Here is a 72,089-nt window from a genome sequence, read left to right as displayed (position 1 = left end):
ACTGGCTAACCATAACAGATAAGAAATAATTGTATGAATTAGAAAAGAAGGATTAAAATTGTTGTGATTTATAGATATAATTCTCCACATCTAAAAACTAACAAAATAAGTAGCAAACTAATAGAGTTGCTGAATATGAAATCAACTTCCAAAAATTTTGTAACAACAATATTTGACCAGGAAAATGTAATTTAAAAACTTTATAATCCATCATTCAATTCTTAAGTCTGCTGTAACTCAAATTTCATCAGTTTAGATTTCCTGGAAGGTCATTGTGTATAGGGACACTTTTGAGTAGAAAGAAATGGTTTCATGATAAATTGTTTCTAAGAAAACTGCTTCCCAAGAAAAAATAGGCTTCTGTTTCTATGACTTCTCATAAAATTTTGCCTTTAAAACTATCATTTTTATTTTCTCAGTCTTAGAGTTATGGCCCAAATGGTTATGTTTAATAAGCCAATATTTCCATTTTCACTCAAGCATTATTATCAAGAGCAGAACATTTTTTATATCATAATGCATCAGGCTTTACATTCTTTCCAACTATATATGCATTATAGCAACCTGAGTGACCATGTACTGTCATATGTAGGCCCCAGATTAAGTACTATCCATTAGAAATTTTTTTTCAGGGACAAGTCTCTCGATTTTAATGGCTTCCTCTCAATAGTAAAGACCCCAGCTGACTTATCTGTCCCACTCATTCTCAAGGTCTGGAGTTAATGTGAACACTCATTAGTCCTAAAAGACTTAAGAGGAATGAAGGCAGAAAATTTGTCCAAGGTTGCTTAGTAATGTACAACATAAGTACAGTTTTAAATGCTGCTTTGTTTCTGCTGTCTTGTCTCAGAATTGTCACAGGTTATGAAACCTAGCTGATTCCCCCCCAAATCAGCATGGTGACTGATCAGGGCCACACACACATGCATAGAAGCTGGTGAGCCTAAAATAAGGGCAAGATAATCATGCAACTTTCTCTTTTACTCATGCTCACACAGCCATGTTATGAGAGGCCTGGGGAATTTTTATATCCCAGAAAGTACTGTTAAGATTTCTTAAGTTTTCTTCTTCCCTCCAGAGACATGCCCTGCAGTGCCTGATATTTCAACCACAGACGTGCTTGTCAAGAAAGAATCACTCAGATATCATCAGTACTGTTCCTCGGGAGCAAATAGTGGGTAAGCCCTTCTGAATAATGAGGCGCCCTTTTCCCCGAGTCAGGAGCAGAGCACGCTGTTCTGTCCTCCCGCGCCATCGGTTTGCAGAACAGAACATTCCACGCAGAGTTTCTTCAGCTGCGCCCTCTCATATTCAAGCCTGAGGCTATCGCATTTTTGACTGCTCCGATCCAGCTGCTTCTCAGTCTGCTCTCACTAATAACTCTATTATAATATTTATAATCCTGTCTATTAAACTGAACATTTTGCTTTTCCCCACAGACACTATCAAATTATTTTCCATCTTTAGTTCATGCCCATGTCTTATTTTTTTCTGAGAGGGCAGAACCATTGACAGAGAGGATTACTACCAAATTCCTTTGCCAGCATTACACCCATTGTAGCTAAGAAAAGAGTGCCCCATCTGCCTTGTCTTGGCATAAAGCCACCAATGCTATCCCTTCCAATGGCTGTTCGACTTGCAGCTGGAGTCTTACTCCCTCCATCGGCTTGGGTGGGTCTTGGGCATGCTCAAGAACTAGAGCCCTTGCAGGGATTTTGGGGTTTTTTTTTTTTTTTTTTGGATGCTGGATTTATGCTTGTTAATGAGATAGGTAAATTTCTGCTGCAGTTTTGCAAAGGCACCATAATCTGAGAAGAGTTGAACCCCTTTCACCTAATGAAAATATCAGAGAGATAACATTGTGTTTTACAGACCCTAGGTGACATTAACAGAGTGATAATAGGAATGAAATGTGTTTGAGATGGGTCAACATGAGAAAAGAGTCCTTGAGACTGGCTCTTGCCAAGATAATTGCTGTAAGCATTTTTATAATTGAAATGGACAGGTGCCATGCTAAAGACACAATAGCTATTGTGGAGGCCATTTAAGGTCATAGAGAGAAGTGAGAGCAAGCTGGCAGGGATTTCTGAGACTCCAGAAGGCTCATGTCCTGTTAACTATCTCAGTTTAGAGAGAATTTTCCAGGAAGGGCAATGACCAGATATTCTTTTGGACTGGAAAGATATGACGAGTATTTTTGTTTATGGAAGCAAAACAGCAAATCTAGGAAATTGATCAAGGCAAAAGGGGCAGATTACAGAGACACAGACATATGAGCATACACTTGATAGCATTAATAATAATAATAATAAAATAGCCTTAGCCTCTACGCTGCATTGATACATTGTAACATTTAATTCAGATCTGAAGCCAATATCTTTTCTTTTAGAGATAGAGTGTGTGTGCGTGTGTTTGCGCGTGTGTGCATGTGTGTATGTTGTTTTATGATCCTATAAAGGAAACAGGAGTTACATATCAAAAAGAAAGTTTTTAAGTTTTTAGGGTAAAACCACAGTGAAAGTTTGGTCACACGAAAGTGTTGTTTTCTCTCAATTAAGCCAGAAAAATAAACATAGTGTTATGCATTTTCAAATCTTATAGCTGAGTTTCAGTTGGTTAATGACAGAAACCTGATAAAGAAACTGATGAAAATTTACTGGAAGTAAAGTTGTTGGAACCATTTAATCATGTTGAAGGAAATTTATATCCTATGGTGAAGGCCAGAATGGTGGAAAACAGATTCATAAAAAAATGAAGTTGCTCAAGAAGTTTGAGGGAGTATTGTAATCAACGTGTTTCATTTATATTTTCTTTAGTTTTTGAGTGTGTAAGATAAAAATGATTGTGTAAAGAAGTCTGTAAGAGGTCACTTATTGAATATATAACAAGAAAGTTGTAAGTGTTAAGAAAAGCTTAATTGGAAGCATTTTTCTTTTTTTTAGAGGGTGCTAAATTAATGGTGTATCTTACAACAAACGGTGTTCTAGATATTCTGAATAATACACTATGTTGAGTTTACCTGTCTGTCTACTTCAACACAGAACTTGTCCTAAATTTTTTGGCAAACTTTATTACTAAAAGGAAAAAAAGTATTGGGAAGAAAAAGAGGAAAAATAATGATATAGCAGCAAACAATTACAGAAAATTTATACTATAGTATTTGCATTTTCACTTTATATAAATGGCTTTTTTCCCCCCTGAGCCTTAATATTTGTAGAAATTTTATAATTTAATTTTATATTTAATCAGGTACAGTTGATAGCAAATTGCAAATTTAAAAAAAAATATGGTGGTAAATTTCATAAGAGACGACACTGCATAAAATATTATAATTGACCGCCTTAAAAACAAGGGTACCAGTATTTGATATGTAAATGGAACTAATAGTAATGCAGATTCATCAGGATAAATGCTTATTTGCATGCTTGTTTAAGAAAACAGGGAACTGTTGTATATGTTTTGGAAATTATCTCTTCAATAATGGTTATTTTTTATGATACTAAAAGAGGGTAAACCTCAGGGGTCGCAAAACCTTCTTCAGAATTTCATTCCCCAACTCTCACGAATAAATTAGTTTTTATTATGCCTTCTCTGTTTTAAACAGATACTCAATTTAGCTTGTTGGAAAAAAAAATCATTCAAAATAAAGTATCAGCAGTAGGAAAAATCACTGAGTTGTAGTGGAAGATTTAGTAAGATGTTAAATTTGACGGTCTGCAGGGAACATAAGTGGGACAGGCAAGCCAAGGATGAAATCAATGACAAAATGAGGCAAATTCAATGCAAAGTGCCAACGTCTACCAATTATAGTAGCATCATCACTTGCCAGACAACTGAATGTCTACACGAGAGAACGGAAGATGGTCCAGCCCAGATTTCTCACTAATGCGAAGTTAACCATCACAGCTTTAATATACTTGCACTGAAATGGTGTTTCTGCTCACTCTCCTCATAACTAAACTGTAGTTAAAGCTTCTTCTTCTACTTTATCTCTTGGTGCTCTAAGAAAATGCAATGAATAATGATTTAGCTTTTTTTGTTTTTGTTTTCTTAAACAGGGCAAAAATATATACATTGGCTTCGTTTTTAAGGAGACTGTCTATCTCTTTGTAGGTAGATATTTCTTCCTCCTGAATTCTAATTATATGGATCTATTTAATTACATATATTTATCTATTGAATTTTAATTATATAGATCAAGACAAAACAAGCAAAATTGTATTCACAGTGTGTCCTCCAGAGCTATATTTAATAGAACAAAAATTGGAGTTTCTTAAAGAACAATGAGTTTCTTAAAGGACAGCTAGTGAGGGTCATCTCCATTATGTGACAAACACAATTAGTAAGAACTCATACAAGGACAAATTACAGGTGAGGATAGGTTTTCATAAACAGGGCTGCAGTTGCTTATTCACTGCATTCATTTATTTACTCACCACCTGGTATCATTTTCTGAAAATATACTCACACTGTGTTAAGCTCTTTGGAGGACAGTGCAAGAAGGGAGACAATAGGACATTGAATAAAATGCCTGCCTTCAAGAAATTCTTGGTTATGTTCAGGATAATATAACTATCAGAAGTTAATTGCAGGGCAACATTGTTATGTTAGATCCATTGTTTCTTAATTTTTAAAATTCACTTATCCACCCATCCACTAATTTATTTAGCCAATAATAAATTAATACTACTGTGTTTCAGGAACTGTGGTAAGTATTGGGGATACAATGCTGAATAAATCATATTTTTTTATTCAAAGTGAAAAACTCTAGAGATAAACTATTCTAACGAATTTAATTAAGGAGGTAAAAGAAGGTAGATCTCATTATTGTTTCTAAATATTCACTCATTTCCAATCAAAGGATTATTCATCCCTGCCTATTGCCATAGTGCATCCAGTGCCTCCTATTAAGTGCTGAGTTGGTCCACATGGCTCGCTTTGTCAGTCGTGTGTGATGCATGTGATGAACCCAAGAGGTGACTGTAAAGCTACGGTGTGTTTCTACCAGCTATTTAGTTATCTTGCTCTTACCGTGAAAAAAGCAAGTTCAAACAGGGACTTGCCCTTCATCCTGAGTCTCAGGATGAATGAAAAGACACATGGGAAAGAGTTTAGCAGCTAACCCCCGGCTGCTTGTATAACAGAGAGTGCGAAATGAACTTGTTATAAACCACTGAGAATTTTTGGTTATTTCTTATCAGTGTGAGACTGACTAATTAATTCTGTGCTATTCAACTCAACCTATCAAATTCTGAATATTATTTATTGAGAAGGTTGTGAATAAGCTGGATTTCGAATTTTTTTTATCCGCTCAAGGGAAGATGATTCGTATTTAAAACGGTGTGAGAAAATCCAAGAAAGTACTGATAATGATGATATGCTTAGAGAAATAATGATAGTTTGAAAGGGAATATTTAATGAAAGATTAAACTGAAGAGGAAAACAAGGGTCATGACTGGTAAGCCATTCTAGAATGTTAGCATGCTTATCCTCAAGGCGATAGGTATCAGATGAAAGGTTTTAAACAAAGGGTTTTATAGTTTTGAAAATCAACTATAGTATCACTACATAAAATCCTTTGGGGACACACATAAACACAGAAAAAGAGAGAGAGAAGACTCTTTTTAAGGGTTGTGGTTCATGGAGGAAATGGTATTTGAAGCCATTTTTAAATATGAGCAAAATTTGAGCAACATTTTATGTGTCAGAGCTAGAGATTGAGGCCATTCTGAAAAACAGATAGCATTATAGAAAATTAGAGCTAAAAATTTAGATAGGTAAATGAGTAATGAGGAAGTTGGTGAGACTTCAAAATAGGGTACATTTGGGCGATGGTGGGAAGTAAGGCTTAAAGGTACCTAGGTGGCCGGGTCTTCAAGAAACTTATACGTCATACAAAGACATCTGAACTTTATTCATAGGCAATTGAGTTGACATTGAAATAACTAAATCAGGAAAATTGTTTTGTTTTGCATTTTAGAAGAAGTTTATCATGAGAGGTGGATTGGAAGTGGAAAAAGAGGAAATTTTTTACTAGGAAGACTAGTTGTTAGAGTAGTTGTCTAGGAGAGCTACAGTGAGGACCTGAATAAAGGCAGTGGCAATGAAGATAAGACAAAGAGCTGCATCTAAAACAAAGAACCTAAGACATACTTAGGAAGGTGAATTGATAGAATTTGGTGATTATTTGGTTGAGAGGGGTTAAAATTAAGGTTGACATATGGATTTCACACCACATGTCTAGGTGTGTGAGTTTGTCTTAGTCCATTTGTGCTGCAATAACAGAATACCTGAGATTGGGCAATTTATAAAGAATAGTAATGTATTTTCACACTTCTGGAGGCTGGGAAGTTCAAAATCAAGGTGTAGGCAGGTTGGGTTGTCTGGTGAGGGCTGCCCTCTGCTTCCAAGATAAAGCCTTGTTGGTGCATCCTCTGGAGCAGAGGAACGGCTGTGTCCTCACATGGCAGAAGGTGGAAGGCAAGCTAGCAAACTCTGTGTGAAGCCTTCCAAGGACTTTAATCCCATTCACAAAGGAGGAGCCCTCGTGGGCTAATCACCTCTTAAAATACCCACTTCTTAATACGATCGCATTGGCAACACCTGCATTTGTCAGGGACCACAGCAAATATCATCCAACAAGACTGACAAACAAGTTTGAGATGTTGTCAATGCTCTTTTAGGAAGAAGATCATGTGGATGGAGTCAGGCTTACCTGGAAGTCAGAACCTCTGCCGGACATCATCTTCCTTTCATTCCACAGGGCAGCAGAGGTCCTGTAAAAAGGCACCTACCTAAAATGAGAAGTTTCAGGTTCAGATATGTTCTCTGCCACTTCTCAGTTTGGATACATTACACAACATGCATAATCTTTGGCATTTTTAGTGTTGCAGTCTGAAAAATGCAGGTAAGTACCCTGATCTTGTACAGGTATTCAGAAAGATAATGTATGTGAGAATATTTAAAGCCTCATCCCCTGCTCCAAAATAAAAGTGGTTATTTCTTCTTTCCTTTTTATATTTTAAATGTAATTTTATATTTAGAAAATAGGTAGAGATATTCAGAAAGCCAACATATGTGAGAGTATTTAAAGCCCCATCCTTGTCCTAAAATATAAGTGGTTATTTTTTACTTTCCTTTTTTAAAAATTTGAAATGTAATTTTCCCCTGAAATATATAAATTGGGTATCAGCAAGTAGGAGATGGGCCCAGAAACCTACTGGAAAAAAATTCTCTAACTTCTGACTTACAGGACGCTGTTTTAATCGACAAGATATTTTGCTCTAAAAATACCTGAATGGTATGAACCATGAAAAAGGGTCTGCTGAGTTGTCTTGGTAAGTTTTGAAGTTATGCATGTAGACTAAAATTTCTCCATCTTTTTATGAGTGCAAATAATAGGAAACCACTCACATATTTATATAATTTTCCCAAACTGAAAAATAGTAATGGGGTTCTATGATCCTGAAAATAAAGGTGGATCTGAAGCAAACACTTATTGCCAAAGAATTACTAACTTACCTTTAGGGAATACTAAGTATGAAAAAAAAAACACTCAGCTATTTTGGTGTATAATGTGTGTGTGTGTGTATATATATTTATATAAAACATGAAAATAAATATATACAAATATATATTTATTTTCATGTTTTATCAATGGCTTTTGAATTAAATATATCAAACACAGAGGCCCAACAATTTAGAATATTTACTCTCTGTGCTTTACAAAAAGCTGCCTACACGTTGCTCTTTTCAGTTCTTTTATTTCTAGCAAATTGTGGTAGTATCTTTTATGACTATAGCCTGTTTATCTTAGCAGGAGGCATTAGTAAAATGCATCTGCATACAGTGGATGCTCATCTGATAAGTGCTTCTCTGTGCACTGAATGTTTTAGCTCTCATAAATAGAGAGAACAATTTTCCCCCCAGGGTAAAATCTATTTCATAGATTAATATACACCCTTTCATCATTTAAATGGGCTGCAGTTAGAGATCTATGTTTATGATGCTGCTTTGGTGCACTGATAGGTGGATAATACATATTCGGCTCTTTCCAAAGCAACACAGTTATATTGCTCACACCACTGCCTTTAATGAGCTGGCTCTGAGCCATCATCATCAATCCTGACATTTACCCTCCCTTCATGTTGTACCAGAGCCTTGTGATGACATAATTGTTGCTTGTATAATAAGTGCCAATGTGAAGTACATTAGCCATGGAAAACCTAATTTATAACCCAAATGGCCAGTTTGACCATTATCTGGAAAAAAAATTAGAGGATCTCACAGTTTCAAAATCAATGCTACTTCAGGGCAGATAAAATATACCTTTAATATGTTATCACTTGGTGAAGATCACAAGGTTGATTGAAATGCCTCAAAAATAGGGATGAGAGCTGTGCAGCTGAACAACATAGGACTTGTAATTTATTTTTTTTAATATAGCAGCAGTTTGTCAGGGATGTCACAAAAATGTGGATTTGGCTTTATTATTGCTTGCACACTGCTCAGTGCAAATGAATAATTCATTTCAAGCCAGACAAAACAGAAAAAATATTAACAGTTATTTATCTTGACCACTGCTATATTTGGTGACTATATTGTCACCAGTGTTCCCAGATAATATGCAAAACCCCAATTAAATTTAAATTTTATATAAATAACAACACTTTTTCTTTTTTAGCATAAGTATGTCCCAACAATGATAGCCCTAGTGGTCACCATGTAATTGGTCCAGTTTCTAATAAGCTCTTCTTCATTTCCATCTGAGACCTCCTCAGAACTTCTTTACTGCCTACGTTTGTATCAGCCTTCTGGTCACCACCACTTAGCCAATCCCTGAGAAGTTCCAAGCTTTCCCTGGTCTTCTTGTATTCTAAGTCCTCACCAGAATCTAGGATTTTTCTAGCCAATTCCTCCAAATTCTTTCAACCTCTGCCCATACCCAGTTCCAAAGCGGCTTCCACATTTTCAGGTATTTGTTATTAGCAACGCCCCACTCCCAGTACCAATTTTCTGTATTAGTCCATTTCTGTTGCTTATTACAGAATACCTGAAACTGGGATTATAAAGAAATACAATTTATTTCTTACAGTTTGGAGGCTGGGAAAAGGGCATATCTGGTGAGGGCTTTGTTCTTGGTGTAAATTGCCTAGAGTGATGCAGAGTGTCACATGGCAAGAGTGGGCTGAGGAAGAGAAATAACCTTCTTAATTGCCCTTCCTATAAAGCCATTAGAACCTTGCCCATTACTCCATGCATGGATCAATCCATTCACAAGTACACAGTCCTCACAATCTAATCACCTCTTAAAGCCCCACCTTTCAAATACCATAATTAGATTCCCTACCCTCTAAACACTCTTACAATGGAGGTCAAGCTTTCAATACTTGAAACTTTAGGGTTCTTTTTTTCAGATATTTAACCCACAGCAAATATGTTGGTGTAATTTATGTGAAAAGGCATTCTTAAGCATTCTACATGAATCATTGTTCACATATTCAGAAACAACTCAGAGGACAAAATATATGCTGCACTTCAATCTTTCTCACTTTGATCTAAGAACAGTGCTTATTTTTAATAGATAGGGCCTAATTTATTAATGGATTTTCCATAAACTTTGTAGAAAATGATCATGCCTCCAAAGACATTGTAAGTTACAGAAATCTGTAATAATGTGTTACTTTTTAAATAGATTCTGGAAATTGTTCAAATGAAGTATGAGTTTGGAATATTTTCCATATTGTCAATTAAGGGACGTATGTATGATGTCAAAACAGCTGGCAAATTAGGTCCATTCTGTCAGGGTAAGTAACCAAATGACTGATGCATCTTGTCAGAAGAGTTTATCTGATCATTTTAGTCAACCTAATCTTTGATTTTATTCCAAGACTCAATATGTTGTAGCTTAGAACACCTTTGCTAAAGTTTTTATATGAAAAAAACTAATTTAAGATCCATGAGATCACTCCAGCTGCAACCGTAGAGGTTGCATAAGAACCATAAGAATTGTGAGATTATTCCAGCAAGAACTCCAGTTTAGAATGTGTTTATACACATTAGCAGAACCAGCAGCAATTGAAGATAATCTCTATAGCGGTGGGATTGAAAAGACACAAATTGCTATAGTCTTTCATGCAATGCTGTTGTGAAGCTACATGGTAATAATCATTTTGCCCAATTGTACTCTCCATATGATATTTAACATTGCTGTTATCACTAATATGTAGACTCACTGTATTTTGCCTATGGAATCACATTGTATTCATGGCATTCGTCTCGAAGAATATTTCTTTTAAATCACTAAGATTTAGAGGTAGGGGTGTGTGCGTGCGTGCGTGCGTGCGTGTGTGTGTGTGTGTGTGTGTGTGTGTGTGTATTTTACCGAGGCCTAACCTAGTCTCTCCTGACTGATAGTCACATAGGGTGGCTATAGAGTATAGAGAGAAACATCTCAAGCATCCAGTAAAGAGCATACATGTACCAACCATAGTTAATTAAAACAAGAACAAAATAAAAAATAAAAAATCTGAATTATCCACCAGCCTAAAGGATCTCTATGTTCAGAAAATTACTTCTGGCAACTTAGCTCTTATTTTACACATTGGACTCAAAATTTCACTGTGAATAATGATGTTTTATTGCTTCAGTTGGTTCATGTAACACTGGTTAGGAAATTTGTAATTAAATCTGTACTTATAGTTTGTAAATCTCATTCAGTCTTATTCCTCTTCCAAAGATTGGTTATACCTTGATTAATATTGCATATAACATCATGTTTTAATATTATTGGTCAAATAACTAATTTTTAATAAAAAGATGAACAAAGTCAAAAGCTTTGGAGACTTGTATGGTTACATAAGGGATAGGGAAAAAAGTCTTAAAATGTGTTGACTGTCTATTTTCTGCCCAACACTTACATATAGTAGATCATTTAATCATCAGAAAAACTATGCTAGGAAAAATAAGATGGCCAAAATCTTACAGGTAGAAAGTAGAAGAGCAAAACATATTTTTTACAATGTATCAACTTCTAATAAATCTTCAATTACCTAGAACCAATTATTTGCTACAGCCATGACAATCTGGGCCTTGATCAGCCTTGAATATTAGCACTTTGTTTGTATGTATCAGGCAGGGTAGGTAGGCTAGGCTCTGTAACAAACATGCCAAGAATCCTAGTGGCTTAAACAGGAATGTTTATTTATTATTTGTTATTCATGCTACATATCAATCTGGGTTGACTGGCAGAAACTTCTCCACTGTTCCCTCACTCTAGGACCCAGCTCTGTCTGGAATTTCAGACAGAGAAATTATTGATCCCTGATAGAGAAGGAAATAAATAAAAGAACATAGTAAAGCTCACACAGGTACTTAAATTTCCATATAGAAAGTACACATCACAGATGTGTCATTTGCTACATTTCATCAGTCCATGTATGTCACATGGGCACAGCTAAATTCATATCGTTTGGAAGCTATAATCTTTCCATGTGCTTGGAAGGACAGGAAATTAGAATATTTGTGTGAGCAGCCCCGATGACTATTACAAAGATTTTAAAAATTAACTCGTTAATTTCATGTAGTTGAAATTCCCAAACTTTTTATTGGTGAAATAAATTGAATGCTTCTCTTTTTCTGTCTGTCTGTCTGTCTTTCTCTGTTTTTCCACTTTTTCTGTTCTCTAAAACACTTAATGTTTTTCCTGGGTTTAGTTCCCTTACCCATTTCATTCAGATATAAGTCTTGTTGGCCTTTACTTCCACAATGATGGCTCTAAATTTCTGATTGGATATGCTACATAGAAAGTGAGAGAAAAGATACTTAGAAGACTTGTTTAAATCTCAATTCCACTTTGCAGCATGCCCCTAAATTTCCCAAGGAATTCAACCCTGGTAACTGAATAAAGGCCCAGAATTTGGCATTAAAAAACTGACCTTGGCTTTTTACACTGAGAAATAGTAGGACAATTAAAGTGATCTTGTCCTAATTCAAACTAGATGTTTGGGCACTCTTTATAGAAACTGAATACAATGGATACTTGATTGGTTTCTTGGTAAATTAGACTTATTTTCTGAAATAGCCATTTTCCTTAACAGAAATGTCTCATCTTTTCCCTCTTGAGCCTTCACTACCACACTACTCCTGAATGCTTGCCAAATATTTTTGCTGTATGAACCTTCAACCATGGAGAATAGTTCTTTCATTTAGGTGGTTTATAAATAAAATCTTTTTAAAAAAAAGATTTATGGAGCATAAAATCACAACAGCAAAAGGTAGTAAACATATTCCCATGTATATTTAATTTAATATTTACAAACATCACTCAGAATCATTATCATATCACCAATTAGTATGTTAAAGCAAAGATGAGGCTTCTTTATTAAAATGCATATCCTCTTAACATCATATGCACAGAAACAAAATAGTTAAGAGTAATTCATTTACCTCTTATGTATGTTTTTATATTACCAGGCCTTATTCTAGGTTGTGACATTTCAAGATAGGATGTACCTGGTATTACCTTTGTGAAGTGCTGGATATGTGAATTCTCCAAATACTGGTAGCTATGCCAGGGTAGAAGGAGGGATTTCAAGCTGAGGGTGCTGCCCACAGTGGATGTGCTTAGGTAAGGTGTGGTCAGAAGAATAAGGGCAACAATTTTGCCGGTAGGTGCAGGAGAGGGGCACACGTAAAGGCTGGACAGAATGCGGTATCCAATCTTCATTTGTTTCAAAATTTTATTTTAGACCAGCCTTCATTTTTAGTAGAGGTAACGGAAACAGGTTTTTTGGTGGAAAACCTGGTGAGGTGTTCTTATGCACCACAGAGAACTCATATCATCTCCATGGCTTTGTCTTGGTGGAATTGGGGGCAGAGTTCACACAGCCCAGAGCACAGGAGTGACCAAGTGTCTGCAACTCAGGAAAGTTGCCACAAGGTGGCGGGTTGAGCTTGTTAGGGATAACAATCCTAGCAATCTCCTGTCCTTTCCTGGCAGTTTACAAAATTTTCCTTAATATAAGTCATTGTGAAATGCCTTTAGCCCCATGTCTCTCTAAGCGTTAGCAGTTTTACCAGAAAATAGCTCAGGTTGACTTGTTACTCAGAAGATTGGAAGCATTCATATTTCCAGACTGGTTGTCTTTCTAATAAAATGTCCCTAGTTTCCTCTCAACCTATTCTCTCTAGTATTTGCACCCTTAGTTTTCTTCCCCAAACTTTAATGACAGCTTTACCATATGTGGGTCTCAGCTAAACTGCAAAAGGGCAGTGGGTTATGTTCTCTTGTTTTCTTGCCAGTTAGAAAGTTTTGATCTTTTCTGTTCAAGCCCCAAAAGAAAGCTTGAACAGATTCATTCATTCAGACAAGCACTTATGCAATGTCTACTGTACACCAGTGAGGCTTTGTGCACAGTACAAGGGACACACAGATAAACAGGGACTTCCACAGCTTATTTATGATGACAGCCAGGCTCACATTGCAATTGCTGAGGAATATGGAGGGGGTCAAGGAAGGCTTTAGAACATTTTCTCTGATTTATATAAATGGCCAAGTTACTTTCTTGGCCAATTCCTTTTACCTATTTGATCATTTTTGCTCTGAAAGATCCCTACTTGTCAAAGAACTATCCTGGCTTAAAACTTTGAAAACCTATGATAGTCAAATTAAGCCAGTTATAGCTCTTATGCTGTAGTATAGGAATCATTAATTAATAATTAAAGTGTTGTAATCATGATAACCTGAAATTAATGTCAGAGGAATGACTTAGACTTACAAATGGTCAGGCATTATTACCTAAAAATTTCTTGATAAATTTACTGAAATCCATGCTTCCTATAGTAATGTATCCACAATAATCCATGTCTTACCACCTTCAGGATTAAAGCATTTGAATGAATGTCAAAGTCTGTATGGAATTTATGAGTTAATGTTTAGGTCATTTCAATTTTAAATTCACAACTCTGTTATTGAAAGTGAATAATTAAATGAAGAACAAGGGAGCCTGGAAAAGTAAATTCTTTCTTGTTAAGTCCTGTAAACCTAAGTTCATGATAAATAGTACATATGAGTGTACGATTAGGCCTTTTTAAAATTTTGCTGAAACATAAACTTTCAAATTTACTTATAATATTCTTTAGTAAAAGAGATAATGGAACTGAAGTGATTAAAATAATTTCATGCATATTTAAGGAAAGTGTCAAATCTTGTGTTGTTTGCATGTGTTCCTGTGGTGATCCCTCTAACAAGAAGGAACTTTTTGAAACATGAAATCAATTTTGGACATCTCTCTATTTCTTCTAGTATTTATTCAGTAGTGTCAGAAAAACCTCAAGGTAGCTAAAGGACCACTGGGACTTCATTGTCTCTCTGGAGTTTATGCTTTTTCATAGATTTAAACAAATGTCTCCCTTGTGTGTACTTGTGTAGCAAAGGACTGCAGGTGGCTTTGGCTGCAGGATAAAGCTGTGAGGTATAAAGCATAAACATGAGAACCTTCCACTTATCCCTCTTAGATCTGTCAGTTTCCATCTATTGTGGAATGACAAGGATGTTCCTGTCCTAGGGCAGTGGATTTAATTCATTCTCACTGAGTCCGAATCATTGTCAAGAAGAGAGTTTTGTTTTCCTTTTTCATTATTTGATAAAGTGTGGAGTGGAGTCTATTATGAGGTGAAGTAAGATTTCAAAAGTGCCTTTTATTTACAGAAATTACAAATGATCTGTGACTCTTCAGCTCTGCTTTTCTTTGACTGCTACTAAACAGACCTGTTGGTGTTGAATAGGTCTGGATTCACAAGTATTGAAGACGTCAGCAGTTTCAACGTCTGCTTGTACAATTGCCTGCAGTGAATAAAGGGCTGGATGAATATCAACTTTTCTGTGCCCTTTGTTAGCTTGAGATGGTAAGAGGCTGAGAACTTTCAACTGCTTCTGGTGATGAGGATCTATCTACAGCCCACCGTTAGATCCTTATCATAAGCTATCTGGTTTTCCTAATTGTTTCTCCATCCCTGATCAGATTACAGATATGCCTTATCACTTTTTATGCTTTTTCATGCTGCCCACCATGTAGTAGACTCTCGATAAGTACCTCATAATTGATTGTTTTACAAGAGTACAACAGAGGTTTTAAAAGAGTGAAAAGTAGTGTATAATGTGCAGATTGATGACGATTGTTGTGGAGCCCTGCTTCTCAAACTTTCTACGGTGCAGGACAGTTTTATTTCCTAATCTGTCACAGACCAGAAATAAAATACATATATGGATATGTAAATTGGTAGAGCCATTATGGAAAATAGTATGGAGTTTCTGAAAAAAGCTTAAAAATAGGACTACCATATGACCCAGCAATCCCACTTATGGATATACACCAAAGGATACCAAGTCAATAATCTTGAAGAGATGAATGCATTCCCATGTTCACTGAAACATTATTAACAATAGCCAATGCATGGAAACAGTGTGTCTGTCTGTCTGTCTGTCTGTCTCTCTCTCTCTCTCTCTCACACACACACACACACACACACACACACACACACACACACACACACACACATATGCACACATACACATAAACACACACACTGGAATACTATTTAGCTTTAAAAAAATTCATGCCATTTGCAGCAACATGGATGGACATGTAGGACATTATGCTAAGTGAAATAAACCAGAAGCAGAAAGAAAAAGTGGGTACCAGGAGTAGAGCATAGGGAGAGATGGGAAGATGCTGGCTAAAGGGCAAAAAGTTTCAATTAGGCAGGATGATGGTGGTTATAGACAGATCTGTCCTCACTCAGGCTCTGATTGGAAAGATTCAGATACTTTCATTTTAGAAAACATTGCGCCTGATAATTAGGAATTTTTTTATCATAACATTATCTTAGTAGTTATAACATTATTGAATTAATAACACATTAATAGTATTTTTATGTCTATACCGTATTTGATCTTCACCTGGTAAGCAGAGAGAAAAACGCATTGAGTGTAGCAACTCTGATTACTTCTATCTTATTAACTGGTGAGTCAGGTGTATTTCCTCATTCTCATTAACTGTCATAGCTCCTCTCTGCGCTTGCTAACAAGAATCATTAGATTTTCTGATGACTATTTATACTCATTTTATTTAAAAAGGGATTCAAGATTTAGATACATATACTCATGCATAGTGCAACTGTGAGGAAGTAGCTTAACTGGGTTAATTTCCTTTAGAAAAGATTACATAGGGCTAAACTATTTGCGCATTCTATTTTCATTTTACCAAATATCTAGATCAGGGGTCGGCAAACAACACCCATAGTCCAAACCTGGCTTGCTGCCTGTTTTTGCTAATGATGTTTCATGAGATTACAGCCATGTCTACTTGTTCAAGTACCGTAGCCCCACCTTATTCATAGGAAATAGGTTCCAAGAACTCCAATGGATGCCTGAAACCATGGATAGCACTGAACCCTACATAAACTGTGTCTTTTCCCATACATACATACCTATGATAAAGTCTAATTTGTAAATTCGGTACAGTGCCCTTGTGCTTTGGGGCCATTTATTAAGTCAAATAAGGGTTACCTGAACACAAGCAATTGCGATGCTGCCACAGACAATCTGATAACGAAAACTGTTACTAAGTGACTAACAGGCATGGATGTGCTGGACAAAGGAATAATTCATATCCAGGCATGCAATTTAAAAATGATAAATTGTTTATTTCTGGAATTTTCCATTTAATATTTCTGGACCACAGTTGGCCGTGGATACCTGAACACTTGGAAAGTGACACTGGATGAGGGGGACTACTGAATTATCATGGCTACTTTTGCACTACAGTGGCAGAGTTTAATAGTTGCGACAGAAACTGCGAAGGTTAAAATCTTAACTAGCCGGCTGTTTGCAGAAAAAGTGTGCTAGCCCCTGGTCTAGATGATTAGCTAAACTTCAGCTAAAACTCTAGAATTTTTTAGTATTATGAATAAAACATTGAGGTTTTTAACTGAATATGGATTGAAGATATAATTTTATCTCTATCTTAAGCAGGAGATATTAGTGGAAAAATCTGTGAGTCATTGATTAATTTCTTCTACTCTATCAAAAATCTTTCTAAAATATGGACATAATTTAAAAAGGTAACATTTACAGGGAACTCACAATGTGCCAGCCACTGGTTTATACCCTTTATCTGTACTTTCTTATCCAAGCATCACAACAATGTTATGAGGCAGGTACTTATATAATCTGTACTGTACAGATGAGGAAACAGACAGCAATGCTAAAGAACTTGGTGATGTTAATGTGGCTGGTATTGACAGAGCTGGGTTTGAACTCAGGGAATCTTGCCACCGAACCAACTTTCCTAACCATCACACTCTCTCTGTTTAGCAACAACAGTGAGAAGTTTCCTAATGGAATTTTTTTTAACAGATTTATGAAGGTGTAATTGATATACAAAAAAATCCTGAACATTTAATGTGTACAGTCTGACCAGTTTGAACACACGCATACTCCTGTGAAACTATCACCACAATCAAGATAATAAATGCAAATCCATCCCCTCCAAAAGGTCCCTTGTGTTCTTTTTTGTGGTAAGAATGCTTAAGGTCTAGCCTCAACATTTTTGGGTGCACAACACCATGCTATTAACTACTGGCACTGTGTTGTATAGCAGATCTCTAGACTTCTTCATTTTGCATAAATGACACTTTATGCCTTTGAACAACTTCCTAATTCCCCCACCCATCCCCTGGCAACCACCATTCCATTCTCTGCTTCCACACATTTTACTATTTTAGGTACCTCACATAAGTGGAATCTTAAAGGATTTGTCTTTGTGAGACTGGCTTATTTCACTGACCATCGAAAAACAAAAGATGACGAGTATTGATGATGATGTGAAAAAACTGGAAAACTCGTACACTGTTGGTGGGAATGTAAGTTAGAACAGACATATGGGAAACAGTATGGAAGTTCTTCAAAGCATTAAAAATAGAACTACCATATGATCTAGCAATCCCACTTCTGTGTATATATCCAGAACAATTGAAATCAGGATCTTGAAGAGATATCTGCATGTCCATATTCATTGAGACATTATTCAAATAGTCAAGATATGAAAACAACTTACATGTCTATCAACAGGTGAATGGAATGTATAAAGAAAATACTATATATATGTAAAATGGAATATTATTTAGCTTAAAAAGGGAAATCCTATCATTTGTGACAGCATTGATGATTCTAATGGAATTTTAATTCATAAAGGCCATTATTTTTGTGAATTATACATTAATGGCAATCTATAAGGTTATATTTGCATTTATTGCCACATTGCCTATTATTTCTGATTATTATATAGTCATTAACTTTACTTGTATGTAGACTATGACTAATACTTTTATGATCAATGTCTGAAAAGGGATTCTCTCTGTACCTGTACCTATGGCAAATAATTGCTAGAATGAGTTTTAACTTCTCTGCTAATTGTTTAAAATGCTGTAAACTTACATACAAATTGAGAATAGTTAACCATGTAAATATTCCTGAACATTTGCTTTGAATGTAGTTTCAATGTCTTCCTTTTGAGATAAGAGTAGAAAAAAAGGAAGCTCAGTTGAGAAAATGAAATAAAAAGGTACAATTAAATAAAATTATAGGTAGGTCTTTATGTAATCATCTTGCTGGAAATTATAGGGTTTCTCTGTCTTATGTAAAGAAACGTTTCACCAGAAGTGTTTCTCAACCTTCCCTTTGGTAGCATATTAACAGTTATACAGTGGCAATGTGATCCAGAATTGAGGTAATTATGGTGTAAATTTAGGCTAAAAATATGCATTTGTCCAAAATATTTGGTAACTGAGCCAAAAAGAAAGATTTGTAAAATTTAAAGGTATCGAATCTCTTTTTCGTGTGGTAGACTGGAGCTAAAATTTTAAACTAATTAATTTTTTCCAAGTTTTCTGGAATGAGATCTGTGTTTTCTTTGAATGTGTCTCTAGGCAGAGACTGGCCAGGTGGGGACTCAGGTTTTATTACAGTTATTTAAATCTTCACAGAACTAGCTTTTACTTACCATTTTCCAGAGCTCTCCTTTCAAAGATTTTTCATGTAGAATATGATGTAAGCAAAAACCCAAAAGGCCCAGTGGAAAATATGCAGTAAATTTCATTGTAATGAGACAAAAGACATAGCATTTAGTCACAAAGCCTTTTATCAGCAAGATGATGTATGAGATGGAAGCATTCAAACAAAGATAGCCTGATCATCTTGTGTTTAATGTCTTGCCTTAAAATTGACTTGTCTTATCATCAATGAATATTTTTAATAGTTCCTCTAGTGTTATGTTAAATACATAGACTCTGAATCTAGAGAATATGTGGCTTCAAAATCTTGTTTGCCCCTTATGAGTATCAGCTGTGTTACCTTGGGAAAATCACTTAATCCATGTATGCTTTGGTTTCTTCATCTATAAAATAAGACTATATGGGAATTAAATACATACTTGTATGACTAGAATAGCATTTGCTTATAACTGCCAATATTATTTTTCATCGTATATCTGAAAATATCTATTATTGCCTTACTTTTAATTCATAGTTTGGGTTCAAAATTCTAAATTAATAGAATATTTCCCTGAGAATTTTGAAGATAATATGCCTTACTGGCATCTTTTTTGCTCTGAAAAGTCTGCTAATAGCCAAAAATAAGTCTTTGTTTTCTGGTAGATTTTATGATTGTCTATTTTTATATTTTAAAAATAGTTTAGTTGTGATGTTTCTAAGTGTGAATTTAGTTTTATTTTTTTCTGCTTAATATTTGAGGTACCCTTTTAATTTAGGACTTACACATTTCTTTAGTTTGTAAAATTTTTTTCCAATTCCTGGTCTAAATATTATTTTCCCATTATCCACTCAATTCTCTTCTTCTGAAACTTCTACCAGGCAAATATAGCTTTTTCTATGTTTTCCATCTCATTGTGTCACTGTGCTTCATTTTTAATGACATATATTACTGCCTTCAAATTCATTAGTTGATCTCGCAACAGTTTGTTCTCTGCGGTTTATTCTAGATATTGCATTTTTAATTTTAAGCACTCTAGATTTTTCATTTTTAAGATTTCTTTTCTGTCTATAACCTCCAGCTTTTACTCACTCATCTCTCTTTATGTTGCAAAATTTTTTTTCCAGAATAAAGTATGCCTTTATTTATGTCTTTGAATGTCTTAAACATATAATTTTAAGGTCTTTATATTGTTATTTTATAAAATTAAATTTATATGGTGTGAATTAATGTTCTGATAATGGATTTTATCAGTTGTCTGTTAACACTGTGTTTCTTCATGTTTGTCAGATTTTGATTCACACACTCATTTGGAGAGGAAGACACACTCTCTGTCTGTCTCTTTCTCTGTCTCGCTCTTGTTCCAGCTTTCTCACTTTCTAGGCCAGCACACTCCCTGACTTAGAGTTTGTGTTTCCTCCTTCTGGCCCACTGATGTCCCCACCCATCCAGAAACAGGTGTCATAATGGCAGGTTGGAAGTAAACTCTAATATGACATTGGGGCTGTGGAAGACCCATTGCCACTCCAGGGTAGGTGGAACTTGCCTCAGTTCTGATTCTATAAGTCTGTGGTGTCAGTGTCCCTGAGCAAATCCTCCACTTCCTGGGAATTTAAGAAATTCTTTTTTCATCTTTGTTACTGAGACTAGAGAACAGACCCTGTCCTTGGCTTCCAGGAGTAAAACTGTCCTGCGTCTCTTCTCGCATGCCATGATTTAATTCTCATAGTTCTTTGGAAACCGAAGTCCCAGACATCGCCACCTGCTACAGCCTTGCTTAGTTCATTTTCGTTTGTTCTGTTTCTTCCATTTGCTCCAATGAGGTATTTACCTTTTATTTGAGACTTGCTGTGTCTCTCTGTGTCTGCTGTCTGTGTATTTCATCTCTTATTGCTCTGCCATTTAGTCATCAGAGCTGATTGAAGCTTGAACATCTGCACCATATTCATCCAAAAATCTCTCCAGAATTCATGAATTCACTTTTTGTTTGTTTTGTTTTGTTTCTCTTGAAGGCAGAGCTGTCTTCCTGAGTTTATTTTACTTATAAGATTTTTTTTAAAAAATTTACAGTTACTTGTATGTATTTGTGGGATACAGTGTGTTGTTTCAATACATGAGTATACTGCACAATAATTCAGTAGGGCACATAGCATAGTTTTGCACCCATCAGTCCACCACGTCTCCCCGCTCCACACACACACACAACCCTTCCCTCCCAGCCTCTGGTAACCATTATTCTACTCTCTACTTCTATGACAACCATGTTTTCTTTTTCTGTATTTCGCATATGTGTGAGATCATTTGGTATTTGTCTTTCTGTGCCTGATTTACTTCACTTAATGTGATTGCTTCCAATTCCATCCACATTGCTGCAAATGTTGGGATAGCATTTCTTTTTATAGCTGAATAGTATTACCACAATGTTTTGTTTTGTTTTTGGTTTTGTTTTTTTTTAATACTGCAGTTGACGGGCATTTAGGTTGATTCTGTCTCTTGGCTATAGTGAATAGCATTGTGATGAACATGCGAGTGCAGGTGTCTTTTTGATATGTTGATTTCATTTCCTTTGGGCATATACCTAAAGGAAGGATAGCTGGGTCATAAGGTAGATCTATTTTTAGTTCTCTAGGGAACCTCCCCACTGTTTTCCACAGTGGCCGTACCAATTTACATTCCCACCAACAATGTAGGAGGGCTCCCTTTTCACTAGCATTTATTTTCTGTTTTGTTGATAATAACCATTCTAACTGCAGTGAGATATCTCATTGTAGTTTTGAAGTTGAGCATTTTTTCCTGTGCATGTTGGCCATCTGTATGTCCTCTTTTGAGAAATGTCTGTTACTAATGGGCTTTGAGAGGGTAATTACAAGTGTCCTCGATATTTCTTTATTTAAAAATATCTTACAGGAAAGAATGAAGTCACATGGCTGGCATGCTTTGCTTAAGAAAAATATTCAGACTTCTTAGTACCTTATTTAAATATGAAGAAAAAGCTTCATGATAAGCCATTCCATGTGGTATGGGATATGCTAAACTTAATATGCTTGCTCATTTTTTATAGACTTTTTTTTTGTGTGTATGATATGTGTACCACCTGTCACAGAAATCCCCACGAACACTGAGAATATGAGATACGAGGAATTCCTTCTAGATGCTTCCCTGGGAAAGCATTGTGATATGCTTACATAAAAATAATACTTGAAATTATTGTTTTTAAAGGGAGATTGCTTAAAGGCATTCTAAGTTTTTAAGGGTCAGTAAATGCCACCAACAGTGTATTAGTACCATGCCATCTAGGTTGTTGAGCAATATTATTGGTGCACAAATAATTGTCTCCAGTAAAAAATACCAGGGATTTAACCCTTTTTCATCATTATATGTAAGCCACAAAGCCCTCAAACACACTTTAAAACCAGTGGATACTACAATGCTAAATTTTAAGAATGCCCAGAATATTGAAGTAAGGCTGCCACAAGACAATCTATTTTGGCAAGAATTTATATATTAGCCTCAGAGAGCAAAGACAACTAAAGTTTACAGGCCATGGCTCTCTTTGATTATTTAATATATGACTAAGTGGTTTATTTAATTTTTCATTTATTTTTACCATAAGTATTTATTGACTTTCTAGCATTTTCTAGGAAACTGTTACATAGTTGTAGTAGTTTTATGCATACACATACACATACACATGCTGTGGAAAAGATATAAATATTGTAAAAACTATAATTAGAGAGTGCAAAATCTAGCTTCTCTCTTCTAATCTCCACATGGTCTCTTTTTTAGAGGTAACCACTGTTAATAGTTGGTATGCCTCCTCCTAGAAATTCATACAGCCAAACAATATTTACTGAATGTCTTCTATGTGCTATGCATTGTGGATTCAGGGTCTAGGAATACATAGGCTGGCAGACCAATGGGAGGTGCTTTATTACAATAAAAACAATTTTCTTGTATACCTGTAGATAGACAGATTTTCCATTTATTCACTCAGTAGTATATCAAAGACATACTTCTGTGTTGATATGGCCTAATGTCTCATACTTTTTAATAGGCAGATATATTCTATGTTTATGACTCTTTTGTTATATTTAACAGGAAGACTTATTTATGTAGACATATTCTATGTTTGATCATGTCCTGCTTATGTAAATCACATTGTCTCTAATAATTTGTTTTCATAAATAATGTTGCTGTGCACAAAGAAGGTCCTTGTGAGAGCTGTAAAGGTGGATTTATAGCAGAAATATCTCAATTTTGAAAAAGTAGTAAGAAAAGAAAGTCCCTTATAAATGGCAAGACTCCGTGATAAAATATGGAACTATTTCCATAAATAGGGAGAGATCACTTCTGAGAAGAAAGTTTCCTTGAGAAAAAGCATTTTAACTTACAATTCAAAAAAAAATTGTGGGTATCACTTTGAGTATTCAAATATAGCTGAATTAGAGATAAAAGACAAAAGATAAAATAGAGGCATAAAAGCATCATGTATTAAGGAATAAAGAATATGTATAATAATAAGAGGATAATTCATACATTCAACAGCTATCTGTGGATCATGGTATAAGTACTCAGTAAAGGCAGATAAAGAAAGAAAATAATAAATTAAAAAAAAGAAAAAAGGATGACATATGAAACCCAGTAGGAACACAATGTGTATCAAAACAGTAAGTTTTTTTCCGGTAATTTTTTTTTGCTATCATTTTAGACATTTATATTTCTGATATTCTTTAAAAATAAAATTATAAACACACAGAAGTTACCCGATAATGCATCAACTATTCAACTCTTTTAATTTAATTAACTCTTACGTACAGGCAGTCCTCACTGTGCACTTTACAACCTTAAGGAAAACCCATGCATATTGGAAACACATTATCACTGTATATAACTCCAATATGTATATATGTCAATTAATAGAATATTGTGCAATGTAAAAACTGCCTTCATTATTTTACATTTTGAAAGTTGGTGTCTTTTTATTGATATCTTTTTAAACAATAACACTTTATTTTTATCTTAGTAGATTTGAGAGAAATTTGGGAAAAAAATAAAATAATATTTTAACCTTAAAATATTTATGCAGAATCATCATCACATAGAATCCAGAATCTTCCTGTTATGCTTACTAAGTGCTTTTGGATCTGAATAGCTGGGTATAATCATTTGTCAGCTTATCTTATTAGAAGTATGTAATAATAATATGCTTATAATAAATAATATTAAAAAATAAATAAAAGATGCTATTGGTAGGAAAAAAAAAAAGGTTAGAGTATGGGATTGAAGGTAAAAAGTAAGTTTAAGTAACTTTACTATTAAGCAACCTGGCAAACACTACTTTGGTCAGGTGATCAAGGTTAATGTCATCAGTCATGAGTCACATCGATAGCATTTACCCTTGATATAACTTGATGAGAATGACACTTCTCTTTTGTAATCTTTCTCCCCAAACATGTAACCCCATTCTAACCATTTGAAAAACATCAAGCAAACTCAAATTGAGAGTAATTCTACAACATACCTGACCAGTATTCATCAAAACTGTTGAGGTCATCAACAAGAAAAGTCTGAGAAACTAAATTCAGGGTAGAATTTAGTTAATAATAATGTACTAATCAATGGTGGTTCCTTAGTTATGATGAATGTACCATGGAAGTTCAGGTTAACTCTATGGGAAATCGGGAGAGGGGCACATGGGAGCTTTTAGTTCCTCTGTAACTTTTCTGTAAATTAGAACTACAGTAAAATAAAAATTTATTTCAAACAAACAAATATTTTCCTCAACCCTATACTTCAGCTCCTTACTGAAAAGTATGATGGTTGTCTCCGGAAAAAGTACTTTTATGGTTGAGCTGTGAGCGGATTAAACTGTGGTTCTCATGGAACAAGCTTCTTACCTGAGAAAAATGACTGACAAACAATGGTTATCGAGACCTGGCTCTCTGACAGACGTCTTCCTATGGATAAACAAGTTGAGACTGTCACTTTCAGGAAAACAACTATAGAATTTGAGACCAATGATAAAACTTGAACTTTTAAGGAGAAATTATAATTTTGGAAAATAGGCATCCACCATCATTAGTTTCACAAAACTTAAGGACTTTTCTGATGAGATTACCGGTGATATTGACAAATGCAGTTTTTGATATTGCATGCTAAAATGTGTTAACATTTGGAAGGTCTACATAACTCAGCGAACCATTATATTCTAAATAACTAATGCATGATGTTAACAAAGTGAAAATCTATTCAAGGTGTGAAAACACTCAAACCCAAAACTAAAACAAAAGAAAAAACTGAAAATCACTAATAGATTATAACTAGCAGAGTACAAAAAGTTAATTCATATGATTTCAGAATTTATATTGCAGCTAGTCATTGTTGATTTTCCTGTGGTAATCAAAAGAATATCGATAATTATCTGAAAAGGCTATTAACATAATTTTTCATTTGCCAACTAGATACTTATGTGTGTGTATCTTCATATACTCAACCAAAGCCACGTGTTGCAACAGACAGGTTGCAGGCATTAAATAAATTGGCAAAAATATGAAAACATGCTACTTTTGCACTATGTTATTTGTTTTGAAATATATAGCTTTGTTTATAAAAGTATGTTATTTCTGTTAACATGTAATAAGATTATTACTTTTTAAAAATAAATTAATACAATTCTCAGTTGTAATATTGAATGCAACAAAATGGATACATATAATACCTATCAACAAAGTTCTTCATTATCCTCAATAATTTTTAAAATGTATAGGGTCCTGATAGTAAATAGTTAAAAACCTGCTGCTTTCCAAGACATTACACATAAGGTTTTGGTGGAAGAATTACTAGTTCCTCTGTCCAATTAACCATGCAACCTCAAACTGAAATCCATCCAATTACATTACAAATAATTCTTGGAAACTAATAAAATCTGATATTATGACTAGTTTTTTCATGCTCTATAGATGGCCTTAGTTTTCGATATTAATATTCTGCTATATCTTGTATTCTGGATGGTGTCAAATTCTGTGGTTCTGCCTCAAAGATTTCAGGATCAGCTCCGTTGACTTGTCATGACTGATTTGCTGATGTGATGTGATATGTAAGAAAGACGAGCACTGTAACTAAATTAGTAAACCTAAACACATGATTGTTAGCTCAACATATGCTAAAAACTTAATGAGGGTTTGTTTATAGACCAATGGAGCTTTGGAGTATATGGAAATGCAGGAAAGTATGCAAACGCTGTCAGGCATGAAAAATAGTATTTCTCCCCCTGAATTTTATTTGAAATTCACATAAAGGAGTAACAATTTATAAAATATGTGTAATGAATCACATTGGACAATACATCAGTAAGGTCAGAAGCAAAACAAAAATTATAAGAGGATAAATATGTAAATTGATCAATTGGTTCAGCATAAAAATCACAAGTAATTAGGAGCTCATATAGTAATATGCAGAAATTTCTTTTTTAATTCACACATATTTTGGTTAGTGAAATAAAGAAATAAATCATTCTATATTAAAGAATATGCAATAATTTTCCTGTGCTGTCAAGGAAAAATAACAAAAATATGTATCACAACGATGACAACAAACCTTCTCCAGTATGAAATCATTTTTCAGAGACTAAGACTATAATTGATTTAAGAGATCCACCAGGCACACTGAAAGTGAACACACAGAATCACAGTCAAGAGACAGTCGTGACGGATGGCTACGGACGTGCTTCCTGTGAGATCTGTATTTGAAATAACTGAGATAGAGTGGGTGTTTTTCTTCCTTATATTGTGTGATTTTATAATTTTCTATGTTCATTTCACCCTTGCACAGCATCAATTTGAGTGTTCAAGTGGTAGCTTTGTATTCAGGTTTCAACGTGAAAAGATGATATATGTTCTGTTTTTTACACATTGAAAGTAGCAGCATGTCACCTCCCATGTGGGGAAAAACTGGTGGTGAGTGGGAGGGATGATGGTTCCGTCATCGCCCTCCATCCAGACACCACTTGGAGCACACCTGCAGTTGAACACTTTGGTTTCTCACACGTTGAAGTAAGGGGGAACATACACCATAGGGAATCGTGGGGCGTCTCGGCAAGAAAGTACTTATTATAGGATTTGGGCTTGGGTTAGATGATCTTGGGGAGGCCTTAAGGAAGTGGGACTTTGCTATGGACTGGATATTGTCAGGGACTGAGGGTACTGCTGTGATTGAATATCTAAATATACCTTACCTAGAAAAAAGAAAGATTAGATGCAATTGAGAAAGAAACAGGAACTAGCATAGCCAGCATGGCTATTTTCGTGGTTTGATCATCACAACTAAAATAAAAAAAAAAAATCTTCCCTAGATCCACATCATTTATAAGTCCAGATCCCTACCATGGTTTATGAACCATATAAATTTTGACAGCATTATTTCTTCAGATTTTTAACTTCAGTGCCTTAGTATTTTATTCTCAATTCTAGGACTTTTTATTCCTTTTTTAAAACATGAGCACCTTGACTCCTTTTTCCTTCCTTCCTTTCTTTGATGTGTTGCTTTTTTTGTTGTTTTTCCTTTGTTTTCATCACCTTGACTACCTTCTAGATAGCCTGAACATGTCAATGAGATATCTCTCTTCATTTTATGCACAACTGGTGTTATAAACTCTATTTTGGAAAATAATAAGATTTTGTATAGTATCAACTTACCTAAAAAATTATTGATAAGGTACACATTTTTGGCATTGCTGCTTAAATTTTTGTTTGGGTTTAAATTCCCAATTAAATTTGTGTTTGATGATTTTTTAAAAATCAAACATTTTGAGTATTTCTGACCCATAGCGCAAGTCATTTTTACATTCCTTAATACACTGACTACTTTTTCTAACAGACTATAGTGATCCAATAGATATTCATTAATTTAATTTGCTGATATGCATGCTATAATAAAACAACCTTATATCTCTGTTCATAAGACTTCCTTATAGTTGTTTTAAATGATCTATTCCCAGGGATATTACTTCTTTTATGCAATATTTCTGAAAAATTTGGCTAATGAGTTTGCTGAGCTAAAGTTGTAAATATTGGAGATTACCAGATAATTATTAAGAATGATAATTTTAATTTATTACATTACATTGATTATCCCTGCCAAGAATAAAACAAAAGAATTAGAAATATGGGGGTTTCAAGATGGCGGCGGCTGCGGCGGCTGGCGCGGAGTAGCTGAGGTGGAAAAGGTGGCCACTGGGCCTCAGGCAGCCGGGAAACTTGTGGACCTTCCTCTGGCCATCTCTTAAGGGAGGACTGCTGCTGCTGGCTGGTCGTAGGGGCTCAACACCACTTTGCCCCCGGCAGGAGAGGCTGCCTCATTTACAGGCAACAGCTTTGAAGTGTGGAGCAGGAAAAGAACTGATTCTTAGCTGCAAAAGTGAGTCTCGAAACAGGGAACACGGCGCCAGGGCTGCTGTGGATGCAGCCAGGTTCCCGGAGGCTGGGGCCGCGCTGAAGGCGGCCAGCTGCCCTATTCAGGATTCGAGGTTTCAGGCCGGCATTAAAGAAGATTCCTGGGAGCGCCCGAGCGGCGCCGCGACTGAACAGCCCGAGGCGGCAGCGCCGAGAACACGGAAGGCAACAAACCAGAGACAGAGCGAGCGCCCGACCTGGCACAGCACTGTGAGTGATCCCTGGCACAGCTCTGTTCGGGGGGTGGATGCCCATGCGGCTCCCGCCTGCACCACCAGGCCACTCACTGCCACGGTGCTGCCTCCATTTTCCCAGGTGCGGGCAGCTCCGCCCTGCTCGGCCATCACTGAGCCCATTTGCTTGGCCTGGCGCGGGGCTATCCGGACCCTGTGGGCCGACCTCCTCTCCCACTCCCTCCAAGGTTCTCTGGCAGGGCTGGGGGTGTGGGGCGTCCCGACCAGTTTTGGGAGGGCTAGGAAGTACGGGCGGGCCGACTGTCACTCCACCACACCCTGGACTCCGGCCCCGGTAAACTTCCTGTTACTGGGAGGCAGATACCATCTCTGCGACCACCAGTTTGGAAAAAAGCCTAACGAATTTCTGGTTGGGAATAGTGTGGTAGGAGAGTTCCCAGGTCCGCTTGAACCTGCCGGAGAGCAGGCTGCAGGCGGGCACTAGACTCGGTTTATACCGGGGGGATACAAAAGTGAACAAGACCCGAGAAAGATCTACACAGTGCTACAAAGGCACCCAGAGAGACCGGTTGTCTGTGCCTAGCAGAAACCTGGTAGACTTCCTGGGCGAGGCGGTGCTGAGCAGGGTCTTGAAGGCCCAGCTGATAGACGAGGGGTGCAGAAGACACGCCCCAGCCCAGCACAGTGTGCACAGAGGGGGGAGACGTGCGGCCAGGGAGGCGGAGACTCGACAGAAACCACACACCCGGTGGGGTCGCCACTGCATGATCTAACAGCCTGGGCCAGAGCACACGGAACGGGGAGAAGTCCTGTACAGAAAGTGAAAGCTCAACAGAGATCACACACCCTGTGGTACGTGATCCACCAGCCCAGCAGAGTACAAGCTGACTAGAAAGGTGGATCCCCAGAGAAGCCCAAGACCCGAGGCAACCACACACACAAGACACTAGAGGCCAACTGAGCAGTCACGGCGGGAGCCATACCAAATTGGCAACCACAGCAACATCCTAGTTAGTCATTAGTCTTAAACCGGTGGACTGTGAAACCCCCTGCCACAATGAATAAACACCAAAAAAAAGACACCAGAAATACAAAAAATCAAGAAAGTACACCACCAAAAGTTAATAAATCTCATACTCTAGATCCTATAGAACAAGAAGCCCTTGAAATAACTGACAAGGAATTTCGAGTGATAATTCTAAGGAAACTGAATGAGATACAAGAAAACTCAGCTAGACATCATGATGAAATGAGGAAAAGTATACAGGATCTGAAAGAGGAAATATACAAGGAAATCAATGTCCTAAAAAAAAATGTGGCAGAACTTGCTGAACTGAAGAAGTTATTCAGCGAAATAAAAAACACAACGGAGAGTTTAACCAGCAGGCTTGTCGAAGTTGAAGAGAGAACCTCTGAACTTGAAGATGGGCTGTTTGAAATAACACAAGCAGACAAAAAGAAAGAAAAAAGAATCAAGGACATGGAAGAAAATCTGAGAGAGATATCAGACAACCTCAAGCGCTCAAATATCCGAGTCATGGGTATTCCAGAAGGGGAGGAAAATGGAGATTCCATTGAAAACATATTCAACAAAATAGTGGCAGAAAACTTCCCAGGTATAGGAAAAATCACAGATCTTCAGATCCAGGAAGCTCAACGATCTCCAAACGTATTCAACCCAAAAAGGCCTTCTCCAAGACATGTCATAGTCAAATTGGCAAAACTCAGAGACAAAGAGAGAATCTTAAAAGCTGCAAGAGAGAAGCGTCAAATCACCTATAAGGGAGCCCCAATCAGGTTAACATCAGACTTTTCATCACAAACCCTAAAAGCTAGAAAGGAATGGGATGATATTTTCAAAATACTAAAAGACAAAGATTGCCAGCCAAGAATACTCTACCCTGCAAGGCTATCCTTCCGAAATGAGGGGCAAATAGTATATTTCTCAGACAAACAAAAACTGCGGGAGTTCACTACCACAAGACCACCCTTACAAGAAATCCTCAAGGGAGTACTGGGTTTGGTTCCTGAAAAATAACTACCACTGCCATAAAAACCTAAGAAAAATCTAAACCCGCTAGTACAATAAAAATGGCATTCGTGAAGAGAAAACAAGCTAACAAAAACACTATCTACAACCTAAGGAACCAACAAACAAAGAAACCAAACAGTAAATCAGAAAGCAAGGAACAAAAGACACCTAAGACAACCAAACAACCAATAAAATGCTAGGAATAAATCAACACCTTTCAATAACAACTCTTAATGTTAAAGGCTTAAATTCCCCAATTAAAAGACACAGACTGGCTGACTGGATCAAAAAGCAGGACCCAACTATATGCTGCCTACAAGAGACCCACCTCACCCATAAAGATTCACACAGACTAAGAGTGAAAGGATGGAAAAAGATTTACCATGCAAACAGAAAAGAAAAACGAGCTGGAGTGGCTATTCTTATATCTGACAAAATAGACTTTAAACTAAAAACCATAAAAAGAGACAATGAGGGACACTACTTAATGATAAAAGGACTGATCCATCAAGAAGACATAACAATCATAAATATGTACGCACCCAATGTTGGAGCAGCCAGATTTATAAAACAAACTCTATTAGACCTAAAGAAGGAAATAGACACTAATACCATAATAGCAGGGGACCTGAACACTCCACTGTCAATATTAGACAGATCATCTAGGCAAAGAATCAGTAGAGAAACACAAGATCTAAACAAGACTCTAGACCAATTGGAATTGGCAGATATCTACAGAACATTCCACCCAACAACCTCAGAATATTCATTCTTCTCATCAGCACATGGATCATTCTCCAGGATAGATCACATATTAGGTCACAAATCAAGTCTCAATAAATTCAAAAAAATTGGAATTATCCCATGTATCTTCTCAGACCACAATGGATTAAAACTAGAAATTAATAACAAACGAAACTCTGGAAACTATACAAACACATGGAAATTAAACAGCATTCTACTTAATGACATATGGGTCCAAGAAGAAATCAAGCAGGAAATCAAAAAGTTTATTGAAACTAATGAAAACAATGATACATCATACCAAAACCTGTGGGATACTGCAAAAGCAGTATTGAGGGGAAAATTTATTGCATTAAATGCTCACTTCAGAAGAATGGAAAGATGGCAAGTGAACAACCTAACACTTCACCTTAAAGAACTAGAAAAACAAGAACAATCCAATCCTAAAGTTAGCAGACGGAAAGAAATCATTAAGATCAGAGCAGAACTGAATGAAATTGAAAACCAAAAAACAATTCAAAAGATCAACGAATCAAAAAGTTGGTTTTTTGAAAAGATAAATAAAATTGACAAACCATTAGCATGGCTAACAAAAAAAGAAGAGAGAAGACTCAAATAACAAAAATTAGAAATGAAAAAGGCGATATTACAACTGATTCATCTGAAATACAAGGAATCATTCGAGACTACTATAAACAACTATACGCCAACAAATTTGAAAATCTGGAGGAAATGGATAAATTTCTGGACACACACAAGCTCCCAAAACTGAACCGTGAAGACGTAGAAAATTTGAACAGACCAATAACAATAAAGGAGATTGAAGCTGTTATCAGAAGGCTCCCAACAAAGAAAAGCCCAGGACCAGATGGATTCACAGCAGAATTTTACCAAACATTCAAACAGGAATTGACACCGATTCTATACAAACTATTCCAAAAGATTGAAACGGACGCAAATCTCCCAAACTCATTCTATGAAGCAGACATCATCCTGATACCAAAGCCAGGTAAAGATATAACCAAAAAAGAAAACTACAGGCCGATATCCTTGATGAATATAGATGCAAAAATCCTCACTAAAATACTAGCAAACACAATACAGCAACACATACGTAAAATTATTCATCACGATCAAGTGGGATTTATCCCAGGGATGCAAGGTTGGTTCAACATACGCAAATCAATAAATGTGATACACCATATTAATAAACTCAAACACAAGGACCATATGATCATCTCTATAGATGCTGAAAAAGCATTTGATAAAGTTCAGCACTCATTCATGACAAAGACCCTCTATAAGTTAGGTATAGAGGGAAAGTATCTCAACATAATTAAAGCCATATATGCCAAACCCACTGCCAATATCATCCTGAATGGGGAAAAGCTGAAAGCTTTTCCTTTAAGAACAGGCACTAGACAAGGATGCCCACTCTCACCACTCCTATTCAACATAGTGTTGAAAGTACTAGCCAGAGCAATCAGAGAAGAGAAGGAAATAAAGGGCATCCAGATTGGAAAAGATGAAGTCAAACTGTCCCTGTTTGCAGATGACATGATCCTATATATCGAACAGCCTAAAACCTCTACAAAAAAACTCTTGGAATTGATAAATGATTTCAGCACAGTAGCAGGATACAAAATCAACACACAAAAATCAGTAGCATTTCTTTTCTCCAATAGTGAACATGCAGAACGAGAAATCAAGAAAGCCTGCCCATTTACAATAGCCACCAAAAAAATAAAATACTTAGGAATTGAGTTAACCAAGGAGGTGAAAAATGTCTATAATGAGAACTACAAACCACTGCTGAGAGAAATTAGAGAGGATACAAGAAGATGGAAAGATATTCCATGCTCTTGGATTGGAAGAATCAACATAGTGAAAATGTCCATACTACCCAAAGGATATACAAATTCAATGCAATCCCCATCAAAATTCCAAAGACATTTTTCTCAGAAATGGAAAAAACTATTCAGACATTTATATGGAACAATAAAAGACTACTAATAGCCAAAGCAATGCTCAGCAAAAAAAATAAAGCTGGAGGCATAACACTACCTGACTTTAAGCTATACTACAAAGCTATAATAACCAAAACAGTATGGTACTGGCATAAAAACAGACACACTGACCAATGGAATAGAATAGAGAATCCAGAAATCAACCCACACACTTACTGCCATCTGATCTTTGACAAAGGCACCAAGCCTATTCACTGGGGAAGGGACTGCCTCTTCAGCAAGTGGTGCTGGGATAACTGGATATCGATATGCAGGAGAATGAAACTAGATCCATACCTCTCACCGTATACTAAAATCAACTCAAAATGGATTAAGGATTTAAATATACACCCTGAGACAATAAAACTTCTTAAAGAAAACATAGGGGAAACACTTCAGGAAATAGGACTGGGCACAGACTTCATGAATACAACCCCAAAAGCACGGGCAACCAAAGGAAAAATAAACAAATGGGATTATATCAAACTAAAAAGCTTCTGCACAGCAAAAGAAAATATTAAAAGAGTTAAAAGACAACCAACAGAGTGGGAGAAAATATTTGCAAAATATACATCTGACAAAGGATTAATATCCAGAATATATAAGGAACTCAAACAACTTTACAAGAAGAAAACAAGCAACCCAATTAAAAAATGGGCAAAAGAGCTAAGTAGGCATTTGTCTAAGGAAGATATACAAATGGCCAACAGACATATGAAAAAATGCTCAACATCACTCAGCATCCGGGAAATGCAAATCAAAACCACATTGAGATACCATCTAACCCCAGTTAGGATGGCTAAAATCCAAAAGACTATGAACGATAAATGCTGGCGAGGCTGCGGAGAAAAAGGAACTCTCATACATTGTTGGTGGGACTGCAAAATGGTGCAGCCTCTATGGAAAATGGTATGGAGGTTCCTTAAACAATTGCACATAGATCTACCATACGACCCAGCCATCCCACTGTTGGGAATATACCCAGAGGAATGGAAATCATCAAGTCGAAGGTATACCTGTTCCCCAATGTTCATCGCAGCACTCTTTACAATAGCCAAGAGTTGGAACCAGCCCAAATGCCCATCATCAGATGAGTGGATACGGAAAATGTGGTACATCTACACAATGGAATACTACTCAGCTATAAAAACGAATGAAATACTGCCATTTGCAACAACATGGATGGACCTTGAGAGAATTATATTAAGTGAAACAAGTCAGGCACAGAAAGAGAAATACCACATGTTCTCACTTATTGGTGGGAGCTAAAAATTAATATATAAATTCACACACACATACACACATACACACACAAACCGGGGGGGGGGGAAGAAGATATAACAACCACAATTATTTGAAGTTGATACAACAAACAAACAGAAAGGACATGGTTGGGGGGGAGAGGGGGAGGGAGAAGGGAGGGAGGTTTTGGTGATGGGGAGCATTAATCAGCTACAATGTATATCGACAAAATAAAATTAAAAAAAAAAAAGAAAAAAAAAAAAGAAATTCAAAAAAAAAAAAAATAGAAATATGTTACTCATTCAGGATGTATAAGACATGTATTACCAAGTTAGAGAGGTCCAACTTGAACTAGCATTGAGGGAAAAGGCTTTATACCCTCTCTCGTGATGTTTCCCTGCAACTTGTAGATTTTTAGGGAAGACAGCTAACATAGCACTTTAGTCTCCTGTCCACTTCCTAAGTCATTGCTCCCTGAAGGATGGCAGGTGTCTTAGTCTGACGATAAGTGTGGAAGAAGACACTGGGCATTGAGAGCTCAGGTCCTGGCCTCAGAGAGTGAGTGTCCAGCTCTATCCCTCTTAAAATTTGGAGCAGCAGCCCCAGGAGGCCCAGAGATGCTTGGGTAACTCTATCTATTCTAGGTTCCTTTAATGACTGTTTATTAGTGATAAAGGAGATATTGTAGTCTCTCAACTCTCTTTCCCTTTTGAGTTATTTCCAGATACTTCAGATCTCTGATGGAGAAGGGTAGAATTCCTCTTGGGGTCTCCTCATGTCCCTAATAGAGAGCTGAAGCAGAAAGCTAACTCTATTCTTTTTTTTTTTTTTTGGATTTTGCAAGTATATTTCTATTGTATTTTCTATTGTATGAGAATCTTCAGTCTTAAAATTTTTGCCAGAGTGTATGTAAATCATCAATTTTAATAGATTTTGCCAAATTATCTTCCCCAAATTTCCCACTGATCTCTACTTCTTCCACAGTGACTACGAGTGTGTTCCTCCCCACATGCCAGCCAAGAAGCTTTGCCAATCTAACTCTATTCTAAGAGTAATAAGATGCAAAGAAAAAAATCACTACTGCATTATTTCAGGGAGAACACTGTATGTGCTTGAAATACCTTCCCTGAGGTGCCCCAACTAATTCTCCACTGTCCTGAGGAAAGGGGAAGAATGATACTTGTGCAAACAGAGGAAGATGGTTTAGTGTTATCAGAAGAGCTATAGGAAGAGAAAGAAAAGTAGAAAATGTAAAGCCTTGTATTAATCAGTTTATGTTGCTTATAACAAAGTACATGGAACTGGGTGATTTTATAAAGAAAACAAAATTTCTTGCTTACAGTTTCTGAGGCTGAGAAGTCCAAAGTCCATCTGGTGGTGGTGACAGTGACTTGGGGGGTCTCACATTGCAAGATGGTGGAAACAGAGAGAGCAGAGAGAGAGAAAGACAGATGCTCCTCTTCTTTTAAAGCCCCAGAACCACGGCCCGGCCACCATTTTTAATCCATTCACTAGGCATTGTCCTACAATCCAATCACCTCTTCAAGGCCCCACCTTTCAATTACCATAATAGGATTTCCCACCCTCTTAACAGTCACAGTGGGGACCGAGTTTCTAATAGATAAAACTTGGGGGACATGATTCAAGCTTCAGTGAGTTTTGGGGGGACATAATTCAATCCACTACAGCTGGTAACAAGGCTAAAATATTAGGCAACTTTTTTTTTTTATTCTTTTTTTAAAAAATTTTATTTTGTCGATATACATTTTGGCTGATTATTGCTCCCCATCACCAAAACCTCCCTCCCTTCTCCCTCCCCCCCTCCTCCCCAACAATGTCCTTTCTGTTTGCTTGTCGTATCAACTTCAAGTAATTGTGGTTGTTATATCTTCTCCCCCCCCCCCCGGTTTTCTGTGTGTGTGTGTGTGTGTGTGTGAATTTATATATTAATTTTTAGCTCCCACCAATAAGTGAGAACATGTGGTATTTCTCTTTCTGTGCCTGACTTGTTTCACTTAATATAATTCTGTCAAGGTCCATCCATGTTGTTGCAAATGGCAGTATTTCATTCGTTTTTATAGCTGAGTAGTATTCCATTGTGTAGATGTACCACTTTTTCCATATCCACTCATCTGATGATGGGCATTTGGGCTGGTACCAACTCTTGGCTATTGTAAAGAGTGCTGCGATGAACATTGGGGAACAGGTATACCTTCGACTTGATGATTTCCCTTCCTCTGGGTATATTCCCAGCAGTGGGATAGCTGGGTCGTATGGTAGATCTATCTGCAGTTGTTTGAGGAACCTCCATACCATTTTCCATAGAGGCTGCACCATTTTGCAGTCCCACCAACAATGTATGAGAGTTCCTTTCTCTCCGCAACCTCGCCAGCATTTATCGTTCAGAGTCTTTTGGATTTCAGCCATCCTAACTGGGGTTATATGGTATCTCAATGTGGTTTTGATTTGCATTTCCCGGATGCTGAGTGATGTTGAGCATTTTTTCATATGTCTGTTGGCCATTTGTATATCTTCCTTAGATAAATGCCTACTTAGCTCTTTTGCCCATTTTTTAATTGGGTTGCTTGTTTTCTTCTTGTAAAGTTGTTTGAGTTCCTTATATATTCTGGATATTAATCCTTTGTCAGATGTATATTTTGCAAATATTTTCTCCCACTCTGTTGGTTGTCTTTTAACTCTGTTAATTGTTTCTTTTGCTGTGCAGAAGCTTTTTAGTTTGATATAATCCCATTTGTTTATTTTTCCTTTGGTTGCCCGTGCTTTTGGGGTCGTATTCATGAAGTCTGTGCCCAGTCCTATTTCCTGAAGTGTTTCTCCTATGTTTTCTTTAAGAAGTTTTATTGTTTCAGGGTATATATTTAAATCCTTAATCCATTTTGAGTTGATTTTAGTATATGGTGAGAGGTATGGATCTAGTTTCAGTCTCCTGCATATGGATATCCAGTTATCCCAGCACCATTTGCTGAAGAGGCAGTCCCTTCCCCAGTGAATAGGCTTGGTGCCTTTGTCAAAGATCAGATGGCAGTAAGTGTGTGGGTTGATTTCTGGATTCTCTATTCTATTCCATTGGTCAGTGTGTCTGTTTTTATGCCAGTACCATACTGTTTTGGTTATTATAGCTTTGTAGTATAGCTTAAAGTCAGGTAGTGTTATGCCTCCAGCTTTATTTTTTTTGCTCAGCATTGCTTTGGCTATGTGTGGTCTTTTATTGTTCCATATTAATGTCTGGATAGTTTTTTCCATTTCTGGGAAAAATGTCTTTGGAATTTTGATGGGGATTGCATTGAATTTGTATATCACTTTGGGTAGTATGGACATTTTCACTATGTTGATTCTTCCAATCCGAGAGCATGGGATATCTTTCCATCTTCTTGTATCCTCTCTAATTTCTCTCAGCAGTGGTTTGTAGTTCTCATTATAGAGATTTTTCACCTCCTTGGCTAACTCAATTCCTAAGTATTTTATTTTTTTGGTGGCTATTGTAAATGGGTAGGCTTTCTTGATTTCTCGTTCTGCATGTTCACTATTGGAGAAAAGAAATGCTACTGATTTTTGTGTGTTGATTTTGTATCCTGCTACTGTGCTGAAATCATTTATCAATTCCAAGAGTTTTTTTTTTTTTTTTTTTTTTTTTTTTTTTTTTTTTTTTTTTTTTTTGTCCTTTTCGTGACCGGCACTCAGCCAGTGAGTGCACCGGCCAGTCCTATATAGGATCCGAACCCGCGGCGGGAGCGTTGCAGCGCTCCCAGCGCCGCACTCTACCAAGTGCGCCACGGGCTCGGCCCCCAAGAGTTTTTTTGTAGAGGTTTTAGGCTGTTCGATATATAGGATCATGTCATCTGCAAACAGGGACAGTTTGACTTCATCTTTTCCAATCTGGATGCCCTTTACTTCCTTCTCTTCTCTGATTGCTCTGGCTAGTACTTCCAACACTATGTTGAATAGGAGTGGTGAGAGTGGGCATCCTTGTCTAGTTCCTGTTCTTAAAGGAAAAGCTTTCAGCTTTTGCCCATTCAGGATGATATTGGCAGTGGGTTTGGCATATATAGCTTTAATTATGTTGAGATACTTTCCCTCTATACCTAACTTATAGAGGGTCTTTGTCATGAATGAGTGCTGAACTTTATCAAATGCTTTTTCAGCATCTATAGAGATGATCATATGGTCCTTGTGTTTGAGTTTATTAATATGGTGTATCACATTTATGGATTTGCGTATGTTGAACCAACCTTGCATCCCTGGGATGAATCCCACTTGATTGTGGTGAATGATTTTACGTATGTGTTGCTGTATTCTGTTTGCTAGTATTTTAGTGAGGATTTTTGCATCTATATTCATCAAGGATATCGGCCTGTAGTTTTCTTTTTTGGTTATATCTTTACCTGGTTTTGGTATCAGGATGATGTCTGCTTCATAGAATGAGTTTGGGAGATTTGCGTCCGTTTCAATCTTTTGGAGCAGTTTGTAAAGAATCGGTGTCAATTCCTCTTTGAATGTTTGGTAAAATTCTGCTGTGAATCCATCTGGTCCTGGGCTTTTCTTTGTTGGGAGCCTTCTGATAACAGCTTCAATCTCCTTTATTGTTATTGGTCTGTTGAAATTTTCTACGTCTTCATGGTCCAGTTTTGGGAGCTTGTGTGTGTCCAGAAATTTATCCATTTCCTCCAGATTTTCAAATTTGTTGACATATAGTTGTTTATAGTAGTCTCGAATGATTCCTTGTATTTCAGATGAATCAGTTGTAATATAACCTTTTTCATTTCTAATTTTTGTTATTTGAGTCTTCTCTCTTCTTTTTTTTTGTTAGCCATGCTAATGGTTTGTCAATTTTATTTATCTTTTCAAAAAACCAACTTTTTGATTTGTTGATCTTTTGAATTGTTTTTTGGGTTTCAATTTCATTCAGTTCTGCTCTGATCTTAATGATTTCTTTCCGTCTGCTAACTTTAGGTTTGGATTGTTCCTGTTTTTCTAGTTCTTTAAGGTGAAGTGTTAGGTTGTTCACTTGCCATCTTTCCATTCTTCTGAAGTGAGCGTTTAATGCAATAAATTTCCCCCTCAATACTGCTTTTGCAGTATCCCACAGGTTTTGGTATGATGTATCATTGTTTTCATTAGTTTCAATAAACTTTTTGATTTCCTCCTTGATTTCTTCTTGGACCCATATGCCATTAAGTAGAATGCTGTTTAATTTCCATGTATTTGTATAGTTTCCAGAGTTTCGTTTGTTATTAATTTCTAGTTTTAATCCATTGTGGTCTGAGAAGATACATGGGATAATTCCAATTTTTTTGAATTTATTGAGACTTGATTTGTGACCTAATATGTGATCTGTCCTGGAGAATGATCCATGTGCTGCTGAGAAGAATGAATATTCTGAGGTTGTTGGGTGGAATGTTCTGTAGATATCTGCCAATCCCAATTGGTCTAGAGTCTTGTTTAGATCTTGTGTTTCTCGACTGATTCTTTGCCTAGATGATCTGTCTAATATTGACAGTGGGGTGTTCAGGTCCCCTGCTATTATGGTATTAGTGTCTATTTCCTTCTTTAGGTCTAATAGAGTTTGTTTTATAAATCTGGCTGCTCCAACATTGGGTGCATACATATTTATGATTATTATGTCTTCTTGATGGATCAGTCCTTTTATCATTAAGTAGTGTCCCTCATTGTCTCTTTTTATGGTTTTTGGTTTAAAGTGTATTTTGTCAGATATAAGAATAGCTACTCCAGCTCGTTTTTCTTTTCTGTTTGCATGGTAAATCTTTTTCCATCCTTTCACTCTTAGTCTGTGTGAATCTTTATGGGTGAGGTGGGTCTCTTGTAGGCAGCATATAGTTGGGTCCTCCTTTTTGATCCAGTCAGCCAGTCTGTGTCTTTTGATTGGGGAATTTAAGCCTTTTACATTAAGAGTTGTTATTGAAAGGTGTTGATTTATTCCTATCATTTTATTGGTTGTTTGGTTGTCTTAGGTGTCTTTTGTTCCTTGCTTTCTGATTTACTGTTTGGTTTCTGTGTTTGTTGGTTCCTTAGGTTGTAGATAGCGTTTTTGTTTGCTTGTTTTCTCTTCATGAATGCCATTTTTATTATACTAGTGGGTATTGGTTTTTCTTGGGTTTTTATATCAGTAGTAGTTATTTTTCAGGAACCAAACCCAGTACTCCCTTTAAGATTTCTTGTAAGGGTGGTCGTGTGGTAGTGAACTACCACAGTTTTTGTTTGTCTGAGAAATATACTATATTAGGCAACTTTTAAGTATTTATATATTTCTCCAGTAGCCCAATGGTTGATTCTGAACATTCAAATTCAAATGTGCATTGTATTTACAAATGTGCAATTCTATTTTCTTACATTTTATGTTATAGAGGAAAATTAAAAGTAAATGGTCTATGTTGCCTTTAGTTCAATGCTTACTAAGTTTCAGGGTTTTATGTGTTCATTCTTAAAACAACTTTGAGTAATTAGTGTTGTAAAATGCATTTAAATTTTTTTATAAAATCCATTATAAAATATAGAAAACTGAAGTACAGGAAAAGGCACTAATCTATGTAAGGTTGAACAAATATGAAGTAATGGAGCATAGAATTAAACCCAGGTAGTGTGAATTCAGAGACCACTCCCTTTATTGCTATTCATGCTGTGTATCGCTAAGTATGCTGTGTATGCTATGTATTTATTACTATGTATTTATTTTTATCATACTATTTGTTTATAATCTATCTATCCATCTATCATTTATCAACCTATATGTTTTATATAAGACTATAAAGCAAGAAAGTGCAACACCATTATGTAAAGAATTACTTCAGCAATATGTATTTTCAGTCAAAGAAAAAGAAAATGCTACAACAATGGCTTATGCAAACGGGAAATATGCTTCTCATATAAGTCCATCAGAAGGAAATCATTGACTTTGATTTAGTGGGTCAATGATGCTATAGCCAAGCTCTCTGCAGCTCCAGCAATTATCTCCATATTAACGGCAAGAAAAAGGCATTAGGAGGAAGCACCTTGCCAGCCTCTCTTTCTCTTCCTGTTGGAAATGTTAACTTATGTTAAGTTCCATGAGTAAAAACTGTTACATGGCCACCTTTAGCTGCAAGGAGGCTACTGGCATGTCACAATGCAGCCTGAAGAATGGGCTCACTTGCATGTCTCTGGACTTAGGATAAACAATTTTTCCTTAAAAAATAAAATCTTATCAGTCATGACAAAATCCATGCACTGTAATTACTGAATAGAACCTCCACAAAATCCATTAGTTATATCTCTGAATATAACCTTTACTATTCTGCTTCACTCATGAGACAAAAAAGCACCCTAATACCCTTAGGCAAAAAAAAAAAAATTAATCTCTGGATCACCTCTAAAAGAATAACCGACTTATCATTCAAGAGACTGTCATTTCTTATTACAGCTGACTGTGATTTCAGTTAATTTATAAATATCTTTAAAACCTAATGGAATACTACTCTGCCATAAAAAGAATGAAATTCTACCATTTGCAGCCACATTTATGAACTTAGAGAAAATTATGTTAAGTGAAATAAGCCAGGAACAGAAAGAACTATAATGTACTTCCTCACTTATAAGTGGGAGCAAAAGAAAGAAAGAAAAAGAAAGAAAGAAAGAAAGAAAGAAAGAAAGAAAGAAAGAAAGAAAGAAAGAAAGAAAGAAAGAAAGAAAGAATTACATAATACATTAAACTTTCAAAAAAAGAAAAAAGAACAGAAATGTGGTTATTAGAGGTGGGAAAGGGGCAGGGAGAGGGGAGTTAGCAAGAAACTCGTTAAGGATAACAAAGATTGATTATGTTTTGTAAACATGAGTGTACTAATTCTCCTGATCTGATCAGCACATATTGTACACATGTATTGATATTCAATACTTTACCCCACAAATATATATAATCAATTATCTTTCAATAAAAATAAAACCGTCAACAAATAAAGCCTTATGAATGAAATACATCATACTACACCTGTGTAAAAGTAGTCATGTTTTAATTATGGGCTATAAATGACTAATACCATGAGCTTGAATTAGAAAAATTAAGATTCTAAATAAATTGTTAAGTAATTTCAATATAGGGGTCAATGAAAATTGTTCTCTACATACAATACGATCATTAATAGACTCCTAAATCTTATTTGGAAAGATGAGGCAAAAAATAGTAAAACCGCACTTTTCCTACAAAATGTGACACATTATCTTCTGTAGGGACAGCTACGATAGGTGAAGAAGGGAAGACGTGGTCACTCTGCTGCACATCCAAGACATCAGGGACCTTAGAAGGGTCTGGTCACCTTCTTCCCCTCCATCATCTTCAGCACCTCTTTTGCTCTTCTCCCCTCAAAGACCTTCTTCCTCTTCCTCTTCGTCAACACAGGAATCATCGTCGACGTCATCCTGAGTTTCCTCTGTCATTAAGTGTGACAGACCCACTCCCTCCCCCCCCCCCAGTTCTGAGCCTTCCTCCTCCTCTTCCTCATGTCTTCCAGGTGGACCAGCTTCCTCTTCCTCTTCCTCTTCCCCATCGTCTCCACCTTCATCATCCCTTCCTAGAGTCGGCCGCTTCATCGTCCTCCTGATCAAATCCATCCAAGCACGTGATTTGCTGCCGCAGTTCACAGATACTTTCTCTATAATCTTCCAGATTTGTAATCTCTCTGTGATCTCACAGTTAAACAGTTCAAGACTTCTCCAATTTTGAAGATTTTGCAGAGCTTCAGATTGAGGTGGCTGATATTTGGACATTTCTCTGCCAGGACACACTCAGACACTCTGCTTCTTTGAAAGTATCATTCAGGCCTTCGATTTCCCCATTGACACACAGGCAATTATCAAGAACTAACTCTGTCACCTCCTCCGGGGCTCTGTTCCTTAACTCCAGGTTAATCCTCTTCTGCATCCCCATGTCCACCTCCTGCTCTTCTGCTACTATCCTCCTCCCTTCCACTTTCCTGCTTTTCCCACTACTCCCAACCCTAAAGTTCTAAAAGACTTGGAAATGAATGAAAATATAATGCCCACTACCAACAGGTAGGCCTGGGAGAGAAAGAATAGAACAGCAAGTGGAGTCCAAGGGCTCGAGACTGTCCCTCGGCTGTCCCCACCTCCTTGGCCACACACTCACGTGTGCACACACGCGCCCTCGCCCCGGAGTGCCTTCTCCTTCAAGTAGACAGAGCTTAAGAGCATGAAGCTTTGTAATTTTGCTGTGAATGTGGAAAGAATAAATTAAAAATTCAATTAAAATTAATGAGACCTATTTACAGAAGTGCTGTTTGGTTTTACTTTTTAACTTGTCTCTTACACTATAGTTAATTTTTAAAGTTATAGTTATTATAAAATTTATGTTTCATTCAAACTCGAACTGGGTTCAGGATTTGAGATTTGCTGAGAGTATAATCAGAACATTCAAGCAAGTGAACGAAATACAGATTCAAACCTGTCTTTGTTTGAGGAGTCTTGCTAATTTGGAGAATTTATTCAACAGTCACATTATGAAAGTTATAATCAGGATACATAACGTAAAGTCAAGGATAATCACCCTTTATCACAGACATGTCAAACATGCTCTGAGGAATTTCAGTGCTGACTGCTTTTCTTCCTTAGCGTTTAACCTTGAATAAACACTTTCATAAATGCATTTAAAAGTTTTCTCAGAAATTGAGGTACTCTCAGCGAGGAGTACATTTTAACTGGTGTATTTTACAGCTACACTGGCTGCTCGGATATTTCTTCTCAAGGTCGGGGGTATAATAGAATTGCTAGATGTTTCAGTAAATTAGAAAAGAAAATGTGAGTTGGTACCTTTGGATATGGGCAGATTCAGTTAGTAGACGAAAAGTAACAAAAGCAGACTCAGTTCAATTGGTGTTTATTTGTTGCTTTTAAAATTACTCATTTTTACTGTAATTTTCAATATTTTTGAATCAGAAAAAAGTATATGTATATATACACACACATATCTATTCTGTTTTCTGATCATATGTATGTGTTTGTGTGTGTATATAATCTCTATGTTGGTTTTAAATTATAAACATATTTAATGGATACTTATAAAAACCCTCCATTTAAGTATTTAAATGGATACTCATAAACCCTCCATTTGTCCCAAGAACTAAACTATGTCCAATGTTTGAAGTAGGTCTTGATTATTCAGGCAAGACAAGATTGGATCTCTTAAATAAAGAAAACTCAGTAAAGGCTCAGAAAACAAACAGGCAATTAAAACAACTCACATATAAAAAAATACTATTAGGGTCAACAGAAAATAAGAACACATGCTTTTATTTGCCCTTTTTAGGGCTGAATGCAACATTTTAGGAATGACATAAATATGCATATTTTTCCACAGAAATATTTATTTTATCTTTGATAATTCATACTTCATTGTCTGAGACATGTATAATCTGCAGTCTGCTGCACTAATAAATTTTGTGGAGATGAAATGTAACAATTAGCCAATAAGTAAATGAAATATGATGTAATCATTCATTATCAGTACCTGCACATAAGTATCTCAGACTTTGATTTGCTTAAATTCCTCTGGTAATAGTTTTTCTCTGTAGTTTTAGAGCTCATGTACTGCCATCTTTGGGTATAGTATAAAGTTTATTTTCTACTCAACTTTTGGTTGAGTTGTATTTTTCCCTTGGTATTAAACAAATCAATACTTCTTCAGGTATAAGGTATTGATTTTCTGGTTCACCTGTTGTCAGTGACCTATATTTCAGATGGTTGGTATCTTAACCCATCTGAAAACTGCCATACATTTATCAATAGAGACCAAACAAATACATGCCAGATTTTTTTAAATATTTTTTTTTATTGGAACATAATTGATTATACATATTTGTGGGGTACAGAGTTGACCATCAATATTTGTGTACAATATGGGATGATCAAATTAGAATAACTAGTATATTCACCATTACAAAACGTTGTCATTCTTTACGTCCATTAACCACTTTCTCCTTAACCCCTCTGCTTTCCCACCTCTAGCAATCACAGTTCTGTTCTCTCCTGAAAGTTCAACATATTATTGTGATTGCTTTCTTTCTTCCTTTCTTTTTTCTTTCTTCCTTTCTTTTTTTCTTTCATTCTTTCCTTTCTTTTCTTTCTTTCTTTCTTTCTTTCTTTCTTTCTTTCTTTCTTTCTTTCTTTCTTTCTTTCTTTCTTTCTTTCTTTCTTTCTTTCTTTCTCTCTCTCTCTTTTTCTTTCTTTCTTTCTCTTCCCTTCCTTCCTTCCTTCCTTCCTTCCCTCCCTCCCTCCTTTCTTTCTTTCCTCCTTTCTTTCTCTTCCGTTCTTTCTTTTCTTTCTTTCTCCCTTTCTCTCTCTCTCTGGCTCGATCTCTCTCTCTGTCTTTGCTCCCACTTATGAGTGAGGACATGCAGTATTTCTCTTTCTGTACCTGGCTTAACATAATTTTCTCCAAGTTCATTCATGTGGCTGCCAATGGTAGAATGTCACACTTTTTAATGGCTGAGTAGTATTATTCCATTGTGTATATATATATCACATTTTCCTACACAGTAGTCTGTTGATGGACATTTAGGTTTATTCCATAGCTTGGCTATTGTAAATAGATCTGTGATAAACATGTATTAATAAACTGTACTAATTTACAGTCCCACCAGCAGTGTAGAAGGGTTCCACTTTCTCTGCATCCTCATTAGCATTTCTTTCTCTTTCTGATAATATCCAGTCTAACTGGGGTGAGATGATACCTCAATGTGGTTTTAACTTGTGTTTCTCTGATGATTAGTGATGTTGAACATTATTTCATGTACCTATTGGCCATTTATATGCCTTCCTTTGAGAAATGTCTGTTTGGCTCCTTTATCCATTGTTTAATCAGATTATTTGCTTTTTTACTGTTAAGTTGTTTGAGCTCCTTGTATAATCTGGATATTAAACCCTCGCCAGATGTACAGTTTCTAAATCCATTCTGCAGGTTGTCTTTTCACTCTGTTATTTCCTTTGCTGTGCAGAAGCTTTTTCATTTGATATAATCCCATTTATTTTTTTCTTTTGTTTCCTGTGCTTTTGTGGTCCTATTCATAAAGTCTTTGTCCAGTCCTTCATCTTGAAGTGTTTACCCTGTTTTCTTCTAGGAGTTTTATAGTTTCAGGTCTTATACTTAAGTCTTTAATCCGTTTTGAGTTGATTTTGCTCTATGGAGAGAGGTACGTGTGTAATTTCATTCTTCTACATATGGATATCATGGATATCCAGTTTCTCCGCACTATTTACTGAAGAGGCTGTCTTTTCCCCAATTTTCTTCTATTGGTGCCTTTGTCAAAAATCAGTTGGCTGTAGGTACAGGGATTGATTTCTGGGTTCTCTGTTCTGTTCCATTGGTCTGTGTGTCTCTTTGTATGCCGGTACTATGCTGAAAGAGGACATGCAGAAGTATTAAAGACATTGATTCCTTTTGGTTGCGTTCTTTTATAAGCATATTTCTTTCAATTTCTGGTATTGATTACTGCCTTCAAGAGCTGCTTACCCATACATGTCTGTGTGATGGTCTTTCTTGGCTGTTACATCCCATAGTTATCTGTGAACTTCTATCTAGAAATTTCTTTGATGGATGCTGATAATGACTGTGAAGTATGTCATAAGTGACTGAAGTTGAAATTAATTTGCCCCACTCCCATCCTGCCTGCTATTTTATTTGTACATTTTCTACACTACCTACTTTCTTGTCACATGTATTAATTAGTTTTATGTTTTCTAGATATCCAAATTAATTGCAAACTTAGAGGTCATATGTTTATTTCTGTGTCATCTAAATTGTCTAGACAGTGACTGGCATTTGAACACTAGTCAAAACAGGTTGATTGAATAAACTAATGTTTTCCTTCTATATAAATAATTTTGTTAAAGCAAAGACTTAGTGTCCTGCCATGTGGTGTCTGTCTACCCATAATATCTTATCCATTGTGGTCAATAAGTAAATTATTGACTTGCATTGGGAAATGTGATCTGGCTTTATAAATAACCAGTCACTTATGTCTTATGAATTTGAGATGTGAGGTCTGTCCTCCAAAATACTTTTTTTCTTGCCTACTATGGGTCTTGAACTTGAACTTGAAGTCTTCATGAGACTGTCTTTAAATTGCAAAGAACAGATGTTCCTTAATTATGTAATCAGCTAATAGCCTTTAGCAGAGCTATATAAAGGCTAAATTTGGCATGTCTTTTAAATCTTATTTGTCCAATTTTGTTAACAGAGTGTAGGAGGGGATCAAAAACAAGCTTCTCTTTCACTGTGTCAGGATAGGTTTAGGGCAGAGAAGTGATATGGCCTAGATACAAGAGCCTTTAAGTGGGCTGTATGAGCTTAACCACAGCAAAATAATTAATCAACACCAAATTTAGAGAAACATTCCTTGAATTGGATGAGGACTTTATCCTGTTGTGGTGTGCTAACCAGATTTTGCTTCAGAAATTAGGCATTCATTCTCACAGCTGCTTGTTTTCTCTGTCTTGTCTGCTGACTGCTCACAGCTGAATTCCTCTCTAGAAACTGCCCTCAGCTGAAGGAACCTGCTTTGCCCAAGTTTATGTCTGCTTCCTGGGGGCAACCCACGTCCAATAAATTGATATATGAGTACAAGATGTGACTTCTATAGTGGATTGGATTATGTCCCCCCAAAACTCACTGAAGCTTGCATTGTGTCCCCCAAGTTTTGTATATTAGAAACTTAGCCCCCACTATGACTGTTAAGATGGCAGGAAATCCTATTATGGTTGTTGAAAGGTGGAGCCTTGAAGAGGTGATTAGATTGTGGGATCATACCGTAGGCAATGGATTAAAAATGGTGTTCAGGGATGTGGTCCTGAGGGCTTTAAAAAGAGTGAATGGGAAACTCTCTGTTTCTTGCTGTGTTTCTGCCATCTTGCAATGTGATACCCTGCCATCACTGTCGCCACCACCAAGACGTTCACAAGCTGTGTTTCTCAGAAACTGCAAGGAATAAATTTATTTTTCTTTATAAAATATCCAGTTCTGTATATTTTGTTATAAGCAACAGAAATGGACTAATACAGCTTTTTTTCTGAATTGAAACAGGCCAAAATCTCCCTAACTCCACAGCTCCCTATAATATCCAGCTGAAGCTCCCATTGAAATTTCATCACAATTCAATCTCTCTGCCTGCCCAGTCCTACTCTTCTCACCCTTTCTCCTGAATAAACCACACACATGCAAACCTCAGAGACTCAATATACCTGTTTTATGGGAATCTTATTTATGATGGTGCCAACTGTTGTGATAGGAGGCCAACTTCGAAAGGGGCTTTCAATTTGGATTACCCAGTGACTGGCTGGTAATGAAAATCTTATTACTGTGGAAGATGGAGCACTGATAGGCCATGGCATGTGTCTGTGGTATAGACATTCAGCTTTCACAATGGAAGGGACCCTGCTGATGTGCACTCTATGTCAGGTGTTTTATGGGTTTGGAGGAGGTGATAGTTATGTGGAATGGGATGGCTATTGCTGGGGATCATCAATGTAATGAAGGAATATAATCAAAAGCTGAAGGCAAATAACACCAAAATTAGTGAAAGCATGAGGGACAGACAAATATTATTGTAGCGCATAAAGAGACTCAACTCGTGCAGCCAGAGGGCAGAAAAAGATGAGAATCCAGCTTAGGTCTTATTTGTGCAAATGGCAGAGCTCCAGACAGGGTTGAATCCTCAACATTTGTGGATCTGGTAAGCCAAGATCAAGAGCCTGATTCTGAAGGAGTGAGACCCTTATACTTGGAATAGAAATATCTAGATCAATGTCCTTAGTGCCTCCAGTCCCCAGATTCCCCTGAAACTTTTAGTCCTGCAGAAACACTCTTACCTTGAAAAGCTATAATTCTTCCCTTTCTCCAAGACATTGCAAAGGCTTCTGCCTTTTGAGACCACATGCTTCTCCCTCGGGATCTAATTTGGCCTCTCTTCTTGACCTGCCTGGAAAAATGCTGGGTCTATGAAGAAAGGAGGAAGACTGTACGCCAAATTGCCGCCTGGTCTAAAGGAGCAGCAGGAGCAGGGGGAGTAGATATAGGCCCAGATACTGAGAGTGCTGGGTCAAGAGGGATAGAATAAAAAGTTGGATAAGAAAAGGGTATGGAATAGGATTAAATATTCTGGTAGTAGGAGCTGCTGGGTACCCTGATAGCAATTGCGTTTATAGAACCCTGAAATAACACAAGCTATATGGCAGTCTTCATCTATCAGTTGCAAGGAGGGTGCTATGGTTTGAATGTTTGTCTCCTCCAAAGCTTATATGGACATTTAATTACTATTGTGATGGTATTGGCAGGTGGGACCTTTGAGGGGTATTTAGGTTATGAAAGCTCTGCCTTCAATAATGGACAAATGCCATTATTGGGGTAGTTGGTTTGTTATCGTGGGAGTGGGTTCACCCCTCTTGTTCTCTCTCTCACCCTCCCTTTATTCTTCCACCATGTGATGCCTTCTGCCATGTTATGATGCAGCAAGAAGGCCCTTGCAAGACACCAGCTCCTTGATATTAGACTTCCCATCCTCCAGAACTGTGAGTCAATAAATTTTTGTTCATTATAAATACCTAGGCTGTGGTATTTTGTTATAGCAACACGAAACGAACTAAGAGGGCAAAATAATACTAATGCATATCTATGTGAAAATGTCTGTAGGGAGTTCTGACCTCCAAAGAGCTCTAGACATGCTTAATAAAACACATTTTCAGAAACAAAATATATAGTCAACCAACAAGGGTATTAATCGAACTGTCACCAAAACAAAGGCTGGGTGACTGGGAGGCAGTCCCTCGAACAGTTTCTAGACCTCAGTTATGGAACTTAGACAATGAAGGAAAATATGGGTCAAAATGAAAAATCAATGATGATTCCTCCAGTCCTTTCCAGAAAGGATCTACAGCCTTTATCTGTATAACTTTACATTGAGTAAAGGGGAGAGACCCAAATATTCTGAAGACTATTGAATGAAGGTCCATTTTGAAATTGGTACTTGGGAAGCTTAAGCATCATTGTGGATCCTCTTTTAGGGTGGGGACATGATGGAGCCAGGTAATAGATGGAACTCTGGCCTAGTTCTTTCTCATAGAGGACCCACTGGGTCCACGGACCTACTCAGTGGTCATTTCCTCTTTCCCGTACATCTTAATGGAATGAGTAATCACTGGGCTTATGGGTAGGAGCTATCACATTGTGAAGAGTCAGGAGAACCTCTGAAACTATTATTTTATTGGCTAAGATAAATAAAACATAAGGAATATTGTATTCTTGAGTTAATATAAAAGATTACTGTCATGTTTAAAGACATAAAAGTTGCAGGGTCCCCATAATAACCTCCTTTAATTTACCAATCTGGCATTTAAAAAAAAAACAGGTTGATCCTGATGAATGACTACTGTAACTCAACCGAGTAACAGTGCTGCTGTGGTGTAACTGTAATGCATATTAGTACAACTTCAGGTACCTGGTGTGCAATCATTGATATGGTGAATGTTTGCTTTTCATCCATACCAGAACAGAGGGTCAGAAGCAGTTCACATTCACATGAGATGGGCAAGATGGTCTTTAACTGAGGGCTATGTTAACTCACTTACCCTCTACCTTAATGTAATCTGAAATGAGTAGGATCATTTTGCAGAACATCACCTTAATCCACTATGTCTAGGACATCATATTAATTGGAACAGATGCTCAAGAAGTGGCAAGAACATTGGAACCCTTTATGAGACACAAGTACACCATGGGGTGGGACCCACGAACCTAAGAAGATTCAGGAGATTAACATGGTGGAGAAGATTTTAGGGACCCAGTGATCTCAGACAATCTATCTCCTTTCACTGCTAAGAGAGAAGACCAAACTCTGATAGTTCTCTACAGGTTCTGGAGGCAGCGTAAGTCATACTTGGTAACTGCCTCAATCAATTTATCACATGATAGCAAAGGATGCCAGACTTGAATAAGGTACAGAGAAGCTGAGTATGCTGTAGCAGGTACAGGCTGCTTTGCAAGCAGCCTTCCTACTCGGTCCATACAAGCTAACAGTCCCTGTGGTGATAAAGGTAGCTGTAATGGAAAAAAATGCTGTATGATTTATGCCAAGGCCCAGAAGATAATCACCACATATTCACTTAGGGTGTGGGAGCAAGTTATGGCATTGCTGACAGAGAATTTTGACACCACAAAAAAAATTGCTGAGATCTGAGAGAGAAGATAAAATGACCATGTGGCATTAGCTGACAGTGTGTCCCAGGATGTCCACCATGAGCTGGGTCTATCAGACCCCTCAAACCATTGTATTGAGCTGGCCCTGCAATAATCCATGGAAAAATGGAAGGAGCACAGCTGGTATCAGGCAGTAGCAAGGACAGAGAGCACAAGTAAGCTGGATATGCAGGTGACTGACACTCACATGCCATCCATCACATTTTACTAGTGCCTCTACTTCCACTCACACCTGTGGCCACGTAGAGGTTTCCATATGAACAGCTGATGGAAGATGGAAGAAAAGGTCAAGATTTTTTTGATGGATGGGTCATCTGTGTATGTGCCAAATGAAATGACCTGATGCAGTACTCAAGCCCCACTCAGGGTGGACTTGGAAACAACACTGAAAGGAAATCCTCTCATTGACTAAGTTTCAGGTAATACATCATGTTATTCATTTTGTGCAGATAGAAAAATGGCTTAAAGTAAGAATATACTCATTTAACTTAGGGACCAACAAGCATGGCTTGGCTGGGAATAAAAAATATTGGAAGATCAAGGACAAAGAGATCCATTGAGAAATTGACATCTGTGGTGAACATGTGGAAGTGAGCACGAAGTGTGAAGATCTCCATATGACATATAAAGCCAGGATGACCAGTTGATGTCAGCTGCCTATATCATTGGCCACTCTAGTGCTGGCATAAAAGGAACATCCGTTGAGTGGCCATGGTGGCCTCCTGTAATCTGGTTCTGATCTAAATGTCCAGATTTATTTACTACTTACCACTTCATGCAACATCTAACCCAGCCAAACTAACTAAATGATTTGTTGTTCTTTATACATGTTTGTTGATTTCTTTGAGTTCTCGTTTTAACATGGCTCTAGGTTTTCCTCCCCATCCATCATTGTCAACCCGTTCTTCCCACATGGTTTCTGTCAGCCACCCTTGGAACTATTTAGCTCCACTGAAACGAGTCAGGATACTCAGACTGGTTGTTTCTACCAGCTAGAGACTTGCTTATGACTATGCATAGGTTCCTTAACTACCTATGTGTATCTGAACACAGGGATGCATGGTCACCTATGCCAGGTACATATGGTAGCCTGCTATAGATTAGGTCACTGTGCTGACATTGTGACTCTAGGAATGAGTTAAGATTCAGAACAATAATTCTACCACCTTTTAAAATGAGTTTTCATGGAGGAACATATGATATGATCATAGATAACTGCAAAATTAATATTCTGCACTTGGGCTAAGTTATGAGAGAATGTTTAAAACAGTTTTTGAAGCAGACAGTGTTGTTGTGTAACATAAATATAATCTTAGGCATACTATTTAATTTGGGTCAGGGGATATACTCTGCAGCTGCAAAACAGGAGAAAGTGTAGAATGAATTATGAGTTCAAAATGTGTTTTTTCTCAGTGTTTAACAACTGTAATTTAATGTAACAAACCATCATCCAGCTATATAGAAGCAAGTGTGAAAAGATTTAGAGTTGGATGTGGTAATAAATACTTGTTAAATATTTGTTTTTTGTTTGTTTGTTTTTTCCCCCCAATGTTTGCTATCAGGGCCTTGTACCAAGTTTTTTTTTTTGAAATTTTTCACATTTGCATATGCCCAAAAAATATTGTAAATGTTGAAATGTCATTGGGAAAGCTACTTTTATATTCAGAACAAAAGAACATAAAATTGTGATATTAAATTTTTAATGAGAGAGAGCCTTCTGTAGATATGAAAAAGACAGGTGTTCCATGCACATGGCTTAGAAAAGCCTATTTAAACATAATTTTGATTTCATGAATGTTATTTGGAAAGATCCCAGAATAAAAGAAATAAAGTCTGGTGAAACATAAATATGAAGAGCTAAAAAATGAATTTGAAAAGAAATGGCACCAATTTAACATAAACCATTTAGGTAAAAACTAAGAAATGCTATAAATATTTAGGTATTTCCTCACAAAAGTGGCTGGGTGTTTGCAAGTATTTGGCTAATTGAATGTTATAATTTTCCTAGAACTAACTGGTGCCATGGCAGGATCACAAAAGTTGGTGGATAGATGCATCCTTGAATGTCATCTGGTCCAGCAGGCTCAGCTCTCCAATGAGGAAACTGTGATATTCACTTAGTTATACCTATGGTAGAGCTGACCCTGGGGGTCAAGTCCTCTCACTATTAGTTAAAAGCCCCTTTGCTGTTTTCTCAATTCAATCTCTGTTATACACTTTTTATTGAATATTTTGAATTAGCAAAATATTTTCAGTAACATAATAAAAGGAATCCCCAAGAGCTAGCTTATTAATAATCAGGAATGACTCCTGGAAACTAAAGGTAGGAGCTGAGTCAATCTTCCGAGGTATTAGAGACAGGACCAATAAGGGCTGTGGGCAAAAGTTTCTTCATCCTGGCCCATGACTCTCCTCTTCTTGGCATTTGTTCCACTGGTCTCTCTCCACAGATCTTTCTCTTCTCCTCAGTGCCATCATGACTGAGAGTTGTGCCATCAGTAGCCATGACAGCCTGTGGCTGTCCCAGCCCTGCAATTCACCTCGGCTGCCAGCATTAGTTACTATAACATACTCCAGTGTCTCCAACTAATGTTTCACTAAGAAAAAGGGAGAATCTGACTGGTTGGTTCAAATCAGGTGTATACTGTGGACCAAACAGTTATAGCCAAAATGGAAAAGGCATGATTGCCTATGGGGCTTATCTGTGGTTAGGGAGGGAGTGTTTGCAGAAAAGAGGAATATGGGCTGAGACAACATCCCAGAAATCAGCTGATACAACTTTTGCTTCTTTCATTCAACAAACATTTGTCTCGGCGCCATACCATGTGACAAGTTGTAGGGTAACAGAAGAGCCAACACCCCTGACTTCACTAAGCTTACATTCTAACCTACAAGGCACCAAGATAGATGGTGAGTACATGTGTCAACAGAACGCATTTCCTCTGATTCCCAAGAGTTTACAGTTTAGTAACTTACACGCAAATAAGAACCCAAGTCTAGAAATCTAATAATTGAAGATATTAAATATCCTTTACCATTTCCCTTTTGTGACATTACCAAATCAAATCTATCAATAATTTTGAGTACCTGCTGAGTAGTATTCTAGGCACTTTACATGATACTGAGGAAGAATAATATAGATCCTACTGACAAGGAGATTAAGCACTGCTGGGGAAATAATTTACACAGAGAACAACTATGGAGTTTAAATATATGTGATTAAATTTATGATGGGAGCCATAAATACAAAAAGCACTTGGAGAGAACACAAATCTCTGAAGGTTGAGGTCACCAAGGAGATACATCACAGGGTATGTGAACCTTCATATGGGGCATGTATTTCGACAGAATTTCAATATTAAAATAATTGCTGCTTCAGTTTATAATCTTTTGTATTAAGAAATAGTATTAAGTATGTTAAGTATTTTACTTAATAGTAAATGGAAATGCACTAAACATGAATAAATGTGAACTATAAAGACCAAGATTAGAAATGGATGACAAATATAGCAGATGTAGGAAAGCTGGCATTTGTGATATTCTAGTTGATTGAAGATTCATCCCAAAGAGATTTGCTGATGGATGCAGGTGGCTTACAGAAGGCAGATTATGGGAAATACTGTCGTGGGTCAGTGCTAAATGGCCATTTATAAAAGAAGTAGATATTATTTTCCCACTGGGATAGTTGACTGTCAGATGTAAGCATTAGCAGCATTAGGGTAAGACCTAGTAAGGCCAGTCATATTTGGAGACCTCCAGAGCAAATGTGCTAAGATTAAAGGTGTAAATAAAGAAAGAGAATTAGGGCTTGTGAACACATAATTCTTATTTGCAAACAACTTACATGTGATGACGCATTGAAAACAAAGTTCACGATAATGTCTTAGCTTTTGTGAAGCTCTATTTAGTAAAAAGGCAGATTCTCAGAACAGAAAATTAAGCACAAATTCCAAGTTGGGAGCAGGACTTCTGATACTTAATATGACCATTCAGAGCACATATGAGGTTTTCATAAGAACAGGCTTCAATTATGCCAAAATCTACTTGAGGAAATGGTTTATTTTTATTCTTTCTTATGTGGAGGTTACAAGAAGAATAAAAAGTGATTTTAGTGTTCTTGTGAAAGATTATTCCCCATGCACCTCTCCTTCTCTTCCATCCTCAATATTCACCACCATCTGCGAGTCATGAATGATACTCTCTTTTGGATTATATGTCATAATTGTCATTTGCAGAGCATTTATATAACTTAAAGACCGAACTTCAGACCCTGAAATTTCCTGTTGTCACTGAAGTGCAGAATGTTTTAGAACAGATGTTTTGTGTTGAAGAATTCCTAATCAACTGCCTTTTTCTTTTTTTCTTTTTCATTTTTCCTGGAAGCATTACTGGTCTCCTCCCAAAAGGAACTGTAGAACAGGTTACTCTGTAGCCTCCCTAAGCAGTGAGCTCCATGACTTTCTTTCTTCTTTTCCTTGTGGGCCTAAATATTTTCTGGGTAAAATTACACACATGACTGTAACAAGAGGATACTGCTGCAGGAACATAAGGTTCAGAGCTGATGGAATGTGGGTCACAGAATTAACTGTCAGACATAGTTAATGTACAGAGAAATTGTACAAAAGAATAACAAGCTCACTGATGTATTTGAAGCGTGGCCTTGAGTTTTGAGAGCGACTCTAATGAACTGTGTCTTTGAAGAGTTTCTGCTGAGAACCAATCTGATCAGACTAAAGTGCAGAATCACATGGGCAGAATAAGAAAATGTTCCCTTGCCTTCTTTGCACAGTCTGTATAGAGCTGTCATTGTACTGCTGCAAAAACCCACAAATCATTCATTACGTTTTAGTAAAAATGAGCTCAACATAAAAGGCATGAGTATCTTTGAATCAGGTCACATTTTTATTATTTTGATTCCCCACCTAGAAACTTAGTGAAATCTCTTGATTGAAGGTTTCACAGATAGGTTTCCAGGTGGATAGTCTACCATTCTCTTCCTGAAGACTTGCACATACACATAACACACACATACACACACACACACACACACACACTAACACACACAAACACCACGTGCACACATATACCCAGGCCTACACTCACCACACACATACGTATGCACATATCCCATAAATGTGCACACGTACCCAACCCATTTGCCCACATGTACACACATTCTGAAATCATACTGATTTATCTTTCAAAACTGAACTCTTACTATTACAAAAGTTGGCATCTTTTATGCATTGGAAAACCAGATAAAGGTCAAATTCCACAGTATCCCATGACAGCCAGCACAGTATACTACTGAAAATCCTAGGGAAAGCTACAATTTATACCCAAGCCTCATATTTCCCTTAGCCCTTGACACATGTAGCAATACAAGTACACTCCTTTCCATCAGTTTGGGTTCTATATGAAGCAGTGGTTTTAACATGGTCCTCCCTAATGATTTTTTGTCAGCAGAAGTTCTCCCAGTGACTACGTGCTAGTCCTGGTCAACAAGGATGTTTTGATTGCCAAAAACACCATATCCTTCTCCTCCCTAAAAGACTTTCATTTCTTCCCCTCTGTCTAGAGAATAAAGTCCCCCACACTAAAATGTCCATTAAAGTTTATGCAAATCTGGCCCTTTTCATCTCTCTAGTTTCATTCCACACTCATCCCTATTCACTGACCACCTTACCATTTCCTGTCTTGGGTGAAGGGTAGAGTCAATGTCCACTGAAGAGTGAAAGGTTTTATTACACAAACTTGTAGCCAATTATTGGAAAGAACTTGTGGAAAAATAACAAAGGGATGCATGGTGGCCCTTCAACTTCTGATTCTTGGAACTGCTTAATTGCACATTGGGCAAGAACAAAAAAGTCATTTTGTTCCTTTTCCCTTAGTGTCTATTCTCTAGTCAAATGCACTGGAGAAAGAGCATTACCAATAATAACTCAAAATTAATGAATTTTATATCTTATTTTGATATCATACTCATAAGTTGCCAGAATTACTTTTGAGAAAGCTGTTTCCCTTGGAACATTATCAACTGGAAGCCCACTGCACAGGCCTCTTGATCACTGGTCATCAATATTATAGTCAGGATTTGAGAAGAGTCCAGCCACTGAAAGGTAGCCAAAGAGAAAGCCATAAAGGGAGAGGAGATTCTGGAATGTGTTGAGACCCAAAGGAGACAGAGCACAAAATAACAAAATGTGTGGTGAATAGAGGAAGGCATCAAAATAGGTAAAGATAGACGTGACTGCTAGAGCATGAGCTGTGAGACAGACACAGAGCAATCTGTAGAAGATGAAATTGGAGTTAAAGGATGTGTAACAGATCTCAAAACTCATGGAATTTGTTATATTTTTTCTTCTTTTCTTTGTCCTTTTCTGTCTTCTTTTGATCTCTTTCTTGTATTTATCAGTTTTCTGTTGCTTATAATAGAATAGCTGAAACTGGATAATTTACAAAGAAATACATTTTAGTTTTTACAGTTTTGGAAGCTGGGAAATCCAAAGTCCAGGGGGCACATCTGGTGAGGACCGCCTTCTTGATGGGGACTCTCTACAGCGTCCTGTGGCATCTAGGGTAGCACATGGAGAGAATGGCCAGAGCCCTTTAATGTGCTCACTTACTCTCCTTATAAAGCCACCAGTCTGCTCCCTGACAATGCATTAACCCAGTAACCCATTACTCCATAAATGGGTTAATCCATTCATTAGGGCACAGTCTTTAAGATCCATTCGTTTCTTAAAGGCCCCACCACCTTTCAAATACTATAATCGAATTTCCCACCTTCTTAATATTGTTACAATGGGATGAAGTTTCCAACACATGAACACATTCAACCCACAGCACTTCTTGTTTTATTTACCTTATAAATGCATTTAGTCACACAGCTGACAGCACTACAACTTGGATGTGTAAAGAAACTTTGCTTCTCTTCTTCCTGCAGGTACCAACTTGATATGTGGACAGAAGGAAAATAAAAAAATATAATCCAACAAACTTGGAAACTTAAAAAAAAGTATTTTAATCAGCCCACTTAAGAAAATCATTATTTTCTATAGATTTAACATTTCAGTTCTGAAGATTCCTCTTCTCTGCTTTTTCTTCAAAATGGGATTTGGGATTTTGGAGAAAAATGGTGACTTCAGGGACTTGTGGCAGTCGAGAGAGATGGGTCCTGAACGCCTCAGGGGATTTTTTAGATTTTTGCTTGTATTCGAAGGATAATTGATCTTATTTCTAGATGCTTCTAGATTCTACAGCTGATGTCTACTATTGATAAAAGACAGGTCAGGTGTGAAATACCTAGCTTACCCATATGGGAATATAAGTTGTGAAGTTTTAAAAACTAAGGAGTATCATAGTTTTATATACACCCAAACATACTTGTAATTATTACATATGCATAAAATGCTCCATGATAGTTATATTTCTTGATGCGTTTTCTGATTATTTATCATTCTAATAGCATGAAGTTGTTAGATTTTGTGCAACAGAAATTATGAGCTAAAACAAAAACTCTATTCACCTAAAACCTAACATGCCAGGTGTGTATTTTCTTCCTTGTTATGTTATTATTTTATTGTTGTTTGTACTTTTTATCCTGAGTTCATGGCTTTTCCTTTTAATAAAGCAAGTGCATTGCTAAATTTAATTATGATTTCCTTATAAAAATTAAAAAAAATAATTATGGTTTCCTTATAAGAATTAAAGCTATATTTTTCTCCTGGTCTTTAGGCTGTTCATGGTTTTGGTGCTGGATAAGGATCTTGGGGACCCAATAGTCAGCCTCAACCCACCCCATCCTCTTACCAGGTTCTTGACTCTGTCAGAGGAAAGAATTCAGGAGCACAGTCACAGTACAAGGTGAGAACAGGTTTAACATAATGAGTAAGAAATACAGATTTTGCAGGGAGTGTGTGGCATAGTTCCAGAGACTGAGCAGGCCCACACCAAGTTTAAAACAAAAGTAAGAAATACACACTTAAAGTTCAGTACAGGGTGCAGGCTGGGTCCAGAGAGTAAGAAGCCACCTGCTAAAAAGTAAGCTTAACACAAAATTAAAGCATATACACCACAGCCAGAGAAATGTAGGTTGGCCCCAGGAAAGAGAGCAGCAACCGGCTGAAAGTAAGTATGATACAAAAAAAAACAAGTAATACACACTCCACAGGCAGAGTATAGGCTGGCTCTAGGAGAGAGAGCCAGCCTTTTGCTGAGATTCAGCTTTTACAGTTTGGCTATCTAATGAATATTCAGTTAAGGGGCTCCTTCCCAATTATGTAACATAGTCTTGCACATGCTCGATTGGCCTCTTTTTGGAGCATGTTCATTGGTCAAATTCTATCACATGTACGGAACATATTCAAGAGGATTCTGTGGTCTCTAGCACCTCCAGTGGACGGTCATTCAGCTACCAGGATTATACAACCTCTCTCCACTGAGCGTGCCCAACATCTGGATTTGTATAAGCCAGCCTCTTGTGGTCTCATTTTCCCCATGTTACTAGCAACAGTTAGTTGCTAGTTAGTCCTTTCCTCTAGGGGAGAGCCTAGCAGAGGGGCTGAAACTTTGGGGAATGGCTTGAAACCCAGAGGTGTGTCCTGTAACTTGAGTCCAGGGAAACTGAACACCTCCTATCTCAGTTTTATTCAATAGACTTTGTGGTAGAATTGTTTTCTAGGTACCTTTCTGAAAATCTGAGTTCTTGAGAGCCTACTCTGGGGACAGAGGAGGAAGAAATGCTATTACCATGACAGGAGGACTGCAGGATGCGTCTTCCCAGACATACACCACCTGGGTATTAGCTGGCTACCACTTGGCAAGGAATCCAAAATCCAGAATCTCGGACTGGTTATTTACTAAATTCCAAATGATGTAGCTTGTAAGTAGTAATTTCTGATTATTAATTACTTTGATTCCAGTGTGATTTTTATGACTAATTATTGCCTTGAAAGGAAGGCCCAGCATTAGGTGCCTCTGTTATTTTGCGTCATGGTAAGCCAGTGCCAAGCTCGTGCTGTTAGAGACATTCTGATTGGTTGAATAGCAAACAAAGTCATTTCCCGCCCAGAGAGATGCTCTTCTATTAAATTCAGCCACCGGGTTCTGGCCAACACTCCACATGCAAATACTGTTCTAAAGTAACTCCCCAGCCAACTGTTCAGTAAAATAATAAATGATTTAAACCAGTAGCTTAAAATAACCTATGCAGCTGTTTGCCCTTGTGCCATGACTTTCAAGAAACTTATTCAGTATTTAATGTGGTATGATTTAGGTCACTTAAGGGAAAGTATTATATAGCTTTTATATTGTAATCTTACACTTTCTGTTTTGTCTCTACTTACACAAATATGGTAGTAGAAATTTCTTTTTTTTTTTTTTCCCTCTTAATCTGCAGTGGGGATTATAAAAATCTTTTCTCCCTTACATTTATATTTCTTGTCTGGGAAAACTTTTCCCCACACTTTTCTCTATCTCATTATCAGACCTCAACTCTTTCCTTTCTCTCAAGAACACAATTTAACAATTTCTCACAAATTCTCCAAGGACCGAAGCAGTGACCATTGAATGAAATAAACCTGGATATCTGAACCAGTTAGAAAAAGTTACAATAAATAATTCTATTGCCCTGTGTTCCACAGAATGAACCAATGGGATATGATCTTGGTTTTTTGGTATTCATTTATTTTATTACGATTTTTCTTCAGCATAAATCCAAGCACTTCTATACATTTTATAAAAAAATAGTTCAAGTTAAAAGTATAAGTCAAATGTCTTTATTATAAAAAGACAGAATTAGAATGTAAAAAAATTTTAAACACATCCACAAAGTGATATTTTGTATACTGATGAAATTCTTCAGTGAATTTTGGCTGTAGTTGAAGCCAGATTGAAAACTAATGTTAATTAGAAACTTTTCCTTATTCTAACATTGAATCCCATTCCTGTAGGTCTTAACAGTGTTTAGAAATAATATAAACTCTATGTATAATGCAACCCAGAGGACTAAATAACATGTCATAAGTTGTTAATGTCAAAATTAGATCTGTATTCTATGGGCTAAGTAAAGAACAGATCACTGGAAGAGATCGAATATTCATACCTTTGACATGATAGCATATTGGGCAATTATGGTAACAATTTAAACTTTATATTTTCTTTTATGGAACTAGGCTTTGAAACCATTTAATATTTTGACAAAATAAATAAAAAGAAGATGTCATATGAAGCAATGAAGTGACATGTAAAGAAAACTTTACTTTAAAAAATAATATATTAGTTTATGACTCTGCTTTAATTAGAAGTGTCTCTTCGTTCTATTTAGTGTTTTGGAGAGCATCACTTGGGTGACCCTTGAGTGCACATCTTTCTAAAATTCTATGTGACAGAATGGGGAAGTACATATGGGAAGTAATATGGGAAGTACACACTTAGTACATTTGCTGCAAAAATGAAACATGATGTTTCTCTTGAGCAGAATCACTTATGCGATTGTTGGAGCTGCACTAGCTACTTTTTTTTTCATGACACAGTTTTTATTTTAAACAATGACTGACAAACACACCATATTTAGACTTAGGTATTTCAAAGATATTTTCTTGAAATTACCAGTGAAGTCAGATTGCCACTTCAAAGAAAACTGACAGTATTTGTTGCCAGAGATGATGCTGGAAATTTCAATTGTAAATTAGAATTTTTGAAAACTTAAGTCCATAGTCTTGGGCTTGAGAGATTCATGGCTCTTAAAGACTTTCCTGATAAGATCATTGGTGATATTATCAAATGTAATGTCTTGATATGATAAAATAAAATGTGTCAACTTTTCCATGGTCTGAGTAATTCAGTGAATGAGTGTATATCAAATGACCAGTAAATGGTGTTACAAAATCATGCATGGGTAAGTGATTCATTCAGAGTTCAAGAAAATGGATTTTAATGTAACACAGTACAAAAGCTCATTGCTACTAATTCAGATTCTACATTGCAGCTAACTTTTAAGAAGTAACTGCTTTCGAAACTTTGTCCTCAGAGCAAAGAAGAACATCCACAATTATCTAAAAATTGTTTTTAAATGCTCTTCTCTTTTCCAGCTACATATATGTGGGGAACAACAGATTGTACGGAATGTACACGCTGCTATGGTTACCCTGCTGTGGTCTAGTAAACCAGATATGAAAGAAATGTGCATTCCTGTAATATAACTTCATTTTTTCTTTTTCTGAGAAAGGATGTGGTAGGATATAGTAATTTTTTAAAATAAAGATAGGTTGTTTATGTTAACATAAAATGTATTTGTTATTATTAATTAAAATGAATCAATCAATAAATATTTTTAAATGTATCAGTTTTAATTTCTATTGTGGTAGATTTAAAAATATATAGCCTACAAAAAACAAAAGCCATTTGGGGCCCTCAATAAATTTTAATAATATAAATTGTTCCTAAGACTAAAAAAAAGAAACTTTTAGAACGGATGATCTAGACAGATAGATGTCATTTGTATAGATTATTTTTTAATAATGTTTTATTAAGACACCTATAAAAGTTTTGTTTTTTCAAAATTTTATTTTCAAATGTGATCTCTTTTGGGGGGGAAGGGGTTGTACCATGAAAGACGGAATGAATACATTTGTTTATATCAATATACAATGAATTCATCTGTCCTGAGGAGCATTAAATTGTGATCAGTGAGAGAGTTCTTTCTTATAAAAGTCTTTCAAAATAGAAAAAGAAGTTGGGCTCCATGTAAGTGTGTATTTTCAGGTCTTTTTTTCCCAAGTGCAAACAAGAATTGCTAAGTGCATGCACAATTTCTATAAAGTTGCACAAATAGGATCCTGGAAGAGCTGATGTCATTGAAACTCTGCATTAAATCATGCTATCTCCTGATGGTAAATCAAACTGAGTAAAATTTTTCTCAGTAGAAGGTACTGTTTAGATTCATGAAGAAGCACTTCAATGAGTTTTTTTATTTTTTAAAGCTAAATTCTATTGCCTTAGATATAAAATCTGTAGGTGCTCCCTACTGATTTTCTGGTCCACTTTGTTGCCTGTAATAAAAAGTCTCCCTACTAAAATTTCAGGTTCCCCTGTTAAAAGTAAAACCAGTGACTCGCAGGATGTATGTCTCAGGCTAGCAAACAGATATGATGGCTGCTGGCTATTTATCGGTGGATATCCACAGAAGCAATAAATAGGTTAAATTTAGCAGAGGGGAAGTATTTTTATCAGAACTAAAAGTAAATTGGTTGATGATGTGTGAGAGCAGTGGGAGAATGCCATGGGACCCTGGTATATAAGAATAGCCGTATAAATAAGGAGTAGCTTAAATTTATCTTTAAAGGTGTTCTTTTGGGTAATATGGACATTTTAACAATATTAATTATTCCAATCCATGAACACAGGATATCTTTCCATTTATTTGGGTCTTTAATTATTCTCAAGAGTGTTTTCAGTGTGTGAGCTTTTAACTCTTTGAATTTATTGCTAAGAGTTTTATTTTGTTGGATGCTATTTTAAATGAGATTGTTTTCATAATTTCTTTTTCAGATAGTTTGTTTTTAGTGTAAAACACAATTGATTTTTGTGTGTTGATTTTTGGATCCTGGAACTTTACTGAATTTGTTTATTAGGGTTTTTTTTTTAAAATTTATTTTTTGAATTGAAGCATAATCGATCATACATATTTATGGGATACACAGCTGACTATCAGTATTTGTGTACAGTATGTGATGATTAAATCAATATTATTAGCATGTGCATCATTACAAGTGGTAATTATTCTTTGTGTCCCTTATCCAATTACTCCCTAATCCCTCCTCCTCCCCCTTTCCTTCTTTTAGTAACTACATATCAGTTCTAACAGTTTTTTGGTGGAGTCTTCAAAAATTTTTTTGTGTATAAGATAATGTCATCTGCAAACAGAGACAATTTTCCTTCTTCGTTTACAATTTTTATTTCTCTTTCTTGCCTAATTGCTCTGGCTGGGACTTCTAGTACTATAATGAATAAAAGGGGCAATTCTGGGTATCTTTGTCTTGTTCCTGATCATATGACTTTAATACCTTATTATGTTAATGTGGAATATCACATTAATTTATTTGTGTATGTGAAACCATCCTTGCATCCCAGGGATAAATACCACTTGGTAATGGTTTATGATCTTTTAAGTGTGCTATTGAATTCAGTTCACTAGTACTTCATTGAAGATTTTTGCATCTATATTCATTAGGGATATTGGCCTGTAATTTTCTTTTTTTGTGGTTTCCTTGTCTGGCTTTGTTATCAGGGAAATGTTTACCTTGTATGATACATTTGGAAGTGTTACTTCCTCTTCACTTTTTTGAAAGACTTTGAGAAGAATTAGAATTAATTTTTCTTTAAAATCTTTGGTAGAGTTCACCTGTGAATCCATCAGGTTCTGGGCTTTTCTTTGAAGAGAGATTTTTTATTACTGATTCAATTCCTTTACTCATTACTGATATGCTCAGATTCTCTATTTCTTCATGATTTAGTGTTGGTTGGTTGTATATTATGAAGTATTTATCTATTTCTTCTAGTTTATCCAATTTGTTGATGCGTAAATCTTCAGAATATTATCTTATGATCCCTTGTGTTTCTGTGGTATAAGTTGTAATGCCTCCTCTTACATTTCCAATTTTATGTGAGTCTTCTCTCTTTTTTAGTCTAGCTAAAAGTTTGTCAATTTTATCTTTTCAAAAAAAATCACCTCTGTTTTGTTGATCTTTTCTATTGTTTTCCTAGTTTCTATTTTATTCATTTATTCTCTGGTCTTTGATATTTTCTTCTTCCTACTTTCTTTGTGCTCAGTTTGTTCTTTTTTTAGTTCTTTGAGGTAAAACATTAGGTTGTTTATTTGAGATCTTCTTTTTTAAGTAGGTGTTTATTGCTATAAATTAACATTTTAGAACTGTTTTTGCTGCATCTGTAACTTTTGGGATGTCATGTTTCCATTTTCATTTGTTTCAAGATATTTTTAAACATTCCTTTTGATTTCTTCTTTGATATATTTGTTATTAAGAAGCATGTTATTTAATTTTGATATATTTGTAAATTTTCTGAAATTCTTCCTATTTCTAGTTTCATATAATTGTGGTTGGAAAACTTACTTGATATGATTTCAAGCCTCTTAAATTTGTTAAGACATATTTTGTGGTCTAACATATGATGTAACCTTGGGGCATGTTTTATGTGCCCTTGAGAAGAATGTGTATTCTACTGCTGTGGGATGGAATGTTTGAATATGTCTGTTAGGTCCACTTGGTCTAAAGTGTAGTTTAAGTTCAATGTTTCCTCACTGATTTTCTGTTTGGGTGATCTAATATTGTGGAAAGTCCCTTTCTATTATTGAATTGCCCTCTCTTCGTATCTGTCAATATTTGCTTTACATATTTAGGTACTCCAATGGTGGGTGCATATATATTTACAATTGTCATATTACCTTGATGAATTTACCATTTATGATTATATAATGACCTTGTTTCTTGTAACACTTTTGATTTAATATCTGTTTCACCTGATATAAGTATAGCTGCCCCTGCTCTCTTTTGGTTTCTATTTGCATGGAATGCCTTTTTCTATCCCTTCGCTTTCAGTGTACATGTGTTCTTAAAACTGAAGTGAGGTTCTCATGGGCAGCATATATAATTGACTCTTGAACAACTCAGGGGGTTAGGGGCTCTGATCTTTGTGTAGTTGAAACTCCATGCATAACTTTGTCCAGAATCTGGGTTTCACTGCCCTTTTTGTAAATAATTACTTAAGAAGTTAGGTACTTAAGTAGTTGGCCCTTTGGAACCTGTGCATATGAAAAGTTGGCCTTCCATATAAATGTGGTCCACATGTTGCAAACAGTGTATTTTCAATCCATGGTTGGTTAAATCTGTGGATATGGAACCCACAGATATGGAGGACCAACTGTACTGAAAAAAATGCAAATAAGTGGACCCACACAGTTCAAACCTATGTTGTTCAAGGATTAACTGTAGTTGAGTCTTGTTAAGCCACTCTATGTCTTATTATTGAACAATAATATTTCCATTTATATTCAAAGTAATTGTTGATAGCTGAAAATTTACTACTACCAATTTGTTAATTGTTTTATGAATGTCTTGTATATCCAAAGGAAGACAATAATGGAGGATATTTTTCCTCTCTTACTGTCTTTATTTATCATTTGATGATTTTTTTGCAGTGCTGTGCTTTGATTTCTTACTCTTTATCTGCTGTGAATTTGCTACAAGATGTTTCTTCATGGTTACCATGAGGTTTACAAATAACGTGCTATAGTTATAACAGTCTACTTTAACTGACAACTTAACTTCACATGCAAAAACACTACACTTTTAGTCTCCCCACCATATTATATGTTTTTGATGTCACAGGTTACATATTTTTATACTGTGTGTTCATTATCAAATTATTATACCTATAGTTATTTTTAATAGTTTTATTCTTTAACAGTTATGCTAGGGATATAAATTATTTACATTCCACCATTACAGTGTTACTGTATTTGGAATTTGACCATATACTTACATCTACCAGAATTTTATACTTTCACACAATTTTTATACTACACAAAGCAATCTACAGATTCAATACAATCCCTATCAAAATTCCAGTGGCATTTTTCACAGAAATAGAAAAAAAATATTGAAATTTATAAGGAACCGCAAAATAAATCAAATAGCTTCAACATTCTTGAGCAAAATGAACAAAGATGGAGGCATCAGATTTCCTGATTGAAAATTATCTTACAAAGCTATAGTAATCAAAACAGCATGTTACTGCATGAACATAGACCAATTAAATAGAAAGCCCAGAAATAAACTCATGCATAACCAACTAATCTTCCACGGAGGCACCAAGAATACACAATAGGGAAAGGATAGTCTGTTCAATAAATGAAATTGGGAAAACTGGATATCCACATGCAGAAAAATGAAATTAATCACTTATTTCACACTGATTTGAAATCATTGTCCTCCCAACTCAGTGAAGCTTAAATTATGTCCCCAAATGTTCCAGGTATAGGAAACTTGGCCACCATTGTGACAGGGTTGAGAGGCTGGGAAATCCTATTGTGATGATTGAAAAGTGGGTCCTTGGGGAGGTGATTGGATTGTAAGGGCCATGCCTTAGTTCATGGGAGTGATTCTGAGGGCTTTAAGAGGAGAGCACATGAGACTATTTCTCTCATTCTCCTCTGCCATTCTTGCCATGTGAGACCCTGCATTGACAAAGTAACCACCAAACAAGGCCCTCACCATAAATGTTCCCTCAACTTTGGACTTACCATCCCCTGAAACTATAAGCAATAAATTTCACTTTCTTACAAATTACCCAGTTCCAGGTATTTTGTTATAAGCAACACAAAAAGACTAACATAGAAAATTGATACCAGAGAAGTGGGGTGCTGCTTTTAACAGATACTTGAAAATGTGGAAGTGGCTTTGGAATTGGGTGTCGAGGAGAGGCTGAAGGAATTTGAAGGAACAGGCTAGAAAAAGCCTAGCTGCTGGTGGGAGTTTAGAAGACAAGGAAACCAGGGAAAGTTTGGAACTTATTAGAGACTTGTTAAATGGTGGTGAGCAGAATGTTGATAGAAATATGGGCAGTAAAGGCCATAATGAGGAACTTAGCTGCATTCTTTTCATGCCCCAAAGTTTTATGGAATGTGGCAATGAAAGATGCTGAACCAGGGTATTTGGAAGAAGAAATTTCTAAACAGCAAAACATTCAGGAAGCTGCATGGCTACTTGTAACAGCCTACATTGAGTTATAGCAGAAAAGGCTTAACCTAAAATCAGAATTTATAATTCAAAAGAAAACAGAAGGCAAAAAAATTGGAAAACTTTCAGCCTGGCCACAAAAGCAAGGGTGTAGCACAGTGACCCTTTGCTAGGGAGATTAGTACAGAAGAAAGAGGTTATTAAAAGAAGGAAAAAAAGACCTCAAAGGCATTTCAGAGGCTTCTTCTTCTATTACAGGCCCAGAGGCCTAGGGAGACAGAATGGTCTCAAACAACAGGCCTGAGGCACTTTCCATGGGCTCGCTGCCCAGGGCCACCTGAGGAAGCCGTTTCTAGCACCAGCTCCCCTGCTTTGGATACTCCAGCTGTGGCTAAACGGCTGGATCTGCAGCTTTGCAGAACACAAGCTGGAAGCGTTGGCAGCACCCACATGGTGTTAAATCTGCACTCTCACAGAATGTCAGAGCTGTGTCTTAGGAGCCTCCACCCCAATTTCAAAAGGTGTATGGAAAAGGCTGGGGGCTGAGGAAGAGATCTGTTGCAGGGGTAGTCACCACATAGAACCTTCACTAGAGTGATAGTAAGAGGAAATATGGGCTCAGCGTTGCTGAAATAAAACCCCCACCAACGTCATGCCTAGTGGAGCTGTGAGGGTGGAACTGCTATGGAGACCCCAGACTTGTAGAGCTTCCAGCTTTCAACACCAGCCTGCAAGAGCTAAAGCATCACCTGAGACCAGGAAATCCATGGGAGTGGAGCTGCTCAAGGACTTGGGGACCAAATCCCTACACCAGCATGTAGAAGACATCAAACATGTAGTCTATGTACATGAGTTTTGAGATTGAGAGCCTTCCTGTGGTTTGAGATTTATGTCTGACCTGCTGGATTTTGGACATGTTTAGGACCTGTTACCCATTTCTTTTTGCCTATGTCTCCCTTTTTGAGCAGAAATACATACCCTATTTGTTCCACCATTGTATCTTGGCAGTATATAACCTGTTTTGATTTCACAGATGGGATGGTGAACCTTGGACTTTTGAGTTGAAACAGGTTAAGACTTTGTGGATATAAGGTTGGAGGTGAAATGCTGTGGATTGAATGTCTCCCACCAAAACTCATTGAAGCTTAAATTGTGTTCCCCAAAGTTCTAGGAATTGGAAACTTGGCTTCCACTGTAACAGTGTTGAGAGGCTGGGGAATGCTATTGTGAAGATCGAAATGTGGACCATTGGGGAGGTGACTGGATTGTAAGGACTGTGCCCTAGTTCATGGGCATAATTCTGAGGGCTTTAAAAGAAGAGCATGTGAGACTCTCTCTCTTATTCTGCTCTGCCATTCTCACATGTGAGACCCTGTGTCACCAAAGAAAGTCCTCACCATTAGTGTTCCCTGGACTTTGGAATTCCCAGCCTCTGAAACTATAAGCAGTAAATTTTGTTTTATTTACAAATTACTCATTTCCAGGAATTTTGTTATAAGCAACAGAAACTGACTAATACACATATCATATACAAGAACCAACTAAAAATAGATGAAAGATTAAAACATGAGATCAGAAACTATAATACTCCCAGAAGAAAACATAAGGTAAAGCTCTATGACGTTGGTCTGGCAATGATTTTTTGGACATGACACCAAAAACATAGGCAACAAAAGCAAAAGCAAACAAGTGGGACTACATCAAACTGAAAAGTTTCTGCACAGTAAAGGGAAAAACAAAACGAATAGGTAACTAATGGAATGGGAGTAGATATTTGCAAACATTATGTCTGACAGGGGGCTAATATCCAAAATACATAAGGAACTCCTACAACTCAATACTAAAAGAAAAGGAAAAATATATATAACCTGATTAAAAAATGAGCAAAATACCTGAATACACATTTTTTTTTCAAATGGATACATATAAATAGCCAACAGGTACATAAACAGATACTCAACATCACTCATCCTAAGGGAAATGCAAATCAAAACCACAATGAAATATCTATGACCTCACACCTATGAGGATAGCTATTATCAAAAAGTCAAGAAACAACAAATGTTGGCAAAGATGTGGGAAAATGGGAACGTTTATACATTGTTGGTGGGAATGTAAATTAGTACAGCCATTATGGAAAATAGTATGGAGGTTCCTTAAAACTTCAAACATAGAACTACCATATGATCCAGAAATCCCACTACTGTGTATATATCCAAAGGAAATAAAATTACTAATCTCAGATAGATATCTGCACTCCCATGTTCGTTGGAGCATTACTCGCAAGAGCTAAGAAGTGGAAACAACCGAAGGGTCTGTTGACAAATAAATGGATAAAGAAATTGTGGTATATGTATATACAACGGAGCATTATTCAGCCTTAAAAATGAATGAAATCCTGCCATTTGGTATGCCCTGTATGAACCTAGAGGACATTATGCCAAGTGAAATAAGCCAGACACAGAAAGACAAATACTACATGATCTCCCTTATATATGAAATCTGAAAAGGCCAAACTCATAGAAAAAGAGAGGCAAATGGCCTTTAACAGGGATGGGGGATAAAGGAAGATGGGCAGATCGACATTTCCCCATCAAAGAGTACAAACCTGCAGTTATAGGACGATTAAGTTTTGGAGACCTAACGGACAGCATGATGACTATAGTTAATAATAACGCACTGTATGCTTGAAATTTACTAAGAGAGTAGCTCTTAAATATATGGAAATGTTAATTACTTTGATTATGGAAATAATTTCACAATGTATACATATGTCAAAACATCACATTGTACACTTTGATATATACAATTATTTGTCAATTATAACTTAGTAAAACTTACATAAATTTAGAAAAGACCCCCCCCCAAAATACTCAAAAGATGTTCTTCTTAGAAACATGCTAAGTTTAATCAAACAAATGTATCCTATTTGAGAGTTTCATTCTAACAATGTGTTGGAAAATTCAAATATGAATAATTTAATTATTATGTAAAAGAATGACTCCCTCCGAGCCCTTCTCTCATTCTGCACATACAGGTAACACATTTATTTGTTGTCATGAAAGTATTACTATAAATTAAAATTTAAAAAAATAAAAATTTGTAAAAATTTTTACACGTAGTCCTATTATTTTTATGAATAGATGTCAGATATAACTATATGATCTCACCTTCTCTTTTTATAGAATGGTAGCATATTATACATATTATTCTTCATGTTTGTTCTTTTTTCTTTTAAACATGTCTTGGAAATCATTTCCTATTAGAAAGTGGAGAGTATTCTCTTTTCTTTCACTGAGGCCTAGTATCCCACTTATGGTTTATTTATGGCCCCTCTTTATAGAC

The 72,089-nt window shown here is 36.5% G+C and overlaps 1 pseudogene; it reads right to left on the bottom strand.

Moving 5' to 3' along the window:
* Nucleotides 1-42,962: 42,962 nt before the first annotated feature.
* LOC134370410 (acidic leucine-rich nuclear phosphoprotein 32 family member E-like) lies at nt 42,963-43,653 on the bottom strand (annotated as a pseudogene).
* Nucleotides 43,654-72,089: the final 28,436 nt, after the last annotated feature.

The sequence above is a fragment of the Cynocephalus volans genome, chromosome 2, assembly GCF_027409185.1.
Source record: "Cynocephalus volans isolate mCynVol1 chromosome 2, mCynVol1.pri, whole genome shotgun sequence".
In the NCBI taxonomy this organism is placed as follows: domain Eukaryota; kingdom Metazoa; phylum Chordata; class Mammalia; order Dermoptera; family Cynocephalidae; genus Cynocephalus; species Cynocephalus volans.
The sequence above is the reverse complement of the archived record's forward strand: the minus strand, read 5'-3'. Positions and strand labels throughout refer to the sequence as shown.